General features: G+C 39.6%; 4 protein-coding genes across 6 annotated transcripts; 1 reads left to right on the top strand and 3 right to left on the bottom strand.

The window, feature by feature from the left end:
- Positions 1–16,707: 16,707 nt before the first annotated feature.
- On the top strand, positions 16,708–18,691 carry LOC147859450 (uncharacterized). The gene has a single exon (XM_087325321.1). It carries the CDS (start codon positions 16,761–16,763, stop codon positions 17,832–17,834), a length of 1,074 nt encoding a protein of 357 aa, XP_087181447.1. The 5' UTR covers positions 16,708–16,760; the 3' UTR covers positions 17,835–18,691.
- An 11,108-nt stretch (positions 18,692–29,799) lies between these two features.
- LOC147859451 (Carbohydrate-binding-like fold) lies at positions 29,800–33,790 on the bottom strand. Its single transcript, XM_087326519.1, has one exon. It carries the CDS (start codon positions 33,731–33,733, stop codon positions 30,047–30,049), a length of 3,687 nt encoding a protein of 1,228 aa, XP_087182645.1. The 5' UTR covers positions 33,734–33,790; the 3' UTR covers positions 29,800–30,046.
- A 1,848-nt stretch (positions 33,791–35,638) lies between these two features.
- Positions 35,639–55,164, bottom strand: LOC147859452 (phosphatidylserine decarboxylase proenzyme 2-like). Of its 3 annotated transcripts, XM_087326520.1 has the most exons (21): positions 54,918–55,164; positions 44,795–44,874; positions 44,661–44,685; positions 43,665–43,724; positions 43,517–43,585; positions 43,315–43,416; positions 43,048–43,098; positions 42,868–42,951; positions 42,686–42,777; positions 41,357–41,512; positions 40,363–40,447; positions 39,741–39,852; positions 38,749–38,849; positions 38,159–38,206; positions 37,909–38,055; positions 36,947–37,042; positions 36,767–36,841; positions 36,593–36,685; positions 36,359–36,445; positions 36,214–36,264; positions 35,639–36,048 (listed from the first exon to the last, which is right to left on the bottom strand). In XM_087326520.1, exons 1-21 carry the CDS (start codon positions 55,110–55,112, stop codon positions 35,779–35,781), a joined length of 2,079 nt encoding a protein of 692 aa, XP_087182646.1. In that variant the 5' UTR covers positions 55,113–55,164; the 3' UTR covers positions 35,639–35,778. The 3 variants fall into 3 exon arrangements, with proteins under 3 accessions (XP_087182646.1, XP_087182647.1, XP_087182648.1); XM_087326521.1 differs by lacking the exon at positions 54,918–55,164 and having other exon boundaries at positions 43,517–43,577; positions 44,795–44,880; XM_087326522.1 differs by lacking the exons at positions 44,661–44,685; positions 54,918–55,164 and having other exon boundaries at positions 43,517–43,577; positions 44,795–44,880.
- Positions 55,165–57,338: 2,174 nt separating this feature from the next.
- On the bottom strand, positions 57,339–58,942 carry LOC147859453 (U-box domain-containing protein 25-like). The gene is made up of 2 exons (XM_087325294.1): positions 57,955–58,942; positions 57,339–57,918 (listed from the first exon to the last, which is right to left on the bottom strand). Exons 1-2 carry the CDS (start codon positions 58,838–58,840, stop codon positions 57,461–57,463), a joined length of 1,344 nt encoding a protein of 447 aa, XP_087181420.1. The 5' UTR covers positions 58,841–58,942; the 3' UTR covers positions 57,339–57,460.
- Positions 58,943–72,089: the final 13,147 nt, after the last annotated feature.

A 72,089-nucleotide genomic window follows, 5' to 3' on the forward strand; every position in this document is an offset into this window, starting at 1 on the left:
GGAGAGCAGAGACATTACGACGATGCGGACTCCTCTCGGCCTGGTGCGGATGTGTACCCTGCCACAAGGAGGGACGAACTCAGTGGCTCACATGGTGAACGCGATGAACAAAGTGCTCAGGGATTGTATCCTGGACATCACCATGCCATTCTTAGACGACATCCCGATCAAGGGATGCCCGGTGGAGATAAGGGACGAGGCAATCGAGCCGGACGGATGTCGGAATTTCGTGGAGTCCCACATCGATGACTGCGAGAAGGTGCTGCAGAGACTAGAGCGCGCGAGGCTCACCTTCTCCGGGGAAAAGTCGGCCTTCGGATGGTCGGAGATCTTGGTGGTCGGACACCTGTGCGGGCCTTACGGTAGGAAACCGTCTCTGGCAAAGGTAGAGGCCATCTCCACGATGAGGAACGTTTGCGGGTCGGTCACGGAGGTCTGCAGATTCTTGGGGGCATGCACGTTCTACCACATCTGGATCCCGCACTACGCACATGTCACGGAACCCCTCTACGGACTATTAAAAAAAGGGTGTAGCTTTGAGTGGAGGACGGAGCACACGGAGTCGGTTCGGAGACTAAAGGAGGCGCTTACAGTAGCGCCGGCTCTCCGTAAAGCGGTTTACGGCAAGGATGTTCCCATCTGCGTAACGGTGGACACCAGCCCGACCAGGATCGGGTGGGTAATTAGTCAGGAGGACAAGGGAGGCGCACGATTCCCGATCCGGTTCGGGGCGAAGGTGTTGAGCGAGCGGCAGCGAGGGTACGCCCAAGTTAAGCGCAAACTTTGGGGTGTCGTTTCGGCAGTCAAGGCCGACAAGGATTATCTGATCGGGACGGAGGTGATTATCGAGACGAACTGCCTGCCGATACTCGGCATGGTTTCCGGATGCGCGACGCCGGACCTAGCAATGCTCCGGTGGATAGCGTACATTAAGTCCCTGAACCCGGAGATACGGCACATCTCCGGAAAGGACAACGCCATGGCCAACATGCTTTCGAGGGCAAGGTTCAACGACGAAGACGGCATGGTTTCGGAACACGAAGAAGTCGGCGAGGACTTCTTCGGGTTGGCTAACGTAACGACGAGGAAAGGGAACACTCCGGCGCTTAACAAATTTGACGAAAGCAGGTACTATGGGGAGTGGCTCCAAATCGGGAGGTTCCTACGGACGATGACGCCGGACACAGCATGGGCGAGAGAGGAGGCGAGCCGGATACGGAGGAAGGCGTACCGATTCTTCCTGCGAGACGGGTGCATATGGAGGTACCCAAAGAAGAGAAGCGGCATTCCACTCCGAGTAGTGGCAAAGAAAGAAGAATAGGGGAAACTACTGACGGCATTTCACAAGAGCCCCTAGGCCGGACACCACGGAACGTGGGCCACTTTCGAGAAGATGAAGGAGAAGTACTGGTGGCCGGGGCTGTACCAGGCCGTGCATCAGTTCGTAACGACTTGCAAGAGCTATCAGATGCACTCCGTAGTCCGACACCGGGACGAGCTACACCCGACCTACCCGCCTACGGTCCATTTCCAGTGGATGGTGGACTTGGTGACGATGCCGATGGGGGTAGGACAGATGCGATACCTGGTGCTTGCACGGGAAGACTTAACGAACCAGGTGGAAGGCCGTGCACTGCAAAGCAAGACAACCGCGGCGGTATGCCGGTTCTTGATCGAAGAAGTAGTGTGTCAGTACGGGTGCGTCGGGAGGATCGTGGCAGACCGGGGAGAGCTGGATGCGTGGGAGGCCGAGGAGCTGTTTGATCGGCTGGGCGTTGTTACCCGTTCCTTTGGGTGAACACCTTCGATAGATCTGCGGCTATCGGTATTCAAGGGCGTGGTACGTGAAGGCTCGTAACAGAGGCGTCGAGACAGAGATAGGGCTCAGAGAGAAAACACTAGCGAGGTCTTGATAGGCGTGGGCGGCGTTGAACTCATAGGTATGGATCAAAGCACAGACTCATGGAGCAAATTGGGCACACATCAGATATATTACTATGACAGAAAAGATTACAGAACACGGCCTATGGCCGGTGACCTTACAAGTTTATCTAGTTACGAGGGACTAAGCTAGTGCTTCCGCCTATATTTTTCTTCTCCCTCTCTCTGAGGTAGTGGTCCTCGTTTAAAAAACTTTTCCCCTAATACATAACCGAGCCGTCGGTTGCCCGTGATACTCGGACTCGGCGTTTGCTAATTCCCTCATTTTACATTTCTGTCCTCTAGACAACACCTGGCACGCCCGTGGGACAGGACCTTGTCCGTCGGACCCACGACTTACAAAATAGTAACAATATTACAAAAATTGCCTTTTAGGCTGATCCTCGTTTCATTCCTCTTTTAAGATGTCAAGGATGTTTTCGGGGTCCGGGGTGGTGGCAGGGTGGTCTGGTTGGACTGTCGGTGCGGGGGGTTGAGTTTGGTCCGGGGGTGTCATATCTTCTTGGACGTTCGCCTGAGGTGCGGCCGATTCTTCTGGTGGGGGTGTGGGTTCGTGGGCGTTGACCTCTACTTCGACAGGATCTAGTACCGTGTGGGCGTCCATGGGATGTCTGTTGGCCGGGGCAAGTTCCTCCTATGTCGTGTCCGTGATCTCCTTGCTGGAAGATTCTTCCTTCTGCTCTGTGGCCGTTGGAGGGCTGGTTGGGATGGCTGCGAGTCGTTCTCGTTCGAAGGCTTCTGCTTCCAGGCGAAACAGCATCTGACCGTCATTGAAGTCCTCCATTATTTGCTCGATTGCCGCAGTGTGAGATTTTGCCAAGGACTGGTAATCCTCGGTTAAAACTGCACGCAGGTTTTGTATGCTGGCTTCGTCCATTTTGTAGAAGCCGCGGCCCTCCTTCCGTCGGTTCTCGGCGTCGGTGCGTAAAATATGCAATTCGGCAGCTTGGGCTGCCCATTCGTCTCCTGCGCGACTTAATGTTTCCTCGACCTTTTTGGTAAGGTGTTGGCGTTGTTTCTCGATAAGTATTCTGATGCGTGTCTCATCCATGCCGAGCTGTGCTCGGATGGCTGCTAATTCCTGTTTTAAGCCGTCGACCTCGGCCTGAATCTTCTGTGCTCTTAGCTCATAGATGGCTTGAGTGTTCTTTGCATCCGCGGTTACGAGCTAGAGAGCCTGCTCGTAACGCTTGGTGAGTTCTTCGGTGGCTTGCTCCCGTACTTTTTGACACGTGGCCCGGATTTGTTCTCGTTCGACGATTCTCTCTTCTTGTAGGGCGAAGTAGGAACCCGATAATTCGTCTTTTGGCTCCGAAAGTAGCTTGCATTTGATAAAAAACTCGTCAGCCATTTCTTTAAGGGTCGTACGCTGACTCTGCAGCTCAGCATTCTCCGCGATCATTCTCTCCTCCCATTGGCGATGTCTTTCCTCATGTCGATGGTTCCAGTCTTTCGCATTGTTGAGCGCGGCCTGTAGGTCTAGGACCTCCTTCTCTTTCTTTGCCACTGTGGTTGCGTATTCCTCCAGCTTGCTGTTGAGTTCGGCTTCTTTGCCCGCGGCTTGCGCTTGTACCCGGCCCAGTGTTTCGTTCTGCTCGTGTATCCTTTGGTCGGCTTGGGCTCTCATCTCGGCCATCTGCTTGGAAGCTTCTTCTTTTAGGCGAGCCATTGCCTCTTGATGTCGTTGTTCGTGTCTCTCGGTTCGTCGTTGTTCTTCTTTAAGCTCCGCACGGTAATCCCGGAGCGGGGGTTCTGTCTGGGTTGCCACCTCCTTGGGTGCACGAGATGGTGATATCTCGATCTTCTCCATGGGCGTGGGCGCCTCGGTTGTTGTGCAAGCATCGACCATTTGTAACGAGTCTGTTTGTGTACTAGCCTGCATCGTTAGGATTGAGTCGGTGATGGTGCTTTCATCCATCATTGTTATACGTGGAGGCGATGTGAGGGCCTCGGTGGTCGTGACCGGAAGGCTCAAGAGTTGTCGTTCCGGCCGGTTTTGCTCCCAGGCTGCCAGCTTCTGGTTCGCGGCGTGCCATAATTCTATAGCCATCTTAGCCTGTTTTTGGGCTATTTTTATCTTTCGGGCCATATCTTTGGCTGCCCGCGTAGTGCGATCCAGGTCCCGATATGCCTCGATAAGGGCCGTGTTCAACTCGGGGACCTCCATGAGGAGAGCGGCCTGTTTTGCCTGCTTCTTTCTCCCGATTTTTTGTAAAGCCCTGTCCTCCTGGGGCTCAATTTCACCTATTAGCGCGCGTTGAATCATTGTTGTTTCGGCATGCTCCTCCGCCATTCGAGCGGCTGCCGCGACTTGGGCTCTGGCGAGGAAGTCGACCAGCTCGAATGTCGTACCGAGGCGTAGGAACACACTAAATTCGTAAGCCTCCACGGGGAGGTCCTTATACCCGAGGACTTCATCCTCCGAGATCTGCGTTGTCTGCCCATGCTCGATCTTTCCCTGGTTCAGCGATGCCTCCTCAGGGATGATGGTCAGGTTGCTCTGTCTAACAACTAAGGCTTGTTCCTGTTGTGGCTCTTTCTGTTCTTCCGAGGACTCACGGTTAAGCCGTATTCTCTTGCTCGGTTGTGTTTGGGGTTCCGGGGCCGGTAGTGTCGTTTCCTCCGCCTGCTTCCTTTTCTGGGGTCGTGGTGGTGCAGCCTGCTGTGTGTTGGGGCGTGGGCTAGGCCCTGGGGAAGTTACCGAGGGGCGCGACGTTGGTTGTCGAATGGTGACATCATCGGCCGTGTTATCTTCCGCGGCTACCTCCTCCTCCCATTCTTGGCAGGTCTCGGAAACTGCCCTTTTTTGTTGGGGTTGAGTGGGTGGTGGTGCAGATGCGGGGTTTTGGTCAACAGCAGGAGGTGGAGGCGATGTGGGCTCCTCCCATGCTTCGTGGCTGATGGCAACGAATTTCTCTTTCTGCCTTCGTGGTGGTGGTGGGGACGTGAGTGTGCGAGGGGAAGGAAGAGAAGAGGGTGGGTACAAAACCATCAAAAAGTGGGTAAGAACAGACAACATCTTCTTACCGGACTGAAATGAAGCTAAGGCGGCGCGGAGTCCCTCGCCTGTGATGATTCCCCAATTGATTCTGTTTCCTTCATACGCGTTGATGATGATGGCTGCCTTGTTCTACGGCATGCTCGTTGGGTTCGTATGCACGAACGCATACTCCATTAATATACGAGCAATCTCCCCGAAAGCTCTGTTGGGACCGCCATACGTGCGATATGCCTTCCCTGAGGCTGAGTACTCACCGAAGTACGCTTTCATCTTTGATGTCGGGGGTATGTTGACCTCATGGTCCCCTCCCCGTTGCAGGTCCAAAACAGCCCAAAGCACGTTGTTGGTGATGGCTTCGGAACTTATACGTTTAGCCACAGTTTGGGCATCTGGGTGCGCGGGGGCATCGATGATCTTCAGGTAACCGCCCATTCCTTGTTCCTGAAGCCAGGCGCGGGTTTCTGTTGAAGCGGTAAGAGGCATGGTGGAGATGGAGACGGGGTTCGACTGTGTGGAGGCGTGAAGAAGAGTGATGAGGCGAGGGCGAGTCATAGGAGGAACAACAGGAAGGGGAAGTCCAGCAGAGGGGTTATGAGAGCAAAAGAGGGCTTGAGAGCCAGAGCGTTTAGCGCGATGAGAGCGAGACGGGGTTTCTGAGCTTGAGAGCGATGGAGATGGGGAGTGATAATGAACTTCTGTGTCTGTGCTGCGTTTTGGAAACGGTTTTAGTAACTTACTCCTAGGGTTTTGTGCCTGAAGCAAATCCTGAAGATTCTGAGTCATGGGTGCCATAATAAGTGACTAGCACCACGTGTCCTGAAGGTGAGTGGGGTGCTTCTAGTGCTTTGCATGTGCTTTAAATAGGTACTAAATGAGTGGTGGCGAGGGGTGCTCCTAAAATTGTGGGTGCCTAGGTGGGTGGTGTAGGTGTAGCTAATCGGTGGCTAAACTATGGTTAATCCTACCTACTACTACTTTTATTAATTTCAAGGGGGTGGGTGAGTCCTTATTCAGGGGGATACGTGGCCTCCTCTGTGGTGGTCTCCCGAAACTCGTTTGTGCCGTGTGGCTCGGTAAACGGGTTGGGTGGTGTAGTCCCTCGATATGGTCGAAGTCGGAAACCATTGGCCCAGCTTTTGACAGTGTCGCCGGCGAGTGTGCCGAGCTGGAACGTCCCGTTGAACTCGTCGATAATCCAAAATGGACCGTTCCACCGAAATCTTAATTTTCCCGGCATAGACCCGAGTCGTGTTTGAAAAAGAAGAACCGGTTTGCCGATGGTGAGCTCCTTTTCCAGCCCGTGTCGATGTCGATCCACGAAAGCCTTGCGTTGTCGTTGGCGTTGTTCGAGCTGGGCCATACTCTCTATCCTATCTTCGCCGAGTTCGAGGAGTTGTTCCAGCCGGTATTGCTCGGATTGGGCCTCGGGGAGCCATGCTTTGACTTGAACTCGGAGGCTCGGGACTTGGAACTCGACGGGCATTACGGCTTCTAACCCGAACGCCATTCGAAAGGGGGTTGATTGGATGCTTGTTTTGAAAGTCGTACGATACGCCCACAGCGCGCTCTGGAGTTTGTCATCCCAATCGGTCCTGTTTTCATTGACGATCTTCTTCAGTATGGTTTGGAGGATTTTATTGGTCGATTCCGCCAAGTCGTTCGCCTGCGGGTAGTATGGTGTGCTTTTCTTGTGCACCACCGCGTAGTGGTGTGTAAGCTCACGTATTATGTGATTGATGAAGTGCCCACCTTGATCACTAACGAGCTCGATTGGGCATCCGTAACGGCACTAGAGGTGCTCATGCACGAATTTAGCCGTGGATGCCGCCGTGTTATCTCGGAGTGCCTTAGCCTCGACCCATTTGGTGCAGTAATCCGTGGCAACAATAATATACCTATTCCCTGTTCAGGCCGCGGGTGGTTTGAAAGGGCCTACAAAATCCAAACCCCATTTTTGAAATGGGTCCAACGGAAGAATCGGCTGGTGTGGTATCTGTGACTATTCCATTGGTTGCCCCAGTCGTTGGCACAAATCGCACTGCCGGCAAAACTCGTGAGCGTCTTTCTTCGTTGTCGGCCACCACAATCCACTTTGCCAAACTTTCCTTGCCGTGGAATCCCCGGCGTAGTGCCCCCCAGCTACTCCCTGGTGGGATTCCTGAAGAACGGCGTTCTTCTCGAATTGCTGAATCGCTCGGCGCCATATGCCGTCCGAGCCTTTGTGGTAGAGAATGTCCGAGACGAGGCAAAAATTCCGGCTACGCACTGCTAGGCGCCGGCTACGTTCGGTGACGAAAGAGGTTTTCTCCTGATCCTCCGGGTGCATTCTTATCTGGTTATAGCCGCTGAACCCGTCGAGGAAACTGTAGCATTCGTGGCCGGCTACCGTGTCGAGGACGCTATCTGTGAATGGGAGAGGGAAACCGTCGGTGACTGTTGCCACATTAAGCTTCCGATAGTCGACGCAGACTCGGATTTTTCCGTTCTTCTTTGGGACCACTACGATCGGGCTCAACCACGTGGCCCGTTTAACAGGGCGAATGAAGCCCACTCGGAGTAGTTTGTCGATTTCCTCTTTGATTTTAGCGGCATAGTTGGGGTTCATCCTGTAGCGCCTCTGTTGAACCGGCCGAGTGTCGGGTAAGATATGAATTTGATGTTGGTAGTATTGAGTAGCTCGGCAACTGTGGTTGGATCTGGTTCATCTTGGGGTGGTGACTCCTCCGTGACTTCCTCGTCTTTAGATGGCTCGATGGTTGGTAAGGCATCTATTTCGAAGAGAGGGATGATTGTGGGATGATCATCTAGGAAGTCATCGACCTCCTCATCGGCCAAACCGTCAAGCATATGGACCCCTTCCGCGTATAACGGCGAAGTGTTGAGGGCGACGGGGACTCGTTCTTCAGTGATGATGCAGACTTTTGTCTTGCCTCTTCGGAACGAGATCATGTTGCGTTTCCAATGTTGCTTGATATTCGTTGTACGCAACCATGGTCGACCTAGTAACAGTGGGTAGGCGCCTTGTGTCTCCAGTCTCAGCACGACGGCCGAGATCGTGAACATGTGGCCTCCGAGTGTGAAGTCGAGATGGCAGATTAAACCAATGGGGCGAACGGAGCGTGTGTCGGCCATCCGAAGCCAAAATGGGCATGGTTCCCATTGATTCAGGCCGAGGTTGAGACACGTTAACTCGCTAATAACGTTTACGCCGGATCCGTCGTCGATGATGCATCCGTGCAGGTCTTGTCCCTTAATGATGATTCGCACGGCTGGGTTCTGAGAATCCATGAGTGGTGGACCGGTTCCTGCTTCGGTGAGGTGTATCGGTGGCGTCACAGGCTTAGTATTGGCCTGGAGTGCCGCCAGGGTGTCCCGAAATCTCGGCATGAGTGGTAGCAGTTTATGTAGGGGCAGCGAGATGCGGGAGTTGGTAAGAACATCCCATAGTTAGTCGTCCTCCGACGACGTGGATGGTGCCGAGGTTTGTGGTACTTCACTGGGCCCGTCTCTCATGTCAATTTGCATGCGTACGGCATTATTTTTATTGGCCGTGTCGATCCATTCTTTTGCTGCCTGACGTACTTCATCCTGGACTTGCCACTGAGTAGTCTGCGCTTTACTCCGGGTAGTGACCGTTTGAACATCGGCCATGATATTGTTCACCGTGGGTGCCTTGCCACGGTTGGTTGTCGGACATTGCATGGCGTAGTGGCCTGGTTGATTACATTTAAAACATGTCACGTTGGCCGAGCTGCTGGTGTCCGCTCGGTCTGTGTGTGGAAGTTGTTGTTGTTGATTCTCGGTCTCGTTTGGTGGTGGGTTGTTTCGAGGTGCGTTGGAGTTGCGCTGGTCATTTTGAGGAGCATCCCGTCAGCGGTTGTCATTAGGTCTTCTATTGTTGTGTGTGTTGTGGTTGCCGTTTCGCCGATCGATGCGTGAGTTCCGTCGGTCATACCGGTCATCGCGATCATCATCATATCGGGCATAATCGTCGTGCCGGTCATCACAATAATGATCACGACGGTCATCACGTCGGTAGTTGTCGTCTCGGCGCCGCCGATCCAGGGATCGCGGTCGGTCGTTATCCTGGTCTCGGTAGATATATCGCTTGTCCTGCCGAGAGTATGTATTTCGTGGCTCGATCTGGCGGACCGGTGCCGCCGTTGTGCGGTTCAGCATATTATATCCGCACTGCTAGACCGTGTGAGCTCGAGACTGACAGATCGGACATTGTGGTCGATGGGGACATTCGAGGGCCAGGTGCCCTGATCCTGAACACGTCGTGCATTGGAGGGCTTGGCGAAAGCGATTGTCCTCTTGGGGAAGAGCGTTTTGCAAGGATGTCATCGAGAAGGCCGCGTCGTGCTGGTTCCGATCGAGGGCGAGAACACGCGCTATGACTTGTTCGATAGTATGGTTGGCAAAATTTATAAGTGCAAGAGTCGTTCGTAGAGGCTCTCGTAAACTGGATAGGAAAGTGTCTGGTATATGTTGTGCTGAGACATCATCGGCCACTTGTCTGTAGAGATCCTGGAACCGGATCGTGAACTGCGCGACCGTTTCATGCGGTTCCTGGCATATAGAGAAGAATTGCCGGAGTAGTTCCCGTTTAGGCACCTCGCGATGAAAAAAATCAAGGAACTTTGTGCGCACGATTTGGAAAGTGGTGGCCTCTCCTATTTCGAGGCGAGAGTACCATCGTGCGGCCGGTCCATCGAGGGAGAGTGTGAACTCGGCAATCTTTGAGGCATCGATTTCGGCCGGCGTGAGGCGGTGCGTGGAGTGGTTAGCCTGCCACGTGGATATGAAGGCACGGATGTGTGACTCCGCGTCTGGTCCGTCGGTGTATCGTGGGTATGGGTACGGCATGATGTCGTACTCTGGGTCTTCTGGTAGCACTGGAAAAGGGTTTAGTTCTGGTTGATTGACCTCCAGAGGGCTCGACGGGGGTTTTGGTGGTGAATCAACTCGCAATCGAGTGTCCGGTGGCGAGGATTGCAGTAGGGAAGCCTCCAATTGCTCGGGAAAGGATTGGTCAGTGACCGCCGAGTCGGAAGTTCCTTCGACTCGCTCAGGGCGTAGAGCGGGTGGCCGAGATCTCGTGGTGCGAGAGGGCGACGTAACGGCGGCTGGTGGTTACCTTCAACGAAGTTCGCTGTGCACTCACAACTGTAACCAGGCGTGCCAAATTGTGTTACCCGTTCCTTTGGGTGAACACCTTCGATAGATCTGCGGTTATCGGTATTCAAGGGCGTGGTACGTGAAGGCTCGTAACAGAGGCGTCGAGACAGAGATAGGGCTCAGAGAGAAAACACTAGCGAGGTCTTGATAGGCGTGGGCGGCGTTGAACTCATAGGTATGGATCAAAGCACAAACTCATGGAGCAAATTGGGCACACATCAGATATATTACTATGACAGAAAAGATTATAGAACACGGCCTATGGCCGGTGACCTTACAAGTTTATCTAGTTACGAGGGACTAAGCTAGTGCTTCCGCCTATATTTTTCTTCTCCCTCTCTCTGAGGTACTGGTCCTCATTTAAATAACTTTTCCCCTAATACACAGCCGAGCCGTCGGTGGCCCGTGATACTCGGACTCAGCGTTTGCTAATTCCCTCATTTTACATTTCTGTCCTCTGGACAACAGGCGTCAAACTCTCCCTCACAACGGCGTACAATCCGGAGGCGAACGGAAAGGTGGAACGTGGGCACGGACCAATTGTAAAGGCGTTGGTGCGTGCATGCGGTGGGCAGGTCGGGAATTGGCCGCGACTCCTTCCTTACGCGCTATGGGCGGACCGAACTACGCACAATTCGGTGACAGGGTTTATGCCGGCGGAGCTAATGTACGGACAAAAGCCGATCATGCCGGTGGAACGGACGGTTTCTTCGTGGTCGGCGGTAGATTGGAAGGACGAAATGAGCCGGGAGGAGTTGCTGGCGGCGCAGATTCGGCAACTCGAGCGGAGGCCGGAGGACATGATACAGGCGAAGGAAAAGCTGCGAGCGGCGAGGGAGCGTAACAAGACCCGGTTCAACCAGATGCACCGGTTGTGACCAAAGAAGATCGAGGAAGGCGACTGGGTCTTGGTATACGACAGCAGCCTCGACAATCAGCACAAGGCACTGCGAAAGTTTGCTAGGAGATGGTTCGGGCCCTACATGGTGACGAGCGCGAACGGCAACAGCACGTACCACCTCGCGGACGGGACACGGTTAGCAGTGCCGGTGGCCAGAAAGCAGATCAAAGCTTTCAAAAAGCGGTTCAAAGACGAGCCGGAGCCTGCGAGCGAGAGCGACAACGATGATCAGTTCGGGTCCGACGGAGAACTGGAGAGCAACGAGTGAGGCTGGGTTTCTTCGATATCTACCCATGTCTGGCGCATACCGGTGGATGCGCGGTTTGGTGGGGGTGGATGTCGTGAAGAAAACCGGCCATAGGCGGAATCGGAGAGAAAGCGCGTAAACTGGCCCCTACACGGATGGACGCATGACTGGATACTTTGTACGCGAACCGATGGATGTGACTACTAAGCCACACGCATTTATTAGAGGGGATTGTGCGTATCCCAAAGGGGGACAGGGAATAAAAAGGAAGAGGAGAAAGAAAGAGGGGATCGCGCGCGAGGGGGAAGGAAAAAGCGTTGCTGCAAAAGGGAAGTCAAACTCTCTCTCTACTCCTCGAGCCGTCGTTCTTTGTGGGTCCTTCGCCGCCTGTGGGAGTGTGTTGCCTCTGCTTCATGGACAGCCCGTGTGCTTCCAGCAGAGTCGCTCCCTTTTCCCTTTGTTTCTTGGAGTCGGGTGACTGTCGTCGGTGTGCGTGAGTAGGGTCCCTATGTCGGGTCCGTCGCCGCCTCGTCGGTTGTAACTGTCAGGGTTTGTAATCTCTTGTCATTATAATCAAGTGTTGCGATTCTATCTCTTTCCTTCTCGCTTTTCGTGTCGGTGAATCTCTCTCTCTCTCTCTCTCTCTCTCTCTCTCTCTCTCCTCGGTCCAAGACCCCCGTGGTCCCGCCCCTTTCCACACGTACGCACATAATAACGCGACAACGTTTAATCTCGCGGAGCTCGACGGGACCCGAATGACGACTCTAGTGGTCGGGAAGCGGATAAAGGCCTTCAAAAGGTGGAGCGAGGCAGAACCGAACCCAGGAGCCGAAAGCGCCAGCTCAGAAGGGGAGGACGAGTAGCAGATGGCCTAGAATCCCTCACTAAATCGTTGCTCGGCACATAACAGAGTATGTGCGGTTTAGTGGGGGTGGATGTCATGAAGATTTCGGGCCATCGGTAGAAACAATGTGAAACGCTCGGGATCACTGGTGTGCACGAGTGCACACCCCTAGTGAATTAGATAGTGTAAGAACTAGTCATAGAAAAAGGGAGGTGTACTAGGTAGTTAAAGCATTAATAGGGATTCAGACATCACGTAAGTAGGGAGAGTTACGAGGAGAGCGAATCAGGGGGGGGGGGGGAGGAAATTGTAGGAAGTTAAAGCGACAAGGCCATGAATGCTCTGTAACGGTCACTCCTTGTGCTATAAAAGGGGCAACCCTCGACTGTTTTAAAGGATGTCAATTTGCTAGAGGAAGAAAAAGAGAGAGAGACAGAGGAGAAAGGAAACAGAAACCAAAGAAGGCAAGGAGTCCTACGACGTGCCATCAGAGGGCGCTTCCCCTGCTCGCGTCAGACGCCCGAGTGCTCCCGACCAGGGGATCGACCTTCTGTGTGCCCACTCGTCTCCGTATCTGACTACTATAGAGCCTACACTCGAACACCGGCACTGATCCGGTTGTAATCACCCACAGCGCCACGCACATATATTGATTAATAGAAGCTTATCCACCTAATGACTCACGCAGATTTTTTGTTTTAACATTGAGAATTCTTTTTGGTACAAGTGGTTTAGAAGATAATTCTTCAAAAGTAACCAAAGTTTCAGTTGTAGCTATATTGTCGCAAGAACCTAAAAGTTCTTTTAGACGACTTACATGAAAAATTGGATGAATTTCAACGCCATCGGGCAGTGCGAGACGATAGGCTGATGAACCTAATCATATGTTTTAGACCTCAACAATGACCTCTTCATTTTTTTTTGAACGTAAAAATGTGGTTGTTTAACAAAAAAACATGATAACGATCATCAATAAACTGCTCTGATGTGAGAGGAAGCATTTCTTCAGAATCTTGATCTTGGTGATCTATAAGTGTGTGGTGGAGACATTCCTTGAAGGAGCTTGATCTATAAAAACTGGTGATTATTAGTGTATGTTCACGAAGGGAGAGAAAGAAGAATGTGATTTGGATTGGATCTCAATTGTTGAGCCTCCTTGAAGATGGCAACGAGAATATAGGCATTGGCCAATATCCACCCTTAACTGGCAAATTATTCTTAACAATCCCCTTGGAGTTGATGACATGGATGGCTAAAGGATTAAAACCTATTTGCATTACAAACCGATTAGTTTTATACGAAACATAACAATTGCAACATTCTTGAGTCGGTAAAAATTTGTCAATTATATGAAATCTATAAGAAGCACTTCATAAATCCAATGGACAACCCAATCTTGAATGCATATTTAATCATGTATAAAAGACACACATTCGACATTAAAACCGTAAACTATGTTTTCTAGCACCCATAAAAATAATAGACACATAATTCAGTATATACATAGTATCTGTTGTCCTCATGTGTATCGATCCTAATGTCATCACAAAGTTTGACAAATTTTCTTCATAGGTTGGCATCACATCTTGTGCACAAACTTGTATACATCTACTTACTAAAGATTGATCATTCATTAATTGTAGGTTTTCGACAAGTGCATTGCCTCAATTGGGTTGTGATCATGACCTCAAATATTCAGTAAACTCTCATGTAGCCCCTATAAAAAAAAACATTTGTTATCTCATTGGTTTGGAAACTTTAAATTAGCTTTTGAAAATTTCGAAGGTTTCAAGCATTCAAAGTAAGTTCATCCTAAAACTTCTACATTCAAAGATGATTTATGTTCTTAGTGGGAGGAAGTTTAGATTGTCAATGCTCTTTGCATTTGGAGTTGTAGCATGAAATAATATGGTGTTTTCTCTAAAAAAGACAATTCCAAACGTTCATTGATGGAATTGTCTTTCCAATTGGTTGAAACCAAATCATTTTGGGAATATCTCAAATGCTTCAAAATTGAATCAAGAAGTTGCCTAATGCACAACACTTTTTATGTAAAGCATTATTAGTGGAATTTAATCTATTCAATTAAAATTCTTGTACAAGATGGGTGTTGCATATAAACTGCTTAGAAAGCTCTTGTAAACGAAATACCTCATGAAATAGCAATTCATTTCATAACATTCATATTTTACCCTCTTTAAAAACAAATGTACACACAATTATTCATTGAGATGGAGTGTATTAAGTAGGTTATATGAAACAAAAAAAGATTTAATGAAATCCTTGAAAACAAATGAAGATTATACATGGATTCAAAAGTATGGATAGTTTTGCCTAGTGTCTAACAATGATCTCATCACTCTTAGAAAAAAGAGGAGGACCCATGTAGATTAACAACACGTGTTAGTGTGGGCTATTGAGAAGTTTATATCTATAGTGTGGGTGCCTATAAAGTGGAGTGTCCAAATCTCGGTTTCAATGGGTGTTTGGTTCAGTAGTTTTAGGTAGACTTTTGAGTATCTAAGGTCTTGGGGATTATAACATAATTGTCACATGGGACTACATAGCCCCCACACTTATGGATTTATTTAGATTGAGATGAGGGGTGTCATGGAAACCCTCATTGATTTTGTGGTGGGCTGATAGGATATCGTAGTCCATCTTCTACTATATTTCAACTTTGTAATTAATACATTACTCTTTATGAAAAAAAGATAGTGTGTGTATTTGTATGTACATTTTGAGAATTTCATAAAGTGACAGTAGTTTGGAAGGCCCAATAATAATAATAACTTACGGCGGTAACACTTGTGGTTTGTACTTGCATTCGAGATATTCGTTATAAAGTTCTCCACACTTGTACTTTGGGCTCACGAAGAGTAAATATTTCAAGTCATGGATTTTATGTTGGGATTATGTACGCTAATGGCTTGCTCCTAAAACCACAACTTCATGAATCCTATTTCCAAAGGTTCCTCGATCTCTTTGGGGATTCTTATCGTCTTAAGCTTTTTCTTCACAAGTTTTGCATTATCGTTGTCTTTCTATCAATCACCAAGCGTCTTGCCTTTCAAATTTTGGCCATGCCTAAAAGGGTGTGTCATCGTATTCCGTTCAATTGATTGTAGGATGGGTTTTACAGTAAGATGTGGAAGAATGCAACGTCAACAAGGTGAAGGCTTGCTTGTGAATATGTGCTTCTCCATTAGTTGGTTGCATGGCAAACTCTAAACCAATAAACATGACACATGATGATTGAAGTCTTATTAAGTTCCTATCGCTTTAATAAGGCAATGATTGGTTTGTTTGATTGGATGACGCTTCAATATTGTTCTTGATGGCAATGATATGAGACACTCATATACATGTGGATGGGAGGTCTTCCACTAAAATGCTAGGGAACTGCCCACATGTGAACACAAAGAATAACTCTAGGGCATTAGGGGGAAAAGAAGAGTCAATGTTATGTATGTTGATCAAGCATGAGAAAACATTACGAGTTAACCTCTTATTCAAGTGGCAGGGATGGCGGTTGTCGGAATGTGACCCATGAGACAAGGACCCTCACCTATGCCCTACACACACAATATGTACGAACATGTGACACATACAAGTCTTCGTATCATTCATTACATTAAACCTAATTTAGAGACTCTCTCTTTTTGTTATTAGCTTACCCTATTGGTAAGTTGTTACACTACGAGCCACTATGTCTTGGGTTTGAAACCCAAATTTACTCACCTCTCCATTATATACTTCATAGATATCTCTTTATATAGGGATTGAACCCATGACCTCCTTGTCTCCATTGGAGAACCTTACCAACTGAGCTACACCCATCATGCAACCTAATTTAGAGACTCTCCCTCTCTCTCTTTCTTTTCCATGCCTACATATACATGTACAATATACATACATATATATATATATATATATATATATATATATATTGTGTTAACTTTTCCTTTATTCTACAAGAAAGATCATGCAAACTCAAGTAACATGACCAAGCATATATAGGGATGTGGTACATTGGCGTAGATTATGTCACGAATGTCAATTATATCAACAAAGAAGGTTAATGCATGAATCGCAAGAAGGATTGTTAGCTATAAGATATTCTCTCTCTCTCTCTCTCTCTCTCTCTATATATATATATATATATATATTCCCTTATTTCTCCCTCATTCCACAAGGAAGATCGTGCAAACTAAGTAACATGGCCAAGCATGTATAGGGATGTGAAGATCATGCAAACTAAGTAACATGGCCAAGCATGTATAGGGATGTGAAGATCATGCAAACTAAGTAACATGGCCAAGCATGTATAGGGATGTGGTACATTGTTACAGATCATGTCACGAATGTCAATTATATCAACAAAGAAGGTTAACAAAGAAGGTTAATGCCTGAATCTCAAGAAAGATTGCTAGCTATAAGATATTTTCTAAGTGGGATTTAGATATTATTGGACCATTACTAGTTGTAGTGGTTGCAAAGTATACATTTAGATCGTCATATATATAGAGAGAGAGAGAGAGAGATATCATTGTCTTTACCCCTTGCTTCTCCTTCATTCCAGAGAGAGAGAGAGAGAGAGAGAGAGAGAGAGAGAGAGAGAGAGAGATCTTCTACTCCTTGTTTCATGAGAGGGAAGGGAAAGGAAGGTGCCATGAGCTCCAATGGTGCACATCCATGGCTTCTCTATGGCCTCATCATCATGCTCTCCTCATATGTTGTGGTCGACCTCATCTCCAACACCTTCCACCCCTCCAGCACCACCACGGGGAGCGGTCTCCCCGCCGTCAACATTTTCCGAGACACCGCATGCACAAGCCTTGCAAAGGTGCCGATCCCGGTGGTGCAGGAGCCCCCACAATGCCGAACCCTCGAAGGCCACATGGAGGAGGTGCCCATCGCGACATTGGCATGGGAGACGAGGAAGGAGGAGGATCCGTGGCGCCAGATGAAGTGGACGGGGAGATCGGCCACGTGCCGTGTGAAAGGGCACCTCATCGAGAAACTCGAGCCCGAGAACAACTTCCGGAGGGGGTTCGCGCTCCGTTTTGTGGAGGACGTGGAGGACAAGACCCACCTCCTCCCATGGCTCCTCGCGTCCCAAGAAGACCTCAATTCTGCGGCCCGCCGGGTCTACCTAGACCTCGGGGCCAACGCATTCTCCACGAGCATCACGTGGTTCATGCACATGTACCCGTGCGACTTCACCGAGGTCCACGCCTTCGAGATCGACCCCAACCTCCTACGGATCCCGGCCAACGATAGCTTCGTCGAAGACTCCAACTATGCCAACTCTAACGAGTTCGCACGCCGCGTCAAGTCAAAGCCCGGCGTGCCCTCGTGGATGCTCCCGCGGATCCACGTGTACAATGCGTTCGTGAGTGATGATGCCCAAGGCATCGACAACAAGAAGTCGGTCGACATCACGCGGTTCATCAAGGAGGAGCTCCGCTTGTCTCCCCAAGACACCGTGGTCGTGAAGATGGACATCGAGGGGAGCGAGTGGCCCATCCTCCGGCACTGGATGGACGACCCCGACATGGCCGCCATTATCGATGAGCTCTTCGTAGAGGTGCACTACGATCACCCGAGCATGCGCGCGTTTCATTGGGCGATGTTCGCACCCACTACTCGTGATGATGCATTCCGACTCCTCGCCGAGTTGAGGTGGCGCGGCTTTTTCGTGCATCCATGGCCGTAAGAGAATCCGTCTGTCCAAACACACACATTTCGTGCATCCATGGCCGTAAGAGAATCCGTCTGTCCGAACACACACACAACACACCCGAAGGGGGGACCATTTCTTTTCCTCATGGTATCTCAAGCATCATCACTTCATACTATTTCCCAAAGAATCATGTTTTAAACCATTTGCTCTTAAGGGTATTTATAGACTAGTTATAAAATAAAATTATCTTGGAGTTCCCATTTTGTTTAGTTACCGGACCCGCATTTGTGCACCCACGATCGAAAGTGCCCCGTTTCCAAATTCATACCTACATACAATATAGTTTGTGAGACTTCAAAGACATCTTGCCCTAGGGATCACCTCCATTTGTGTCTTTGTGTTTGCTAAAAGATAGATATATATCTTTTTAAGATCCATAGGAGAATCGAGAGTGCGATCTATGAGACAGGGCCTAGCCCATGGCAAGGATTAAACCCTAGATTATCTCCATTTTATGGCCTTAATGCTATGGCGTAAACCACCAAGCCAACAACCAAAGGCGGGGAGGGTTCACATGCATTTGCCTTGCTATATCGTGGCCTCAACCACTGCCTCCTCTTACCATCATCTTGTTCTTGCTAGGGTTTTGGTGGCTTGAAATAATTTAGGTGTTCCTTCATATTGGTGGCTCAATTGTGTGCCCATTTGTTTGTTTTTCCCATATTGGATGTTTGGTTTTTTCTAATTCTAGTTTTATATCAATGTAGTGGTCATGTAATTTGCCCTAGGCACCTTGCGAATAACATGACAAACAAATTGTGTCCAGTGTCCACTAGTGGGTGAGAGTATATTGCTCGAAGATTGTGTCCACTAGTGGGTGACAATGATTGTCATGTCTTGAAGACTTCTAATGCATAGACACAAACATCACATGTTTGTCATTGTTCTTGAAACTCTCATAATATCCAACTTTGTCCCTTTGAGAGAGAGAGAGAGAGAGAGAGAGAGAGATGTAAGTTGGGAATCGATATGGCCAAGGAGTAATGTCTTAGAAGAGGTCATCCTCAAAGTTGCAAGTATGCAATGTTGATTATGAAAGAAAACGTAAAAGTAGAGTTGTGTAAGGTGTCATTTAGTGGGTAAATCTTGTAAACCCAATGACTCGTAAAAAAGTAATAGTTTGTCGATTGATGTGAAAGCAACAAGACCTTACACTCGGGTTTTGCACTTTCACAAATGATGACTTCTAAGCTATTTTATATATGTCATCGATTTGATGTGTTATAACTTATACCGGACACAAAATTGGATAACATTGAGCATGGTCACTCTTTTCTTTTATGAGGGAAACATTATCCATTGCTTTTCTTATAGCTTGTATTTTGTATCAAATTGTGGTGCCACATTGAGGGCTTCATCCATGGGGTTTCTTTTATGGAAGTAAGGTATACTTAAAATGTTTGCTTTGTACAAGGTTTTTTATTTCTTTTAAGATTCACCTTGGTATTAATTGAAAGATGCCCAAACGCTATAAAGAACTCATACATGAAAACACAACCACGATAACCACATCAACCAACATGTCGAATAGCAAAAGCCCTAACGCAACTACCTTAGAAATTGCATTTACACATCTAAAATCAAGATCCTTCCATAATAAGGGGTGGAAAGAGCCACCTTGGCGGAGCATATCTCCACTTCATTCTCTCCCCAAAAGAGGTGAAGATCTTTGCCTTTGTCCACATTTCTCTAAAATATTGTTGCTTACGAAACACATCATCGGGCTCACCAATTATTGCCTCATATTGACCTCTTAGAGTATTCAAAAGCATCAACCATATCTCCTTGACTAATTCAACCACATTATGTTATAGCTTTAGGAATTAGGTAGACTATTACATCTAAACATGGCGCAGTGATATCCGAAGGTTCAATATGTAAATATTTGATAGATGGGAAGTTCAAGAATCCCCAAGATAAGAGTATGTAGGAAACTCTTTTTCGAAAGCAATATACACATATTTAAGGCAATGTAGTAGTTTTCTACACATAATGTTGAATATGGTTCAATAAAATTTACATGTGATGATTGTGTTGATATTGTTTTATAGGATGTTTATACGATTGATTCATGTAACCTCTAGATATATTCCCACCTAAAAGAGTAATTTATGAGAAGCGATCCATTTTGTATACGTATGGAAGGCATGAACTAAAGAAACGTGCAACAATATAAAAATAAAAAAAGATTGAATGGTCAACAACAAAATGAAGTCTTTTGGATACCAATTTTCAAAGCAATTTGTTGACACTTTCTTAAGCATACTACTTATTCATTATTATGAGTTGGAGACTTGATCAAGGTTTTAAAATTGACTTTGAATGACATTAGTTGGTTTCAAACTGGTGAGGGCATGGGGCATTGCCTTCTTAGAGAGTAAGAGAAAAAGAGATTTTATGGCTGCCCTTAAAGGTCAAAGATATCCAAAGGACAAAAATTGGAAAATATATTTTGTATGGGTCGGTATATGTCTCAAAATGTTACAATTTTTTTATAATAAGCATTGCAATCAAGAGTGCCATGCGGTGATTGAGAAAGAAAGGTGGTGATGGGAATATGTAAATGCTGAGAATACATGAGAAAAACTATGTTGAATGTGATCGAAGGTAGAGCATGGTAGAACTTTCTTGGGGTAAAACACACGGTCAATGAATTTCATGCGATTCGGAGAAGAAGATAGTTTTGTGCAACATGTATAATATAATGTGTGAAGCCTAAGCCATAACATTCTCTTCCAAATTGTGATGAATTCATCGTACAAGAATACCTTAGTGCATTGAAAATCTATTTGATGCATCATGAAGCACGTGTAATGCGAACCATCACCCAAACCATTTCTTCCTTTTTTAATAATCATAATGAAAATCTTGGACACAATATTGGGGCCTTTCAAGCTTCGGAATGTGCAAAAATGGTTCTCCCTCAACCAACAGGAAATAGATCCGTTAGGGAAGTTTTGGAGTTGTCACTCATAGAAAATGCCATATCTCTCACATCACAAGGATGGCCCACAACAATTCCACGCACATCAAGAAATGGTTCAGAATATTTAAATGGGAGTGCTTTCATCTTGCTTTTGTTATTCTTCCATGATACAATGTTGTTAGGAAAAATTATCTTGGAAAACGCATATTATTGTCTTGGAAAACTCTAGTACCCATTGTCGTTTGAGTGTCAATAACTACAAACCAAAATATTCTACGATAATTCTTGCAATCCGTACAAAATAGTGAGTCCCTTCAAACGTTGGCCTCAAGGTTCTCTCAAATCATAGATGGAATTATATGTTGGTTGGCACTTTCCATAATGGCTTAGAAATGCATTTGAGAGAATGTATAATGGAGGGGAAATGAAATTCATGCATATTGATTCTTCTTAGACACCCTAACTGTTTAGACTAAGACATTCGTGTCAGTTTTCTATCATTTCCACTTTTAAAACACAATATATTTATTTATGTTTTTCGTCCAAGTAAAGCTATATAAATCATGTTCAATCTCTTCTCCGTACCACATAGCAACCTATTTACACAAGAAGGAATCCAAATTTTGGAGTACTTCATAGATTGTTTGTTGTTTTGCTTAAGGGATAGATCCATTCTAATGAGAAAGGAGCTTTGAGGTTTGGTTTTTGTTGATGAATATATGATCAATTTTTTTCTAAGCTAAGGTCGAAAGCAAACTAGCATTTTTCCAATGCATTTGCTGAACAATACACCAAGCAACACATTTCTAGGAGCACCAAATTCTATGTTTTAGGTCACTTATGCTACTTACGTAAAGAAAGGTTAGGAGTATGAATGATAGTTATTCCATTCTTGCCTACACACATGTTTCTCGATATGGTTCACACATGCAAAAGCTACCAAAAATCCGTTGACATGACCTAACATTTTCTTGCAAATATATAATATATCATAAGTATTTGCACATTCTTTTGAATTGTTGCATAACTCTATGGATTATATAAATCAGACGTATAAGTGACATACTTTGAACCAAACAATGTTACAAACAATCTAATTAATATCGCCTCACCCAATTGCATGGGATCACAAGAAGCAACCCGATTCAAATGGAAGAATGTGAATAATGTGACATAGATCATCTCCACCCAATTGCATGGAATCAAAACCAGTCCTTGGTACAATATCAAATTCCACATCCCTTGGATTTTTTTATTCATAGAGACTACATTCCACGATGAAAAGTTTTTATGATGTCAACACAACATGAAATCATTGTATAGCATTGAAAGCACAAACTTTACCGGTTCAACGTCATTTTTGTGTAGTGGATGTTTGCAATTTTGCTTCATAAATGTTTACGATAATTTTCCACGACATATCTAATGACTTTTGCATGATTCATAAAGTCAACACTTTCATATTGTTGTTTAATTTAATGCTAGATATTCAATAAATGCTCTATATAAATAAATTGTAAACTATTGTACCTCAATATGAAAACACCAACAATTCATAAATACATAATAAATCCTCTTTACGAATAATCCTTCATTATATAGACTCGGGAAGTACCACCTTTGATATCTATATATTACTCCTTGAATTGGTAGAGGAAGTTGCTCAATGTATTATTTCCAAGATTACAAACTACCTACTTGTTTTCGTATGAACAAGGCTTACAAATACCATTGTCCAACTATGGTGAGAATTTCAATTCAATCATTGTCTAAAGGGCGAGGGATTATCCTCGTCTAGTTCACGAAGTTGACCACCAATATCTTTTCTTGTGTATACGGCTATCCCAAATAATGTATGAATTGTTTTTGTTTTCAAGATAGGTACTATGTTCGTATTAAGGCTATACATGAAATATGAACATTTAGGTTATGACCCTGTGCTATGTTCTAATTGTTTGCTTAAATAAGTACTTCGATGTGGAATAGAGCCACTCCACCTTAGCAGAAAACAGTCTATTAAATATTCTTTTGTCCTAGATGGCATGAAACTCTAAATATATTATCCAAAGAACCTTTCAAATTATGCACAATCTCTATCCAAATCCCATAATTTATCTGGTCATGTCTTTTTGTAATACCTTCAAACATCTGCCCTTCCAAATATACCAAATTGTGAAATTACTTACCAATTCTATATTTTAGGTTTATCAGTCTCTTTTTGTGGATTCAGAGGTATAATTGTTTTTCATAGTATACCGCACTCATAGCAAGAACATTTGTAACATCCTCTTCTTCGTATACAATTGGTTTATCTAGTTTGTTGGATGTTCGAGTGGCAATTCATGAAGGTGTTGATATTCTCCATTCAAGCTGCAACACCTAAGGTTTCCATTCTCATCTATAAAAGCAACATGTTTTAATAGTTCATGGGTATCATTTACATGCATGTTATCCCTCCACATTCCACAATAATGAAGATCAATTCATTCTCCTAGTTCTATGTGGGTTTTATGTTCTCCATTGTACGTATGTTAACTAACTCTCACAACATATGTTAACTCATTCTCAACAATCTTGTCCTAATGAGAAATCAATTAATTGTCTATACATGAAAGGTTATCATAACGCTTACACAAATGACGCATACATGTAGCAAATGGTCCCATTCCTTTACAAAAACTACAAATAGAAAAAAATGATGCCACTACTTTCATAAGAACCCACATGCTATTCTCATCAAAGAATCATTTTCACGGTTGATAACATTTTGGTCATTTTCACAATGGTTCCTAAGTTTTGATTGTCAACACAAAACACACATGTACATGTGTCTCACCAAGTGAAATATCTCTTTATGAAACCGACATACACGATAAAGATTGTTGCATACGTTTGCTCACATGGTTGAATCATATCAGAGGTTTGGATTATATTGACGTAAGGTTTTCGATTTGAAACTATTAGAAAATGTTGATTTAAGAGGAACATTTGACTGTTGTGTCTATGTGCGAGAATGTAATTAGGATTAATTGGACTTTGAGGTGAAGGCAAGACAAATGTGTTAATGCTAGGTATCTTTTGAAGGTATTCATTTCCTTGGTAACATTTATGTCATGAAAGCAATGTTTAATTCTCTCCACTAAAAACAAATGAAATTCCAATACTTACACGCATCTTATTGTGAGATGTTGGGAACCATTAGACATGGGCTACCTAGTGTGTGAGCTACTCAATGATCATCAAAATGTGAACCTACTATGCTAGTACATTTCCATCAATTTATAAGTTATGTTTCAACTCTTCGCTCTAATGTTCTTGATTATGTTGTTGCAATGTCGTTGGATGTATCCTTTATTCATGCAACTCTCATTTACTACGATTATCTCTAGGATGTATGGAGATATCTTATAAATCTAATTATATCCTACTCTCTCATATCTACGTATATGTCCCTAGCTAGCCGTTGTTGTTGAAGGGATATACAAGGATTATTAGTACATTATTTTAGGCTTGAATGCATTCCCACCTAATTTTTTAGTTTGATGCCATTAAATTATAGATGTGAAAATTTTTGCAAGTTATCTCACAATGTCATGGTTGAAATCAAAGAAAATAGATTTTGGTTTTGGTTCATGGTTGATAAACCTTAGTTGAGAAGGGCGATTGATTTGTTGAAGGATTTATTACTCGGGAATATTGAGGAGGTACACATTGTATAATGATTTTCATATATATTATATGAGGATATAAGAAACTCTTTCTTGTTACAAGAAAACTACTATAGTTTTGTGATCATTCATATGACTCGGTGAAATTGTAAGGACTTTAGTATAGGCACAACATGGATCTTCAAAAGACTATAGTTTCTTATGATTGCTCAATAAGAATCTATGCCAAGTTAAAATACACAACATGTGACATTATTGTGATCATGCAACATGTGACCATGAAACGTGTTGTAGTGCACCAATGGAAATCTTGTACATAGACACATAGTAAAATGGAAGGGATCCCATTAGTCCCATGACTCGATGAATACTCTACCCATGAATCATAGGCTTGGTTATGAACGAAGGTTAACCTTGGGAGACCTTCAATAAAGTTTGCCAATCTGAGTTTGAAGAATGACATATGCATATTGTAAATGAACTATTATATGAGGTACTAATTTACATTTTTGGACCATGAAAACATATTTTGCAAAGAGCTCATTACAAATCCATTCTTAAATCATATGCTTCATAATATAAGAGCCCCTAACCTAAGCCTTAGAAATGTGAACTTACAAGACACTTTACCTAAAAATGAACAAATCCAATTTAAGTGGAAACTCTCCAATGTTGATTGTTTAAAATCCCACATAAGTTTTTGTGAATTTCCACCTTAAGTATATATGTCTAGCTAGGTACACACATGCATAACTTAATTCCGTGGTTCCAACCCTGAATCTTTGCACAAAGTTTCATCCATGGATTCTTTCATAGCTTCAACTTATAAGTTATGATAATGTCAATATATAGATGAGTAATTGGTTAGACGATTGCATTGTTGGTAGTAGATGAGAACAATCATGTTCTCATATGGATCTAGCATTTAGTATTTGTCATAGGATACATTTGAAAGGGTGTTGGGAAGTATATTATTAGGCTCATTTTAGTGGCTCTTATGTTTGATATTAGCTTAGGAATTATTAAAGTGGGACTAATTGTTTGTGACACAAAGTATTGGGTTTCATTATGGTATAGTTACAAGTATTTATGAGCCAAGTGTTAGGAATTATATGATGTTCTCTTACAAAAGAAAATTTAAACCAATGGTTATAATCAACCATTTATCATTAATCATTGATCCTTTATCATGGATCATTAATCATTGAGTATCGATCTTTAATTGTCGACCATTATCCATCTTTAATTGTGGATCATGGATCACGGATTCATCTATCTTCAATCATCAACCATTTAATTATCAATCAACGACCCTTTAATCATCAATCATTTAATCCTCAACCATCAATCACTTAATCATCCATAATCAATCATTTAATCATGAGGAGACGAAATAGTGTCTTTGCCGGGAGGAGAGGTTGTGCCACGAAGCAACCCTCTCATTGTCCACAAGCTCTCCATCTTAGTAATGGCATCGAAATGATCATAATGGTCTCCTCTAATCCCATGATTAGCATCACTAATTATGCGATTAGCATCAATCTCCATTGGATGATGCTTAATGGGAGGTTTGGTATTGATGGTTACCTTAATACGCTTATTAGAATCGCTAATTAGGTCAGGGGAAGGATTAGCGCTAATGACTTGCAGAGTGGGTTCGCTAGTGTTAATGAGCAGCTTAACGAGATGATTAGTATTGCATAAGAAGATGATGCAGATGAAGATGCAGGCAAGGTTAAGATGCAGAAGAAGGATGATGAAGGGGAGGGTACCAGAGGGCTTCTCCACATTGTTGGTATGGTTAGCACAATGATTAGTCCTTAATGTTTGATTAAGCATAGTAATTAGGAGTCCTAATCAAGCAATGGGTTCTCCAAAAAAGAACTTAGCTTTTTGGGCACTTTTTTGTGTCCTACATAAAAAAAGAAGCTAAGGAGGGGTATGTGTGTATGTATGTATGTATATATGTATGTTAATGTATATATAGATTATACACGTGACAGTGTCGATCAATTCGAGCTGCTAAGACAAGTCCTGTGGACATACATATTGATACATACGTAGTAACCAAGACACGTTAAGTTCTTCACAATTTGTCGTGGACCTTCCATTCCTTTTCACATGAATCCCAATCCCCCTTGTGGCCCTGCCTACCTCTGTTTTGGGCCAACACCTTGTTTCGTCTCCCCCCCCCCCCAATATGCAAGACACACGTGCCCCAGAGTTTCCATCAGCACACACATTTCTTCTCTTTTATCAGACAAGTCAACCTCAAATGTCGGGTCCACACTTAGTGCTTTCATTCGTCTACTTCGTCCACACACACATAGTGACCCTTCTCGTGTCAATGTTGAGGTTTGAAGATTACAACACGATTATAACATAGATGTGACCGATGTGTTTTCCCTTCACACAGTGAGCCTACTTGCATCAATGCTGAGGTATGAAGATTACAACATGATTATGTATTCGACGAATGTGTTTCCCCTCCTTTGTGGCACGTCCTCATGATAAAACAAGAAACTCTACCTTTGACTGTTCCTTGTACCATACATACGATGAGTCAATTATCTCAGTACCCTTTATTCATCCGACGATTCCATGCTCAAATGCTCTCCATAAATCATCTAAAGTTGACTAGAGTTAACTTTTTTGCATGGCATTGGACTTATGCTAAATGTTATTGTGGACATGTCGGTCGTGATAAACATCCCCTTTATTGACTAAATCATACACCACGAGTAATATTAAGGAAGTCATCTATACATTCATGCCTACTTTCAATAGAAATCCAGAAAAACATCCCTACTGTATATCCGATAACAAATGTTGGGCATAAAAAACATCCCTACTCTATATTCAATAACAAAAGTTTAATATTCTCAATGTGCATTCTGGACATATTCTTGAATGCCACGGAAACTAACACTCTTAATATAATATATTGGTAAATGTAAAGTGCACTTGGACACATTGTTCACATTATTGCAACTCAAAGAACATGCACTCATTCTTTCCATGGCCATGATCAAAACTAATTTGGACAACTATTTAATAATACTTCGTTCTTCACATTTACTACCGATGTTAGAGTTTGGGTGATTGTGAATAACATGTTTCTAGTCGAATTCTCGAATCGCAACAAAGAAAACACTAATTCGGGCCGTTTTTGTTTATTATTAGGATTCCTATATCATAGAAGTTATCAACATATCCATTCTTATTCATGCCATTTGCAAGAAGGGGAAGTTGTCATCATCCTTAGATGACTTTGACATTTATGTTTTTAAGTCCTGTTACAACTCAAATGTACTTTGTTTTTCCAAGTAGAGCATTGGTTTATTTATACAAAGACATGGGCAATGAGGTAATGAAGTAATGTCCGAAAGACCGAAAAATGATTAAATTAAAGGACAATATTGAGAGACTAAGATATTTAAGCTTTAGAACCAAGTCCCCCATTATAATCCACTTCTATGAAAACAATTCAAAATCCACATACAAACATGTTAAAACACGCAATTCTGCTTGCAAAAAACTCAAGTATGCACCATTTTCATTGAAAAGTCATAGAGTTTTGAAATTGCTTTAGTTGAAATGTCAAAGCTTAAGTCAACCGAATATTGACAATTGAACAATCCCCTCAAAGCAAAATCTTTTAAATTGTCAATTTTTTAGTATTAACTAACATATGTAGTAAGGGAGAACTTTTGGTGGTGATTTACACACTTATAGATATAATCTTAACCCAAGAATTCATGAAAAATTACACACAATTAATCATATTAATCTAACATGACATTTGTAACATACATCAATAATCTAATAAGCTTTTTTCACATCAACAAATGGCCACAAGTTACAATATACTGATATAGAGACTCACACATAACTACTACTAAATGTTTTGGAAATGGTGCCATCATGATTCGTTCACCCATAACATGCACAAATTTTGAAATTGTTCGAATATAACTCTATTAAAGGAGAATATCATTGAGATACAATTAAATAGTATCCAGTGATGATCCCAAATTAACATTATCCATATAGGATGAGCCAAAGTGAAATTTGCAACTTGTTCAAATACCAACCAAACTGAGACTTTTAGCGTTACAAATTTCCAAATGAACTATAAGATCATTCACATTTCTATTTGGCACGATCATGAACAACATATTATCATAATGAAAGAGGAAACTTCGAGTACCCTATCAAGGGGTAAACAAAGTAGCTCTAGACTTAAGAAGTCTCCCACCAACAAGGATGACAATTAGTGTTTGATATAGGCAAGGCAACTACTTGAACATTTCTCTCTGAACATCTCATAAACGAGCTTGTTCTTATAGACATTGACCTCGCCCAACTTTGTGGCAAGATGAGGACTTCTCATAGACATTGACCTCACCCAACTTCGTGTCAAGTTGTTTGGCCTCTAACAATCAGCTACCACTTTGCCACAATTCAACTTGTCATTGATCATAGAATATTCCGTCTATATTGGCCCAAATATTTGCATCACCGCCAATAATACTCACCAATGTTTGTCAAAGACACTATGTTCAATTGACATTAACATCTCAAAAAGCATGAAATATTCCATCTCACTTGGCTTCAATATTTGCATCATCACTATTTGCTTGATAAAAACCCATTTTAAACTGAAAGCAATGTAACCCTAATTTGATTGTCATGTCCACTCCTGTCAAGGTAATGGCCCACATCAAATAGAGGCTCTTTAGTTTCACTGCCCATCACCACACCACATTAAGAAAGAACAAACTTGGTTTCATCCCACCACCTATTTTTGAACATTGACAATTTGAAAGTTAAATGTGCAAGATGTGTTTATTACATGAGTTCTTTTTGTAAGGCAGGTCAATCTTTCTTTCAACAAGGATGTATTATTTTCTGCAATGAATAACAGAGTCTATGTGTTAACAATGTGATATAAGCTTCTGTAACTACATATATCACATACCATCCATCTTAAATTTGGCTCCTAATGGAATATTCCATTTTACAAGAAACAAAACAAGCTTTACATCTATTTGATTGACACAAAACACGCAACTGTTCTTTTCCAGAAAGAATTAGAGACTACCGATTTATTTATTTTCTAATCACCCTCTCAAAATTCGATGGCCAAGCACAAAGATAAGTTGCATACTTAATGGACATTAAATACACATCACCTCATATAGGGGATAATTATAAAATCATCAAGATTGAACTAAATCTTTTGAGCTCTAAATATGTGGAAATCCTTTAACATGCATTATCATATTCTACAGGCATACCAGAACATTTAAGAAGAGCACCATCACTAAAATCTTGAAGGGTCAGACAAACAAGTAGAACATTTACTACCTTCCGTGTATCTTATGTTCCTCCATCTCAGCAAAACAAAAGAAAACATTTAACCATCTGAATTCAACTGAGCCCTCTCAAAAAAAGATCTCTGTAGAATAAACTAGCATTTATGTGACTACCAAAATAGCATAATGTTTTGTTGGAACCGACTTGGTTTTTTAAATCATAATGAATGAGAAGAGGAAAATAGAAATCCCTACATCAAACCTTGGCCAAGTTCAATACGTTCTTTTCCGGAGGAGAGACCTCTCTTTTCTGGGCTGAGAAGGAGAGGCTGTGACCGTTGAACCGGTATGAACCCAGAACTGCCCTTCTGCAATCACCTTTTGTATAATAAAAAACAACATGATAACAAGCAATGCAACCACAACAGGCGTCACTGGGGCTGATGCAAGTTCTTGTTTACCATGTTCTTCCTGAACGATGAACCGAAGAGCCCCAACATGAACTTGTGGATTCTTCCCAAGATCTATATCCACTGAATCGGATTCAAACCCATGTGTTTTGCCCGAGAGACCCAATACTAGTTGCACTGAGTACTTACCCCTCGGAAGGTCTTGTACTTCAAAGAAATGTGATAGTGGAAGAGGAATCACTTTCTCAACCCTCGAGCTCGAAGAAGAACCGGAAGAAGCTACCACTCGGATTGCTAAGTGTTGTTGCCATTTCTCTGCCCCTTCCACTGTGCCCGTGATTATGGTTGTAAGAGGACGATCAAACACTACAAAGTCAACCCCAGTGCTATCATTCATGTTGACTTGGAGTTTGTAAGATGAGGGTGATGCTCGTTCAATCCTTGATGAGAACTCTGTGTTATCATCATCTTTTAAAGACACTTTAATGGAGTAGATTGTATCAGGTTTTAGACCCCTTAGCCGATACTTACCTTCAGCATCGGAGATGGCCTCTTCATAGTAGCTTTTAGACTCGGCACGAGCCTCAACGGAGATACCCTCCTCAGGCTTACCTGTAAGTGATGTTACTGTTCCGAGAACACTAAATGAAATTCGAGATGCAGTAAAGCTCACATCTACCACACTTCCTGACTCAAGATCAATCGCCAAGGAGGCTGGGGAGAAGCTGTATTCCTTTAGCAGTGGACGCAAGAAGAAACTTCCAGGAAAAAGGCTATCAAACACATAAGCTTCTTCACCATAGCTTGTCAGTGCATTCTTACGGAATCCGCTATCTCCGCTTAAGGAAAGCAGAACTGACGGTAGCTGATCTTCTGCCCCTTGTCCAGGAAGTATATGAACAAGAATCTGGCCAAGCTTTTGGCATATAAAATTTTCACTATCTAATGCTTTGCAATAATATCCAGCCTTAGCTGCCTCAACCACATAACTTATATCATCATAGAGCGGCCCAACAGCATAGGATCCATCACTTTCAGTTACAACAGTCATTAAAGCATCTCCATTCTTCTCCCCCTCTTTACGAATGATGATGTTGACCCCTGCCAATGATGGGCTCACATTGCCTTTTATATACATTCCTGGCCTAGCAACAAACGAAGGAATACTTGGTTGGCAACCATCAACCTCAACATATGCATGTTGTTCCCTTGGGTAAAAGAGGTACTCCTGGGCACTTTCTGACTCTCCATATCCAGTTATACCACGTACATCCCTTGGGACAAAAGTGAGTTTATCACCCATATCAGCCCAATGAATATATTCCAAGAAAGCACTTCCATCTTCACCAGTTACAGGTTGCAGGCGATTATTAGAGTCTGCGAAAGATCCATCACCTCTCCACACAAGGACAACAATATTATTTGCCAATTCTTCCACATTCATATTTGCACTGTTCTCGATGAGAATTTGACCAGAAAGCATATACTTCTGGGCAACCAGCTTGATGGGAATGGGGTTGGAAGTGTCAAATGTGAATGGAAACAACCCAAATAAGGTACACGTCTTCAAGATTTGTAATGTGTAAACCCCAGGTTGTTCCACACATATATGTTGCCATCCTTTCACAATATGCCTTGTACTAGTCTTACCATCAGGGTGTAAGATCGAGGCTTCCGCATCATGAGTAGAGTGCACAGCCATCCAAAAACCCTTTTGTATAAACTGAATGTTTTCAAGGTTTGATGTTCCAACGTCAGCTTCAAGAGTGTTTTTTTCCCAACACCATGCATCATCCAAACGAGGAATATCATTCAAAAGCTCATGCCGAACAGTTAATTGGTACTTTCCTGGTAAAACTTTCTCAAATAAGAAACTACTGCTGTCATCTCTCAAGCTTGTGGCCTGCTTCCTCTTTGGATCTAGTGTTTGAGTGCCTGGAACTATGGGTGAGAGGAACACTGAGACATTGGCATCACATTCCACAATACATTTCACTGAGCCCGATACACTCACTTGTGCTTGAGTTAACACAACATCAAGGATCGGCATGGTGACAACAACATCAATGTAAGAGGAAGCAAAGACAAGGCCACTTAATTGCTCGGCCTTACTAGTTAAAGGTGTTAATCTATACTCTCCCGGTGGCACCTCGAAACAAAAAGATCCTGTCACGTCCACCCATTTAGTTTGTGCATTCACATTGGCTGGCCCATGTGTTAATGCCACTTGGCGCCTTAAACTATGTGTGTTGCTATCGATGACAATAGACCCACATAAATCATATTTAGTGGCAACAATGTCTGGCAATGAAGCCATGTTGGGTAGCACCATAAAGTTTTCTAAGCTTGAGAACTTATAATGAGGCTTTTGAGCTTTGATCGTGTACTTGGTTGAAGTGACTTGATCAAGCTTGTAGTAACCACCAACATCAGTGACTGCTTTCAACAGATCATCGATAAGTATCTGAACTCCTTCAATACCTTCTCCTTGACTACTGATGACACGGCCTCCAATAGAGAATCCAGTTACTTTAAATGGTTCAGATATGAAAATGTTTTGGTGACCAACATTCACTTCGACCTCTGAAGGAGAAACATCAAAAACCGTGTTTTCTCCTCTATAGAATGGCACTAGTTTATACTTCCCACATGGAAGAGAATTAAACACAAACTTCCCGTTGGCATCCGAAACCGAATGGCACAAACCTTTGCCATGTGAAGCAAGATTGCTTATGGATTTGGTTCCACACTTAACAGCCGTGATATCGTCCGAATAAAGATATACATGGACACCCAACACAGGAATTCCTTGTGAAACAACTGAACCTTCTACACTATAACCATTGACGAAGAAAATCTCGCCAACATCAACATTCCCAAACCCTAATTTTACATGTGGGTCACCTTTAATCTCCAAATCAAAGTTTGGGTGATGAGCTTCAAGCACATATTCACCAGGGGTTAGGTCAACAAACTTAAACTCGCCATCGAAAGTGGTCAAAACGGAAGGTAAAAGAGCATCATTAATTGCAACATTCTCAGTATCATCATGATAACCATTTTTAGACATCAGTCTAATACTAACACCAGCAGGACCTTTCCCTTTTGATGAACAACTAGGTCCTCCAACAACACCGACCACTTTTCCGGAAAGGGAAAAGCCGGTGTATCGGAAGTTAATGTCGTTATTTCCATTACAGCCTTTATTATCAACGATCACAGTGACTCTGGTGGGGTTCCATGACCATCCAGGGGGTCCTTTCACAGAGAGGAAAAACGTACCTTTGTCATAAGAAGGGATGAAATAGTAACCATTCGGAGCACAATGAACTGTTTCTTTGATGAGACCGTCGGTGGTTTGAAGATCTACAGTGATGTGGGAGTAGTCTGGCTTCGGATCTGAATTCGATTTGACGCGAGTTAGCTTCGGATCTGGTTCTACGAATCCTCCACAGCCATGGATTACATCTGAAGAAGAAGAAACGGGGGAGAAGGAGGAAGAAACGAGAGAGAAACAGAGCAGGGAAGGAAGGAGCAGAAACAGAGCCATGCCCCTGTCTCTGTCTCTGTCTCTGTCTTCAGATCTTGTAGAGCAAAAAGAGAGAGAACAAAAAAATCAAGCCTATATGTATATATCATATGTATTTTGTTCTTCTTCCAATTCTTTTGGGTGGGGTAAGAGACACTTTATTCATATATTTGGTAGCTGCCCTTGCCCCTCCCTTTCAACTTCTGCTAATTACAAAACTGCCCTTCTGGTTTTCTTCCCTTTCCCATCCATCCATCTTTCCTTTTGTCTTGTCTAATTTAAGATCATAAGAGAGCTTCCATCGATTGATCTGTTCCTCGAGTTGCATGCTTCGCAGTTCGTCGGAGCTTCCCGCTAGAAGTGCCAATGTCAGTAACCATGCTAATCTCTCACATCCCCCAAGAGCCCTCCAACTTCCACCCAAGGGCCGACACTTTTCACGCTAGAAGTGCCAATGTCAGTAACCATGCTAATCTCTCACATCCCCCAAGAGCCCTCCAACTTCCACCCAAGGGCCGACACTTTTCACGCTAGAAGTGCCAATGTCAGTAACCATGCCCATCTCTCACATCCCCCCAAAGAGCCCTCCAACTTCCACCAAGGCCCGGCACTTTTCATCACAAAAGTCTAGCTACAAACCCGTTTAATTCCACATGGAACTTTGTCGCAATTCCGATTACTCCATCAAGTAAGTTCTAACCACACATTGACACAAGTGTTTTATACGCTTTGTGCATTGGATGAAACATTGCCAAGCTTTATGAAGGGTCTTATACCTATATTCTAATTAGTCATCTATATGAAGGGTCTTATACTTGAGGTATACATATATATCCCTCAGACTTCCACCAAAGGGCAACACATTTTGCCACAAAGGCCTAGCTAGCAATTTAGTTAATTCCACTACTCCATCGAGGTTAAGCTCTAACCATACATTGGGACAACTATTTTATATGCTTTGTACATTTGATTAAACATTGCCAAGCCCTATGAAGGACCTTATATCTAGTCATGTGGTCAACACTATCTATATTTTTCCCTATCATAATTACTTTATCGATGTAGTAAGTTATTACATTGCTAACCCTAAGTCCTAGGTTCGAGACCCAATTATCTCAGCTCTCTATTACTCCATCCATATCCACTTAATAAACTAGATGCCAATGTGGACTGTAGGTATTGGCCCTATGACCTGTATTCTCCATTGGGAAACCTTACCAATTGAGCTACATCCATCATACTCACCATTTCACACACAATGCCAAACATCACATTCAAGTTATACAGTTTTTGTTGAAAATATCCACCAAAATATTGCATTAGCAAATATCAAAACCTCCATGAATTATATTATGGGAAAGAAGAAAAATATAAATCTCAGCATTGAGAAAAGATACCTAGAGCCAAGCCTCAAATAAGTTCCAGCTATATAAAAATACATCAAATGATGCACAATACATCGAAGAAATTTCTATAAAAGAAGCATATCAAGTGAATTTTTATTATGCATTTACACTACAGCCATTCATAATTTACTAGGCCTTCCAGTATTTTTGACCCATCAATTAATTAGCTACCATGAATGTCGTATTTCCCAAATGAGAGCATTTTCAAGCTTTCATTTAGAATTTCACCAAATTCTTGTCGTGTTTCAAACAATCATGGAATTTTGATCATATCCTTAGTTTGTCAAATTCATTCATGCCTCGAATGGTTACATATCATCATCACATGCTCTTCTGGACAACAAAACCCATCCTTTTGTATTGTGTCCCCCATGGAAAATCGAATAATTAACAATAATCGACCATATGTGCTTTTATCTTTCCAAGCTTTCTATTTCATCCTTTCTATATTAGTCTTCATCAATTAAAATGACTTTCAAGTTTGGTTTTTTTAAATGAGAAAAGAGACGAATAGGGATATAGGGAGGTTTAATCAAATGGATTAAATGCTCACAAATAGAGAGTTTTAATGCATCAATGTGGTTTTCCCCACACTTTCCTATGGATAGAAATGTTATTTTAGAAAACAAACTCAAAATGAATGTCCAAAGGATTGCTCTATCATTCAAACTCCAAACTATCATCTCCAGTTTCATCAAGCTCACCAAGGTGAGCACATCTTGCATTAAAACTAGTGGAAGCCATGATTCCTTTTTTGGCTATCTCATTGTCTAGTCCCAACACACTATTCTTGACACTAGGTCGTGGTGTCGTCGCAACATCTTCATCGGGCATTCGTGTAGAAAAACCGAGACTCATTCCCATATATACCAACGTCTCTAATGATTTCTCACTGTTTGCAACTAGATCCTCATCAAAATCGATAGCACCCTTCAATTGATAAAAGAAAGATCAATCTATGGTAACCAAGAGATAAAACTAACTACACTCAGCTATAATTCCAAAATATTCAAGCATTTGCATTGTATTATGTAAAACTCCAGCATTGGTATAGATATCAATATACCAATCACGGATGAGACAGAAAATGCTAACCTTTTCAAACACGCAAATAACCGTACTTCCACCGAATGAGAAGAAACCAAACTGCATGAACACAGTCGACCATTAGAACAAATCTAACTTAAGAGTGGTAACAGAATGTTTCCTCAACAGATGGACTTCTTGTAAAAAGGCTTACCTCATCACCTTTCTTTACATGGTCACCATCTCTTTTGGTAAACGTTATGCTCCCAACCATTGTTGCACCAATAGCTACAAATGCCATCTGAGATACAAGAGTGTTCACTTTAGGTCAATGAAGAGTGTTTGTACTACTCTTCTAAATTCACAATGATTCCATTGTACTAAATCTTAAAGTCACATTGAAACTTTTTACATAGTGCAATTAATGCTTGTTGGGATCTGGATATACCTTGCCAAACTCCTTGCTTTCAATTACATTCACTTCCCGTTTATTATCTGTGAACACATTACAGTACTTGCTATTCACAGCGATAGGATTGACCTGCGAAAACTCATGAGTCAAGTTTCCAATATGTCAAGAAATCATTCGTTCTCTTCAAGTCGATAATTAATTCCATCATACCGTGTATAAGTTACCAGGAATTGGTACGTTTTTTCCAATCACACCAGTAATGGGCACATGAAATCTATGATAATCCTGTAAATTCATAAAATCGAAAAAAATAACAATTATCATGGCATGAGACGGTTATCAATATGATAACAGCATAAGAACGAAAGTTTGTTTAAAAAGAATGAGTACTTGTGGAGCAAGTCGAAAAATAGCAATAGATCCACCTTCAAAATCATTTGCGACAACCTCCTCACCAAGAAGACCCTTTATAGAGAATTTACGGCCCTGTAAAATCCAAATATTAGCATTATTTTCCAGTAAAATATTATGTGGTAAATCTTTGAACATCACTTTTTTTGCACCTCTGCTTCTATCTAGGATCGGAATATTTGAAATGGCATCTCTAAAACCCTCTATATCACATACATTCAAGGTCTATTTAAAAGCCTCTATATCATGATTCAAATGCACGACATACATATACTCTTTAAATACCAACCCCGCCTGCATCACATATATAAATCTTGCACACAGTGTTGGAACAAGTCTCATGGAAATGTGGAAAATAATAGCTAAATAAATAAATAAAGAGATATAGTAATATAAATAAATAAGAATTATATTTCTTATAAAGTTGGTTTCCTTCATTAGAAGGAAACTCCCTTGGTGGTGGTAAGCTATAAAGCCACCACCACCCACTATACAAGTAGGGTGTTTTCCATTAAGATAATAGTAGGAATCAACAACGGTTCGGGTTAGGCTTAACCGATTTGGCCTATCCAATCCAAACTGGTTAAGCCTAAACTGGTTTAGGGGTTATATGTAAATAAGTATTAATCATAAGAAAGAACTTTAAAACCCCGTATGTTGAACTCAAATGCTACTGTTAAATAAACCACCCAAATACAATTTGATGCAGTAATTTCTCAACTACCCATATTTAAAATTTCCATAAAAAGCTTCTACCATCAAGTCAACTGTGTGGAATACATCAGTTAAAAGTTTGGGCTGTATTTCATGCATAATACAAATATGAGCATGTCATAGCTTCCACATGTATATTATCTACTACATGTTGTCAAACTGTCTAAAATATATAACACTAAGTTTACTCTGGAATTAAAATAGGAGCATCAAAGCCCATTACAAACCTTAATCCAAAATCGCTTAGCATCATCTACAGATTTGTATACCATAAGACGGCAATCTGCTGCACAAACAGCGACATAATCATTTTCCTCATTGTCAATAGGACGAACTCCAGGCTTAAGCTCACGGGTAAAGAAGTCATTGAAAGTCTGGATGCAATATAGACGGTGTTACACATTTTGAAGCTGGAATATTATTTCAGCATCCAATAATATGTAAATCATCTATTAGATGAGAGTACAATGACCAAACCTTATAACTCTCAATGGAACACTTAAATTCATCAATGTTGATACGGTCCTGTGCCAAAAACAAGAAAGCATGAAAAGGAAAAAAGAAACATTCATATTGAAAAAAAGAGCTAACTTCCCTTTTTCCCCTGAAGGACAGGACACAGCAATGAGGGGGGATAAGGGACATTCACACAATAGAAACATAGGCAGCCACACATCACACTAGTTACCATTGCTGACACAATGTGTACACAAATTCAAATACTGAGCACACTAACTCCACACAAATTAAAGCACATGTGCACATGCAAACCACTTAAAGTATAGTAAACAGATCAATATATATAATGGATTTATACATACATTATGCACATATGTGTATTTATAGACATGGTTTGAAGAGTAAAACATAAATATGCAAAAACAAAATTGATTGTATCAATAAACACCGGATTTCTAAAGTTCTTGCATTTGAAACCCAGAGAATAGGTGAAAATACAAAATAACGGGTGGGCTATGCTTGCATATATTCTTGGTTCTTTTCCGATTATCATCCCCATTTCCAGATTCAATTTTACAGAAAAAGTAGACAAGAAAAAACAGAATCACCTGGAAAAATTCAATGAACTTGGGTATGTCTTTAGCTGATTCAGGTGAGCTCATTTCAATTCCTTGTTTTTTTGATAAGTTTGAAAGCAACTCCTTGGTACCTACAGATCAGGACTTTACACCTACTGGTAATCATAAATATATGGTTTCATACACATCTCGCTATTAAACATTTTTTGAGGAACAAGGAGGAGCATCCCATGAAATCACTGTATAGAAATTGCAAATTTTGGGGTTTTAAAGAACAACAAAATAATAAGTTTCAAACCATCTAATGAAGATGAGGAACTGTGTTTACATGTAAACCCTTCAAAACCTTTAACAATGAGCTAACTATATACTTTATTTTTACATGTTCCCATTATAACAATTTACCTTCACAAATTGTTTTAGTAATTATTACTAGACTTCAGCTCTTTCTTACAATTTAATTTTATAAATATCAAACAAACCCGAAGTTTTCTGTTGCCCAGCCTTCATAAACAATGATATTTTTGAATATATTTCGAATTCAAAAGTTTGATGCTTCTAAATTAAATATGCATGAGCGAGAGAGATAAATCAAAAAGAGTTTTATACAAGTATCCAGGTCAATTGCTCTCAGTTATAAGACCAGAGATGCATATCATCTCTAGAAAAATCCTTCAGAATTGTGGTGTAGCCGTTCAGAGGCAAGCGGAAATCAAAACCAATGCAATGATATCCAAATCTAAATTAAACATGATGCAAAAACGCCCACAAATTTTGAGGTAAGTCTGCATTATTCCCTTGTCCTACTCACATGTTAAAGTACGAACTAGGAAATACCAAATTGTAAACAGAAAACTCCTTCAGCTCTGACTTAACAGCTCTGTTGTTTACTAATGTGTGGAAATGAGCATTAAACATAAATGAATCCATAACAAGAACGATGAACTTAACAGTTAAGCGAGCACTCTGTTTTTCTTCCTTTGCACATAAAGTTATTTAGCAAGAAGGAGATGGAAAGCTACCTTTATCAATCAATGTAAGACCCAGTTTAGACTGATATATGGCTCGCATTGCTAAAACAATTTTACTGTCAATCAACTCCTCATCAAGCCGTTGAGTTCTTCGGTCAAAAACCTGATTATTATATTCAAACATTTAATAATATACAATGTCTACCTTTGCATCACACTTTCCAGAAAACTAGAGATAGATATGTGCCATGCAGCATGCAGAAGTAACAAACCTTAAAAGTTTCTGGAGCTCACGCATCAAATTTATTTTCATAAGAGGTAAACGAAACAAACCAAATAGTTTCATGTAAAAGTATTCGCCTCTTAGCAAAATATTGATGCAAAGATAGCAAAATGATTTTGAATCCAGCAAAAGCTTTTTGATAAGAACAGTCATTTATCAGTTTAATACCTGACACCTGTTCTATGATTTCGGACAGGAAGAAACATGAGAGCGGTGGAAGGAAGATATCTTGATATATGACAAAATATCCTATTAGACATTCAACACATTCCACAACAGACATACAAACACCTGCCTTCAGACAGGAGCCAATCATGCCATCTTTGACAGCCTATGCATATACACAGCAAAGTGTATCAATAATTAGTTCAGCATTCTGTTAAGACTCACCAAGATATGTGATGACTTAGATCCTTCCTTCAGTCCAATATCATAGGATGATAGATGAGCCCACTCACTTAACTTAAACATCCATCTACATACAAAAAAGAGAATTTTGAATATTACAAGAGTGAGAACTACATTCTTGTGTAGTCCCCTGAAAACAAATTGAAATGAAACGATGTGTGACATTATCGCATGCAGAAAGATAAAATGACATATGAGACCATCAACCTGCCTGATCGGGCACATGAGTATAGAGCCACTCAGGAGGGAGAAATCCTAATCTGAAAAATCAATGATCTGTAGAAATCTAAAGTTTTCCAAGGACCTTGTTTTGCTTGAAATTGCAATTTCATCTGAAATCCTGATCTCACCCGAAACTCTAATTTCTAATGCAGAGACCCTAATCTTGGTGTAGATCTGATCTTTCTTCTTCTACTTCTCATGTTTGAATCTGTGTGTGTGTGTGCAATGGCAAAGGAAGGAAGACGCAATGCACTCTATAAAATGCTATAATGCTCTGTGAAACCTATATAGAATATTCATTTGCCAATCAACTTCCTAAGCAATGAAGTAAAAGAAACCAGCACTAATCAAGACAGTTGCTTGATCAACGGAACTAAATTTGTTGCTCCGCATTCCAGTTTCCAAATGCTTATAGCTCTCTAACAGTCACACCACTTTAAGTCCATGCTTTGATATCCATCCATCACAACTGATTGCAAATGAAATAGTTGCTAGGATTGTGCAAGTAATGGTGTCAACCAAGATGATGGTGCGGGCGAAAAAAAAATCAAACTTTTTTGAAATGATAAATACTTGTTAAATACGTAGAATACGTCAAATTCTAAAAAACGACAGTTCTAAAACATAGAATATGTGTAGAATACGCGTTTTTTAACAATACGGTAAAATCTTATCATTATATTGGCACATGCCATTATTAACCATAAATATTGCTTTAGATCATATCAACCATTTTTATATAATGTATACTCACCCATACGAAGCTTGTTTCTCAGTTAAGAACCCCCCAGTCATGGTTTGATATCCAGTGCCTTCATCAAAACATAGACTTATGTGTATTACATCATCAATAGCTTGAGACTTTCCAAGCTTCTCTCCACATACAGGACATCTATTCATCAAACCTGACCTGCTACGAATAAACATCTTAGATGATAACCTCTAAACGAAAAGCAAAATTTTTAAACCATTTTTGACAGTCATAATAATGCAAATGACTATCTGTTGAATGGGATAAACACAACATATATATAACTGATGGAGAAGGTTGCCCCATCCCACTTTGAGCAAGACCTGCTCGAGCAGGAGTCGGCCCTTACAGTACTCTCCACCTCAATTCCACAAGGGATACAAAGGCAATCACAGCTCACAAAATTTCTTCTGATGCAATCAAATATACTTCTTCCTTTCCTCTCCCAACCACCCTACATCCCATACTCACAGTTACTAGTGAAGCCCTTCATGCTATAAATTTACCCCAAGAATCATAATCAACTGCAAAACCATGTCATGCAACAGCATTGCTATCATATATCTCTAGAAAACCCAAACTATAATTCTCCTTTTCTAGTATAAGCCTAACAATCGGCAACAGTTCAGTTTGAACCAAACCAAACCGCAAAACCGCAGCTTAACGGTTTGGTTCGGTTCAAGTTTAAGTTTTTTTAAACGGTTCGGTTCAGTTTCAACAGTCACAACCCGCAGTTAAAACGGTTTAACTGTTTTTATTTTTTTTATTTTTTTTAAATTTTTTTTTTTAATTAATAAAATGTTTTTAAACAATCTTTTCATTTTTAGACCTTATTCTCATATTTTAGGAACATCCTTAAAATTTTTAAAATTTTTAAAAATGAAATATTTTAAATTTTAAATTTTAAATTTTAAATTTTAAATTTTGACCTAAGTTGAAAACCGAAATCGAACCACGAAAGCGCAGTTTTTACGGTTTAATAGTTTAACGGTTTGAAAATTGTTTAGCGGTTCGGTTTAACAGTTTCGTGGTGGTCCCTTGATCACGACCACCCAAAGAGAGGGTTCCATTATAGAGCATTTCCACGGGGTAAGTTCTTTCGGTTCAGTTCAGGTTTCAAAATATTTAAACGGTTCGGTTGGACCCTCTCAAACCGACCCGAACCGTTGCCGATTGTTATATAAGCCACTCATATTTTTCTTCACGATCTCTCTTTGGACTCTAGTAAATGTTAATATATTTCTTTCTCCTCTCCCAATGAAAGCAAACATAAAATCAAATATATGTACAATGAAAAAAGGACAGAATGTGAAAGAGGGCCTGTAGGATTACTTTTCTTGATACTCTGCCAGAAGCCCAGCAAGCTCATCAGAATTAACGTTTCCATCGTTATTCAAATCAGCTTGTAAAAAAAGTTCTTCAATCTACTTTTAAAAAAATAATAATCAATTTTATCATTTGCATATCCACCCTGAACTGTATAGGAATCCACTTGGCATCACTGCAAACTTTACCTCACGAGTTGATGCTTTTGCCCCAAATGCTTTAATGAGGTCACGAAACTCTTGCATTGACAATTCCCCACTTTCATCATAATCCTGAAATATCCAGCCAGTAAGAATTTCTATGAGAACGATAAACTAGACATATTGCATACTTCTTGTGTTCCCTTGTGATGGTAGGAGGTTAAATACCATTACTTGGAGAAGACGCTTAGCAAAACTTCGTTCTGTTTCTAATCGATCCTGCCATAATCCCAGCATGGATAAATAGTGGATCATGATTGGGAGCTTATAATATGATAGTGCACAATTACACAAGTAGAAAAAAAAATAAGATATGAAACTCGCAGAGGCCTCTTCATGCTGTGCTTGTTATATAGAAAGTATCCAGAAACTACCACAATTTGATTCAGTACTCTCAATTATGCAAGCAGCAAAGAGAATATAGGAAATGGAGACCTCTGCACTATATCCAAAAGTGATTGAACCAACAGTTTTTGTCTTTGTGCTTGGATCATATAAATCAAGTGTTCTTGTTCTTTCACAGTTATTATCATTCCCCTGCAACAACATTTCTGCAATGAGAAAATCATTAAAACTTCACAAGGTTAACAAAACAAAATCACCACCCGGCATATTTTAAAGGCACAGAGGTGTTTACATCAGCCAGGGCACTTGAAAGGTCCACTTCGCAGTACCCAACAAGATTATTCTTGGATAACCTGTTTGTCTGTTACATTTTTAGCAAAGAGAACTATTATGTATGCATATCACATCTAAAGATCGATGATAAGATAATGTGTCTGTACCTCAAAGACTGAAATTCGAGCAATGCGTGGTCCATTTTCTTCTAAAGCAATTTTCTTTTCCTACAGTTTTACAAGCATGGGGATGAAGCATTGACCATGAATCCTCAAACAATAACAGTAATCTATCAACCCAAAATAACAAGACATGCATACCGTACAGAAAAAAAGAACAAGAATTACCCTTTATAAGGGTCCCATAAGAGCTATGGAAGCAATGGGCTGTACAAACCTAGAAAACGAGTATTTTAAGAAAGAATGATGTTTTCGTAAGGATAATACAGGCTGAAGCTTCAAACAGTGTCAAAATGTATGTAACAATCATAAATGACTCATTTCTATTTTAAAGGGTTGTGTAACCTAAATCAAAACAGAATCCAAATTTTTTGACTAATATTTCTTATCGATAAATGTAAGACCTTTACAGCATAAAACTCTAATTTAATATTTATATTTTTAATTATGTTATGTAAATACTAAACTGATCACTATAGATTAATCACATATCCACAACAAGAGTAATTAAGGAGAAATTACTTAAAACGATGTTCAAGCTTTGATGCCAATGCTAATTTGATCCAACCTTAAATCATTTTGAAAAGACAAACGGACACAAGTCCCAATGCAAATTCGTAAACTTTTACATTTGACCATTTTGAGAAGTCAAAAGGCACTTTGAGCACAATATCAATTGATTTTCCTATTTATCACAACCTTGAATAATTGAAGGGCTAGCTCTGAATTTCAAATATAAGTACCTTATGCAAAGAAAATAGTTTGCGCTTACAAATTCATCAAATAGTTTTGGTACGTCCCTATCGACATTTTCTTTAAAAGATATCAAAAGAACAAAACATTTTAAGAATTATTAGACTTCTATATACAATGTACACAATCCACATACAACTGTGTGTATTTTATGGCAGTTTAAGTATGTATTTTACAGCAGTTTAAGTTTTTAGAACAAAGGGTAGACCAAGCCAAAGAAATTCATCTTACTGATTTCCAGATAGGTTTGTCAGTACTGCGTTGATCCAGGTAGGTATATATTCCAATAGAAAAGACAAAGAATTGTAAGTCTAATGTGCATTAGAAAGAAAACATGGAGAAAATAAAGGGAAGGAAAAATATACTGATATGATCTTGCAGTACGGAATGTTTGTTGCCCAAGAGAAATGCAGGCAAACCAACGGTCCTTGAACTCCATATCTGCCTGCTCTCGACAAATAAATGGGGCACTCATTTTTGCAAATTGAAAATAAGGTAAGACACCCACATTGCATGTACATATAGTTTCATAAGTCATCTTCACAACTATCCATCTAATTATTCTAAATACTACAAACTAGCATCAGTCTTCCACATAAGCAGATACTCCATGTCATCTATTATATGGACCTACTTCAGACATAACACAGGAAGATTCATCCAAAAAAACAGAATATTGATATATGGAGAAGGAATTTTAAGCCCATATAGAAAAGAAGGCAACCAAATTTGCAGTTATAAGTGCAATTTTCACTGAAGTGCCCAGCAATGATACATAGTCTTGGAGAGAATTTACTTTGCATTAGTGTGAGAGTAAAGACTGGCCCACATAGAAAAGAAGGCAACCAAATTTGCAAGTTATAAGTGCAATTTTCACTGAAGTGCCCAGCAAAGAGAATTTCCTTTGCATTAGTGTGAGAGAGTAAAAACTGGCCCATCAAAAAGTTGACGAATAAACAGACTGCTCTCTAGACGTATGAAATAAGAATGAAACTAGAAAATCGGAAGAGGCAAAATAAGTTAAGACTCTGGTCCATGGCTGGAGAGAAGTACAACTAAACCACTACTTTCTAAAAGTGTCCACATATTGGAAGGGTTCGCAGATGATGAGGAAATCAAAATCCAGACATGAAGAGAAGTACAAGAATTAAATAATCTACTGTGTTGCTAAAAATGCCCAATGTTGGAAGATGCAACAGGAGGTGAGGTAGTGAAGATTGTCATAATAGACATCCTTGTTTCAAATAGATATATTTTGGGTATCAGTAGATTACATGCTGCCTATCCTTAATCTTGGAAGGGACAAATGAAGGCACTAATCTGACAGCAGCTTGATTCCAAGCATACTATAATCCCACACAAAAAACAGCACATGCACAAAACACAAATTATCAAAGGGATAGCTATCTTGACCCTCTCCACATTGTTTAACAACTACCACTTCATATGCATCAAATAACATTCCATCAAAAGGCATATTTTTTTATCTTTCTTGTTTCTCGATAGATAAAATATTCCAACAATCATTATTATGATCTATCACACAATTCGTAATGCCTTCAAGACATATTTTTTATCTTTCTTGTTTTTTGATACATAACGCATTCCAAGCATCATTACCATGATCCACCACACATTTCTTAGTGCCTTCAATCAGTTATAAGGCATCCACATATATGTAGACTTCACTAACCTTATGATACTCCACAACCACCACATTTTTAGAAAGACAATTACATAGTCCAAACATCAGTTAATCTTTTAACCCTTCCTTTTTAAATGAAAAAACAATACTATAATAGATGAAAACATACAGAAGACCAAAGGCTGCAATAAGTGTGCATGATGATATGGCAAAGTATACAATACTCTAATTGGTATGTATTAGAACCTATGTGAGGGGCTATAATGTCATACTATAACATTCCCCTACTGTGTAAAGAACATCAAATCAAATCCTTTGATACTTCAACTACTACTGCCCTCAGCATCTAATATAGCAAGCATGTCTTCAAGTACATCATCCAACAAGCCATTCAGTTTATCTGACACGTGATACAAGAACAGTTGAGATGCTAGAGAAGATGCAACATAATTATCAGGTTGTTTAATCAAGGCCTCAAACATGTCACAAATTCAGGCCTCCTAACAAGGAGTATCAAAAGTCGTTATCTTACTCTTCTAATGCTTCTTGAATCTTTCCAAACATCATCCCATCATGCAAATGTCCTCTCAAGGGCACAATCTGTCTCTCAAAAGTCATCCCCTCTTCTGCTTTGAATTTAGCACAACTGCTTGAGTTCTCAACCAATACAACATCAGGGTCATCATCTGAGTCGTTTATACTAGCCAAAGCTGCTAACCCATTAACACAATCAATACCATCGAGGCAAGGATAGATTTCCATAGCATTGTGATCTTTACCATGACGGCCAATTACATGTCTGCACCATTTCAATCATCACTTTTGACTTCAAACCCCTGCATCACCTCAGCACAAAGGATCCAATTCACATTCATTAACATCACAATTATCATACTCGTGCAACACATATTCTTAGCCCGTTAACACAACCAATGCCATTAAGGCTAGTACTGTTTTCCATAACATTGTCGCATTTAATATAAAGGCCAAACACATGTGTCTGCACTATTCCAATCATCCAGTTTGTCTCCAAATCTCGGCATTGCCTCAGCACAAATCATCCAATTCACATTCATTAAAATCACAATCATCATACTCGTGCAAAACATTCTTCACCATGGTTGTCAAGTGAAGGCAAACCCTGTTAGGTGTAAAGGCCCGTAGTTCACAAATTAGGTAATTATTCGTATATGTGAACACATTGTTCACCTGGACAGGACACCTTTTTTTGTAATGTGAACACACCACTTTCTTTGTAAGGTTAACTAATATAATAACCTTTTCTTTCTTGTGTACCAATCAAGGCGGTTGGGTATACCAAAGATCTGCGTGTCTCTACTCTCATCTCTACTACAGTCCTGTTTGCTGAACGTCATCTCTCAATAGCTGATCCGTCAAACATCCCTCTTTACCTTTAACTGGTATCAGAGCCAAATCTCTTTCCTCTACTTTGCTGTTTTTCTTTAGATTCAGAATCAGCAGAAAACACAGATTTAAAAAATAAAAATAAAAAAAATAAAAAATCTGTCAGACCCTTTCCTATTGGTATTTTGCTCAATTTCTGAAGGCATCTGTCATAAATCTTGGGAGCAATGGCCTCCACTTCAGCTGAAGTGAAAAACCTCTTTGAAATCAAGAGATTTGATGGAAAAGGTTTCGAATTGTGGAAAGAGCGTATGCTGGGCATCCTCTTTCTAAGAGATTGTGAAGATGCTCTTGTAGAAAAGAAACCAGAGAGCATGGAAAATGATGCTTGGAACACTCTGAATAAGAAAGCCATTACATATATTAAAATGGCTGTTTCTGATGAAATTCTTGTAGATGTAAAGGGCTTGACTACTGCCCATCAAGTTTGGGAGAAACTTAAGAAAACTTACGAGAATACTATTCCTGTGAATCAGGTGCATTTGATGAGAAAACTTGTCAGTATGAGGCTTGATGAGTCGAAAGGTGCAACAGAGCATCTATCGTTATTCACAGGTACTCTCTCCCAACTACAAGATTCAGGATTACCAGCTTTTGATGACAAGCTCAAAGCTATCTTCCTACTTATGACTTTACCGGATTCGTGGGAAACATTAGTTGTTTCACTATCTAATAGCCCCACCTTGACCTTTGATGGTGTGCGGGGCTCTATTCTCAGTGAAGAGATTAGAAGACAATCTAGTGGAGAAGGTAGTGGTTCAGCATACAATATTAGGGGGAGATATGATAAGAGGAACCCAAATGTAGGACAAAGAAATAGAAGTAAGAGTAGAGGGAAAGGAAAACAACAAGATATCACATGCTATCATTGTGGCCGTAAAGGTCATAAGAAACCTGATTGTAGATATTGGAAGATGGAACTAGAAAGGAAGAAGAATGTAGGAGAGAAGAAAAACAAAGAGGATAAGTTTAATACAACAGAGAAAGCTAATATGGCTTCAAATGTTATCATTGAAGACCTATCTGGTGAAGATGGTGATGTACTTTGTATTACAGGTGATGCCTTTATAGCTCATGTTCAAGACATGCAAATCACCAAAACAGATGTTATTGATGCTTTATTGTCAATCGATGATGGATTGACACAGACATGGATAGTAGACTCTGGGGCTTCTTTTCATGTTACTCCATGTTTGGAGTGCTTTACCACATTTGATGCAGGCAGTTATGGAAAAGTTTATCTTGGTAACAATAGTGCTTGCAATATTGATGGTATTGGAACCATACAATTGTCTTTGGATAATGGTCAAGAGCTTGTGCTCAAAGATGTTAGGTATGTACCTGGCATAAAGAAAAGTTTGCTATCTATAGGACAGATGGATTTGCATGGTTACACCACATTATTCGGTGGTGGATTATGGAAACTAAAGAAAGGATCTATGGTTATTGTGAAAGGTTGCAAAAAGGGCACTCTGTACTGTTTGCAATGCAAAGCTTTACCTGGAAAGTTTCTTGCTATTGCTGAATTCGACTCTCGTTTAGAGCTTTGGCATAAGAGATTAGGACATATGCGCCAAAAAGGACTTGAAGTCCTTTCTGCTTTAAAAAGATTTGATGTTAAAGGATCAAAGCTGGTTTTTTGTAATGATTGTCTATTTGGCAAACAAGTGAGAAATTCTTATTATTCTGGTATCTCTCGTAAACCAAATGTGCTAGATTTGGTGCATTCTGATGTATGTAGCATGCCTATAAAATCCTTGGGCGGTGCTGCATATTTTATTTCCTTTATCGATGATTATTCTAGGAAGATTTGGGTGTACTTGATGAAAAGAAAAGGTGATGCATTTGATGCATTTAAATCTTTTCATGCATTTGTGACTACTCAAAAAGGGACAAAACTGAAATGTCTCAGAACAAATAATGGGGGTGAGTTTACATCTGCAGAATTTAAGTCTTATTGTGACTTACATGGTATTAAAAGAGAGCTTACAGCTCCATATAACCCTTCATCAAATGGGGTGGCAGAAAGGTATAATAGGACCTTGTGTGAGCGAGTACGATGCATGCTGTCCACAGCTAATCTCCCTCATGAATTTTGGGGAGAAGCATTAAAAACCGCGGTTCATATATGTAATCGTTCTCCCAACAAGTCCTTAAAAAATGGAATCCCTGAGGAGGTTTGGTCTGGCAAACCAGCCTCATATGACCATTTACGAATTTTCGGTTGTGATGCGTTTGTACACATTAGAAGTGAGCTGAGAAATAAGCTCGATGCTAAGTCCACCATGGGCATTTTTATGGGCTATGGTGATGAAGGTGAAATGGGCTATAGGATTTGGTTACCTCAGTCCAGAAAAATTGTACGCAGCCGGAATGTTGTTTTTAATGAAGAAAAATTGCTGAAAAATGCTTGTTCCTCTGTTGGGAATTCTAAGAGCGTTACATTTCAGCAATTACAGCCATCCACAAAATCTGAAAATAAACCTCATGATGCTATACCAAAGGTTGAATATGATGGTCAACCGGTTATCTTTGAGCCAGAAGAAGTTGGACAGCAAAGAGATGCTCATGAAGGTATTGGTCAACGAGATGAAGGTACTGAAGAACAAAATATAGATGTCGAACAACATGCTGGACATGGTTCGCAACAGCCAGAAAGTGCTGAAAATGATTTTCCTCCAGATTTAGAACCAATCCCAGAAAATACTGATCATTGGGTACGTAGGTCTAATCGTTCAAGGAGGCAGGTATATAGATATGACCCCTCTTTGCATTATGTCATGCTGTCAGATGAGGGTGAACCTCTTACTTATAAGGAGGCAATGTCATGTGAACTTGGCAGTAAGTGGGAGCTTGCAATGCAAGAAGAAATAAAATCTTTATATGCAAATGATACATGGGATCTTGTGTCCTTACCTCAAGGAAGGAAAGCTCTTCCAAATAAGTGGGTTTATAAGGTAAAGGAAATTGGAGGGAAACCAAAATACAAGGCAAGATTAGTTGCCAAGGGTTATGCACAGAAGGAAGGTATTGACTTCCAAGAGGTCTTCTCTCCTGTTGTGAAGATGACCACACTTCGTGTGCTATTTGCTCACTGCAATGCTTAATTTGGAGTTGTACCAAATGGATGTAAAGACCGCTTTTTTGCATGGTGATATTGATGAAGAGATCTACATGAAACAACCTGAGGGTTTTGTAGTCTCTAACAAGGAGCATTTGGTATGCAAACTAAAACGTAGCTTGTATGGCCTAAAACAAGCACCACGATAGTGGTATAAGAAGTTTGATACTTTTATGCTTTCTCAAGGCTTTGATCGTAGCTATGCAGATCATTGTTTATACACGAAAAAGGATATCGATGACAGTCCTATCATACTTGTTCTATATGTGGATGATATGTTGCTAGCTGGGAAAAGAAAGACTAGTCTTGATGCTCTAAAAGATCAACTGAAATTGGTCTTCTCTATGAAAGATTTGGGAAATGCAGAGCATATTTTGGGCATGAGAATCAGTAGAAACAGAAAAGACAAATTGTTGTTTTTGTCACAAGAAAAGTACATTGAAAAAGTGCTTAACAGATTTAATATGGCAGAAGCAAAGTCCCTTGGAGTTCCTTTGCCGTCATATCTTAAACTCAGCAAGGCTGATTGTCCAAAGGATGAGATGGAAATCAATGCTATGAAGGGAATTCCTTATGCATCAGCATGTGGTTCTCTAATGTATGCTATGGTAGTTACTCGTCCAGATATTGCTTATGCAATGGCAGTTGTTAGTCGCTATATGTCTAATCCCGGGAAAGCACATTGGGAGGCTGTCAAGTGTGTTTTCAGGTATCTTAAAGGTACACAGAGAAAATGTTTATGCTATGGGAAGGGTGCATTAAATTTGCAGGGATATTGTGATGCAGACATGGCAGGTGACTTGGATACACGTAAGTCTACTAGCAGGTATATATTTACAGTTGCTGGTGGAGCAGTGTCTTGGTGCTCCAAATTGCAAAAGATTGTAGCACTGAGTACTACTGAAGCTGAATATATTTCAGCTACAGAAGCTTCAAAGGAAGCTATATGGCTCAGCAGACTTGGTGAAGATCTTGGCATGTCTGTTAGTACTCCTGTGTTAGGATGTGATAGCCAGAGTGTTGTGTATCTGGCTAAGAATGCCATGTTTCATTCGCGCACCAAACACATTGATGTGCGACATCACTTTATCAAAGAAGTTTTGGAGGATGGTCTAGTCACATTGACCAAGATCAAAACACAGGATAATCCTGCAGATATTCTCACTAAAAGTCTTGGCAAAGCTCAACATGAGCATTGCATACAGTTAGTGGGAGTTACTTGAATGTTCACATCGGACCTTTAAGTGGGAGGTTGTTAGGTGTAAAGGCCCGTAGTTCACAAATTAGGTAATTATTCGTATATGTGAACACATTGTTCACCTGGACAGGACACCTTTTTTTGTAATGTGAACACACCACTTTCTTTGTAAGGTTAACTAATATAATAACCTTTTTTTCTTGTGTACCAATCAAGGCGGTTGGGTATACCAAAGATCTGCGTGTCTCTACTCTCATCTCTACTACAGTCCTGTTTGCTGAACGTCATCTCTCAATAGCTGATCCGTCAAACATCCCTCTTTACCTTTAAACCCCTTGAACATATCCTCCTAATAACCACAAAATGTTTTCCACTCTGGGTCCTCATGCTCAACTTTGTGAATCATATTCAACAGGGCATGCTATTTGAATTCCGACCACCCTCCTCTTCCCCAGGTTCAAGTGGTGCCCAACTCTGGCATTAAAACACCCAGCATACTGCCACCCACCAGCTTCAAAGGCTGACCTTCACTTGGATGTACTTCTATTGCGTTTCTCATAGCCCTTTCATTTTTCTTGCAGTTCTTTAACACCCATCAAGTAACAGCGCATGAAGCGTTTAGCTCATCCAAGAAGAAGCTCAAAAGAAGATCACGACTCTCTCTTCCATTATGGCATGAAGACTACCTAGAAATGGCTGAAGATTCAGCCATCCATTGTCGGCCAAAAACATTACCACCGAAGCACACATAAAGCAACATTTTCTTTTGAAAAATGCCCATTTGTCTCTCCTCATGGCATTTGCTACTCCTCAAGACATATTAGGACCCTCTCCAAACTATTAGATACCCTAGATATAAAGAAACTAGGTAGATATGTCTTAGAGTTAAAACAGCATAGAGAGAATAAGCTACAAAATGCTAACCTAATATTCACCAACATGTAACCAATGAAATTTTTCAAAGACAGGATGGGACAATGAGCGTGGACACAGCTGCACCACTCACCCTCTCTCTCGTTGAAGCAGAAAACCAAAGAACAACCAAACACCCTCGAATGCCGGGCCTCAAAGCCACTCATGGTGTAGAAGCAATCAAGAAGATAAGGGATCATCAGTTACACTACCTAGAAGCTATGGTTGGGATACCTTTTACATCGGGACCACAGGCCACACCCACATTGAAACCCTTTGACTTCCCGCTCCTTTTCGAGGGACTTGAATGGAAATGAAACTAGGCCTAGCACATAGCCATTTCCTTTATAGAATATGTTACACATAACACCTTTTGTACAATACTAGAACTCTTTTGTACACCTTTTCAAGAGACTTGGATGGAAATGAAACTAGACCTATCACATAGCCATTTCCTTTATAGAATATGTTACACCATAACACCTTTTGTACAATACTAGAACCTTTTTTCAATGATTGGGTACACATCCCATTTTGTTGCAACCAATTGTCTCATGGGCCAATTTGGTCTTAGAAGACGTTAATATTTCTTTCTTTCTTACTCACTTCTCCGCTTTCCTTCCTCCCCTCCTCATATTTCCGACTCTCTCTTAATCATTACCAATTGTGATGCCACCTCATGCATTGTGATCATTAATTAAACTTGAGAAAAGCTAAATCTTTTTTTCAGTAATGATAACATGTAGCTACATGTACTTGTAATCATGAGTTGCCTCAAAGGCCAGTTTAGCCTCTAGTAGAAGTTAATATACTTTTTTTCCAAAGTTAATATATGTTTCTTTTGTCTCTCTTCCTTTTTCTCTCATTCTATGCATCTTTCACACTCCTTTCCTCACAGTTAAGGATGCAAGTGATATTCATAGAAATCTGAGTGAGATACATTTTAATGACTGCAATAATATTTGGTGCATTGATGAATGGAGATGGCCAAGGAGGAATCTCCACTAAGCCATATACTAGAGATGTCCAAGTTTCCCTTCTTTCTGGGATATCGAATTTCTCAACAAGAAAGAAGAAAAATATCTGGAGCATGATAAAACCTCACCAAAGATATTCCATCACAAATTACTGGATGCATGGTTGCTGGTATTGTAATATCACTTCTATAGGACATCATAAGAACATGATCATGCGTATAGAAATAGACTGTACACTCTACATTTCCTTGAATTGTCGGAATTGTCTTTCTGACATGTCAAGGATTTCAAGCAGAAACAAGAGAAATGGAAGGATCTTCCATCACGTATCAACAACAGCATATTTTCCAGCGTCGCAATCTCCTTTCGAAAGTACTACACATACAAGTTCGTGCTTATGGTGCGGTGGGATTGTATTGAAACTTTTGAAAGAGAATAAATTTTCAGAAGTTTCTCCATGACCAGATAAAAAAGATGTCCCTTACCCAGAGACTACTAGGTTTGTGACAAAAAGTCTTTTCACATTATTTCAGACATACATAAGACTTCATAACAGTTTTGAGTATTTTCCATATCCGAGCTTGATAACGGTCTGGTTTGTTCTCCTCAATCAGGTCACGAAGAATATTTCTTAGAGAATAGCAATTGTTTCTATTGCAAAACACCCTATTCACATGATCTTGAACATACTGAAGTTGTCTACAGTTTTAAGCATTCATCGCAATTACACGACAAAGAATGTCAATGACAAATATCCATTAGTTCCACTATCATTTCACATTAACTTCAGCCAAAAAGCGTGTGTGGTTTATTCAATTTTGGGTGCAGAAAAGAATGACAGAGAAGTATTTTAGTATTATTGCAAACATATAAATGTGGTCTATACAGTTTTGAGCATGGAAATGGTGCCATTTCACGTGACCCCAGAACATACAAGAGTGTTCTACACAGTTTGGAATGTTCTCGGCATCATAAAAGTCCAGGATTTTCTCCATCATGAGATCAAAAGGCATCTCGCTTAGCCAGAGTAGTCTTTTCAAAATTATCTCGAGCATATCAAAGTGGTCTATACAGTCTTCAGTACAGAAAAGAATGGCAGAAAAGTTTGTTTGTTTTTTGTGTGTGTGTGATCTCAGAAGTGAACCGTGCATTTTGTTTAGAATGATATGATGTATATGAATGCACAATACATACATGAATCAATGTATACCTTCTCGAGCTTTATTTTGACAATTCCACTGTAAGATCTGGGCTGCAAATGGTGTGACGGAGGAGGATTGGAGGAGGAAGCTTGGAGGATCTTTCTCCCACTTCTCGAAACAGAATCGGAGGCATCGTCGTAGTCATCTCCATCTCCGTCGCCATAGCGGGGCCGTCCTCCTCGACGAGAAATCTTCTGTCCCATGGCTGCACAAACGGACACAGACAGAGAGAGAGAGAGAGAGAGAGAGAAGAAGAAGAAGAAGAAGAAGAAGAAGAAGAAATTGGATATGTGTGTGTATATTCCGCCTCAAAGTTGGCTTTAGAATTAGGAGCCCCTAAATTGGAGGAAAATCCAAATCTAAAGTTTAAACTTTATGAAACTCAATGGAAATTATGAAACCGAAACTTTGAGCTTTTATCATATGTATATCAAAATCCTTCATATTCAACTCGAGTACCAACAAAGAATTTGCCACTCATTGATATAAATTATCTTGTCGCGATGCTATGTTTGAACATGTCAATTTGCAATTTGGTCATTTCTTGCATTATATTTATTCAGTACGACAATCATTTGAAACTTTTAATAGAATTGGTTTCCTTTCGAAACAAATTGGTTTCATAGTGTTTCAGTAAGTTGGTAACATCACGATTAGAATAGGGGTGAATGATCCATCGAAAAAGGGTTGATAATAGAAGAAACATTTTAACAATTGCCCCCTTGCATGGGGACAATGTCCTATCCAAACTATAAATTTGATTCTTTGATAAACCAATCAAAATGATCGAACCAGAGCTTACTAAAAGGCGGTCATTGCATGCAAGCCCTTTTATATCACAAGCACTTGAATCATGTGAGAAAACGACATGTACCCTCCTATTAAATTTTGTGGATGCACTGGAAATGTACCAATATGTATGTTATAATGTGCAAAAATGAGCATCGAAAACCCATTGTGTCAAACTCACACATCCGTCATCATATTTTTGTGCAAGGCCTTCCAAGTAAACAATGCATCTAGAACTCATTGTACAATCACATTGATATATCGTGCGCAAAAAACCAAGTCGGTATGATAACAATTTGAATTGTAGATTCAATCTATTTACACATTTGAGTTGCACATGGTTTTAATTGGCCATTTCTTATTAACAATGTGGATTTAGTTCAATTGTACTTCCAAATTTGTTAACGTGCACATCCTAGAATATATAAATGACACATTCCTCAAACAATGCCCAAACTATTAGATTTGAGCACGTTGGTCTCCTAAACATATTCATCACATGACATGTTCTTGAGTTATGTCAGTTAATAAAAGATAGATTGATCACATTGAAAAGATTCTATGAGATAAACAATTGTAATTAGCCAATAGTTATGCTGATGTGTAAAGAAGGTTACAAGTGTGCGCCTTTTTTAAGGCTTTTCAAAACAATTCTCGAGAATGCTATGTATGCATCTATAACTTGATGTCAATCCAAAGATAGTGCCCTTCATTTGAGCGTGTTAGTGCGGAAAAAAAAGTGGCAACTATCAATAGTCTAGTAGTTTAATAATTAACTCCTTGGACCATAGTGTGAAATGCTTGTTCATCACACAACACCCACTTACTTAAGAACCAATAATAAAATGATAATTAATCTGATGCTATCATGGAGGACGTGAGCGGTAACACAAAACTCAAATCTAACAATAAAAAATTAGTTATCTCCTCAAAACAATGTTACGAGTTCAAATAAAGGATAAAGGCAACACAAAAGACAAATGTATTTTTTAATTTAAAGTTTGCCTTGTTATATGTCCCATTACGCAATTGTGATACGAAATCTACAACAATATTCCTCGTGACCACATTACATGATATCTATCCATGATCAAGAAGAATATGAACACATTGTGGGGACTTGAGAGTCCATGAACGTTAAATTGGTGGAAGCATCAAACTATGTGTTCTCTAACTAGTTTCTTGGATGAGTCATCATTAGTATTTGGTAGTTCACATGATTTAGATAAAACTATACTTGGTATATTCCTTGCTAATTTGAGGCTTGTAAGTTTGATGACATTTGTAGTTCGATGTATAATCTAGATTGTAATCCCATTCTTATTACTTCATCGAGCTAATTCTAATGTATACTTTTTATATGTGTATATAACCCTACCTATGACATTTTGGACATGAATTGGGAACAAAATCCTTCCAATATTCACCCTCTGGCATAAGTTCATGACATATGATCATCGTATAATCATGGAGTCTTCATCCATGAAATGATTGATTATGGGGCCTAGTCCCACCAAGTTATATTATTGCTTTTCACATTACCTAATCAACACGAGAAAACTCTCTGAAATTAAACTCTCTGAAATTAAACTCTCTTATGTCACATATTGATAATTTTATTACAAAATCACATCATGAAATGACACAATAGTAACAATTTATTGATTCCAAATTATTCAAGTTGTGTTTTGCTTGGTAAAGTTTCATTACAAATCATGATTTGGAAATATACAAATGATCCTTAGAGAGTATTGGTGGTGAATTAATGAGGGAGGCTATAAGTGTAGTTATAGTTGGCATTGGTGATACAAGGGTGATGGGGCCAATTGGTTTGGAGGAGCTTAAGAAGGTTAATGGCTTTCTTCTTACCTCTATCATTAGCATTATTATTAGTGTTACATTGGCTTTGCTGTAAGAGCAACAAGAGGTGAGGAACCATGGATTCTTCCAAGCTCTCCTCTTGAATCTTCACTGAATGCCTAGCTATACTTAGAAGAACACCACATGCACACTCACTTGCTCGCGACAATTGTTGGTGATTAGAATTGGTATTGGAAACCTTAATCTTCTTCCTCATCATCATCATCTTCTTCATTAAAGGCACCACTATTGCATGGCTTGATACCATCTCCCTCCCCTCGCTACGCCTGCACAAGAGCTCAATAGTGGCGATTGCCATCTCGATCATAGTACTACTAGCACTAGGCCCTCGATGGCCATGTCCCCCATGCTTTCTATCATGACCAAAATCGTTAGCCATGGGGGGAGCCGGCATCTCGATGACTAAGATTAGGAGCAATTCGATAAGGACTGACGGAGCCTTTGCTTCGATCGCAAGGACCCAATTGTCGGAGCTTGAAAGGCACGAAGTGAAGAGAGATTTAACACCGCGCTTCATCATATCGACATAATAATTGGGCTTCATATTAGTACTAGAGTTGAGGGGGGTGTTGCCATGGGCGTTATTGTTATAAGTGTGGTGTTGTTGTCGATGAAGAATATGAACTAGATGATCGAGGGAGCTCACGAGACCCCCAATTGTGAGGCTAGAGGGGGGGTAATCTCCGTAGGGGCCGATGGGGAGATCATCATATAAGTCCAAGGAAGGTGAAGAAGAAGAAGACAATGTAGTGGATGGATGGCTAGTAAAGAGCATGGGGTCATTAGTGTCGGGAGGTTGGGCGGTGTTGTCGGTGGGCTGGGGCCACGTGTGGATGAGGCGGCGGAGCGTGAGATTTGGGAGGACAAGGAAGCCTAGAAGAGAAGAAGAGTTCAAGGAAGAGGAAGAGCAAGAGGATTTATCATTGGTCACGCCGCCGACATTATTGTTGTTGTTGTTGTTGTTGTTGTTGTAGAGGAGTAAGTCTAGGGGTGCCCGCGTAACGGGGCATGTCAAGTTTCCCGTGGCCAGCCAACGTTGGATCGCGGCGCGCTCGTAAGTCTGGCCCGTGGAAAGAGTCACGGGGTCTCGCATAATCTCTAGGGAGATGGGGCATCGGAAGTAGTGGTGATCTTGGTCTTGATCTTGATCGCGACCACGCAATGGCAGTGGGCCCGATGGGCTTGGAACAATTTGGCGGATGAATTTGTCGGTCGGAGGATCATCGTCATAGGCCAGCATTGTATTCCTTCTTGTCGGCATTATATATAAGTCCTTATATGGAATTAGCTGCTACTACTACCTCAATTCCTTAAGAGTCTTTCTACTACTAACTACTAACTACTAACTACTAACTACTAACTACTGCTACTTAGTACTACTACTATCTATTAGCTACTACTACTACTACTTTCTTCTTCTTCTTCCTTCTGTTATATACTAGACTAACATCTACTTGCTTTTTTTGCTTTTACTCTTATTGAGTTTCTCTTTATACACAGTGCACACCCCCTATTTATTTGGTCTTTTAATTGATTTTTCTATTTAATCTTTCTTTTTTCTTTTGCTAATTTTTCTTTTATTGTTTTTTCAGTTTTTTGCTTCTCTAAAAAAAGGAGGAGTTGCATGATTACAATTTTCTACCCTTGTTTTTTTACTTTTTCTTGAGAAGAAAAAACAATTTATAAAAATAGCTAAATAAAACAATAATATATCTATATGTAATTGCATCAATACATGTGTCCATTTATAAATACAATAAAAATAAATAAATAAATATATATATATATATAAGTTCATGAATAACTGTGTATTGTATGTAATTTACTTATATATTAAATTGCTTAGAAATGTCAATTTCATGTCTACTCTTTTTTAGAGTTATTGGGATTATCTATTTAATAACTGAATGTGTTATATTTTTATGGCCTTTTTTTCCAAATACACGTTATTTCGGAAAATATAATTATATTACATGAATTATTACAAACATAATGAAAATAGAATCAAAGATGTTTACATATAAGCTCTAAGAAGGTATATAAGAGTGTTAAAAGTCTCATTTGGTGGCCACAATATAGATACATAGATATCTTTTTAACATCCACGAGAGATCGATGGAGGTCCTCACATCCGATATGGGGCTATAGTTGTCGATGCTTTGTCAATCATGAGACCCTTATCCCCCTTTGTTGCAAAAATGGGTGAAAAAAACGTGTACTCATGGCGGTTCTCAGCCAATCCTAACCCCCCCCTTCTCCCCCTAGGTGCACCCCATTGGAAGGAGGGCATTGTTGTTCTACTACTAGCTACCTAATCTAGCACTAACTTGTATCCATCATTTTTCTAGCATAATTTTGTTGGTTGTTTGTTTTGCTTATCATATGCATTATCGTTGTGGAATAAGACTAAGCAACTCATATTTCAATAACTTGTCCATATTTGTGGACCAAATATGATTAGTTTGGACCTACCAAGACATTGGAAGCATGTGAATATGCTATAGCCTATAGCCTATAATACTCATAGTATTTGTAAAGCCCTATTTTGAGGACAAATTTGTTATTCGCCATCACACATGCTCTCAAACTGAAAACATGGAGAATATTGTTAGTGAGCATGATCTCAATCTAATATATTTATAATGAATGGTATCATTAACTACATTCTTTCAAGATTTGAGTACAACCTAGTATATCCTAAGCCTAAAAAGCACTAGTTATCCATTCATCATCTTGTTTCTTGTATCTTAGTTATATAGTTTAATATATGTGACTCCATATCAATTTGACTACTAATTATATAAGGTAGGCAAACAACATTCAGGTTCTTAACTATTGATAAGTTGTCTGCTTTCCCACTTATTCTATCCTTAAATACATGAATCAAATTTAGCCTTTAACATTGGTGCCCATATCATGTACTATGTACATCCATGGAGGTAACTACAATATTTGAAATAACACTAACACTATCTTGGCAACTATGAGAGGGAAACCCAAACATGGCTTGTAAATTTGTAATGTCATCTTGGGTTCCCCTCATTTGTGAGATGAATGTCACTTACCCCTTTATACATCATAAGATCTTTGCCTAAAATCATATTCTCCTTTAACAACATCAATAACCATCCTCAATGTTTGTGACTATCCCCATATGGGATGTATACATGTTAGCCATTATTCAAGTTTCTAGTTTGGCCTATAAAGGGAATGTTTCACATACTGCTTCAACTTTGTACTATCTTGTTAGAAGATGAAAGCGTGTTAAGTGAGAGAAAGTTGTGATATAAATTAGCATGTAATTGGACACAACATTAAATACATTTAAGAGAAAATCTCATTTAGTAATATTGTGCATGGCCAATAACTTATTTTACCCATTTAGGTACCACAAAGGGGTTTCTCACGTGAAATGTTGCATGAGAATGTTGAGAGCAACTTAGTGTTATAGCTTGAGTTGATATCCTACAATTACTAAGAAGCAAGTCAATGCTACGAGATAGATGCGTGGCTCTTAATTCTTGTGTACATATTTATGTGAAAAAACTGTAGTACTTCCATGATTACATGGACACCTCTCAAGATGTCATAAACAAGTTGGATAAATTGTTTCTTCACATGTTTCCCATGATTCAAAAGAAATCCATTTTTGTATTGAAACCTAGTTAGTGGATGCACATTAGTAGAGTCTTTTTTGAAACATCTTTCATATTGTTACAATCATAATCATATGAGTCACACACAAATTTAAAGCTTGTATACTTCAACATTGTCTAGAGATCGTTTTTTTTTCACATGAAATTAATGAAAGTTCCATAGTACGTAAAATTCATGTTCGTCTAGCATAACATTCGCTTTCCTACGTTGGAAAACGAATGCGAAACATTCTTGTGTTCCCCCCCCCCCCCCCCCCCCCCTTTTTTTTAAGGTTTATTTACCTCATAATAAATAGTTAGTCCAAAATTATGGCATTTACCATTCTTCTAGGGTGTTTACCATACTCGAATGATTGAATCGTATGGTGGGTATGGTTCATACTATGAAATTTGAATGAAACTTTAGTCATGAAGCTTGTATTACATTAGGGCAAGGTAAGATTTGGGTTGGCCTTGGTATAGCCTTAGTTCATAACACCAACTCATGACGAAAGTTGTTGGTATAGGCTACAATGGAAACCAACGTCGATTTGTCAATTTTGATTCAATATCACCACACATATAGGACAAAATCCAAAGTATACATAGAGTATCATGTATATACTATGTCATTATTGTGGATATATTGATCCAACATGAATATGTATTAAAGAACACAAAAGACAATTGGTGTATGATCACAAGTTACAACCTTGGGACGATAATACAACTAAAATTATTAGTGTCTAGCCTACCAACAACATAAATATCCCTTTGATGAGAAAAAGACAAAACAAACATTTTGGTAAGCATGAAACATGCAAAATATTCTCTTAGACGTTACTAGTAGAACTCAAGAGACCTTTTTTTACCAAATAAAAACATTACTTCACATTAGTTAGCAAACAAAGTACATCAAAGTTCAGCCATATTCATCAAACTCACACTTCTCCCCACAAAACTAATCATAATCCCCACCCCCTCATTTACAACAAAAGTATTCCACTGACTTTTTTTACATGGTAAATTACTTGTACCACAGCTATACATATTTACATCTCCTGCCCACTAATGGAAGCCATTGGCGGAAACAACCATCTAGGTGCTTGGTAGTTCCATTTAGGCCTTGGCGATGATTTGACCATCATAGGAGAACCACCCCATTTCAACAGAAACTTTGACCGAGCCCTTTTTGCTTCATCCGAACTCAAGAGACCTTATTTGTTTAATTGCTAGAACCAAAATAATGACAAGCCATATAAATTACATTAAATGTTGTAATTATACTTTGTTTTGTTTTTTTTTGCATTGTAGCTGTATCACTCATTCAAGCATTGGAAAAGGGAATTTTGAGGCTCTTTAAATCTAGCTTTTCTTGATGGTATAGTAACAATCGTAAGAAAGCATTAGCCCATGTATTATGGGTGATGTCAATATTATGGACCTTTGTCCATAGATTTGGAAATACCAATATCTACATGAAACAAATGCACACACATTAGTCCATAACATTAATCTTTGCTTGAAATTTAATCAAGTGGATTACCATTATGATTTCATATTGCACTGAGGCATCGATCAATGACAAGTGTCAAAGAATACAACAAATTGTGACGTGGCCATCCTAGTCATAGTCTCCTTGCCAAATTTTTTACTATGACTATCATATGACCATGCAAGCACATATTTTAGTTAATTGGGGAGCATGATCACTAATAATTTGGCTATCTTTCAATAACAACTACTATTCTCCATGTGATTTCATATGACACTAAGGCATTGATCAACACTAGGCGCCAAAGGCATAACAAATTGTGATGTCTCCATCCTAGTCAGACTCTCCTTTGGCGAACATTTTACTATGATCAAAATATGAGCATTTAGGGACATCTTTCGACTACATGGTAGCTAATTGCCACTGCTTTGTCTATCTTTCCATAACAACTAATATTCTCCATGTTCCTACATTCACCTTTTCTTGTTTTACTTCCTTTCACTCTTCTAATCACGTCCACATGGACTAGATCCTTTATATTGAGTTCTATTGACTAAAGTCTCCATGATGCCTCATTTGAGACTTCTTCTAGTAGAGTTGTGGTTACCTAGTTTCCATCACGACCTCTACCAACTTTATGACATTGCTTCAAAAAGTGGTGCTACCGTCAATTTGATGATGCCCCTTTTGAATCTTTTTCTACTAGACTAGTAGTAACCTAGTTTCCATGATTAACTCTACCAATTTTATGACATCCACTTCAAAAACTAATGTTACCTTTGAAATCTTTAAAAAACACTCTTCAACTTAGTTATCCTTCAATCTTTGGACAACATATTTTATCCTTCCATGTAAAACAATTTGTCATTTTCTTTAATGTCCTTTGTATTCATGGCTTGTCGTGTTACTTTTGATATAGTTGCAAATTTGGTACAATCCATGTTGTTGATATGGGTCTCCCATGATCATTTTATTCTAGATTCATTGTAAAATACATTATTCTCTCTATTCTCACATCATTATTGCAAACAAGTACACGATCTCCCTTGTTTTCTTTTGTGTGGTCTTCTCTTTGTGCAATTTTCTCCATATTGATAGATATTGACCTTGTTGTCCTATATTAATAATATGCTAAAATGAGTGGTGATTTGACTATTATATGTTTAGGCTTAAATTCAAAATAAATAGGATATTATGAGCCATTCACATGTCCGTCCTCTCACATTAAGAGCATGTAATCCAAAATAGTTGGCATTCACCAACATTTTAACCATCATCATATATTTGGATATCGCATGGACTACCATAAGGTGTCAAGTTTGTTACCCCACTAAATCCTAAGCAAGCATCATTATGGCTTGTTGTAGAAGATAACATGAATGCCTTTTTTATGTAATGTTTACATATAGAAGGTACCATAGTAAAGGGGTATCAAAATTGAATAGAAAAAGACATGTTTAATTTATGTAAAAATTACAAACAAGGGAGGTTTTTTATTAGGATTGGACGGCATGTGATATAAAGGGTTTGCATATAGTGAAATTCCTTGTGAGCATGGTATGGCCTAAATTCATATTCTAACTTTTCATCTCTAGTACTATAATGTTGATCGTGGTATAAGACTATTGCACAATCAAGATCCTTAATGCTTTTATTGTGACATCCTTTTTTATCGGCATTTTATAAAGCAATCCAATTCATTTCAATGATTGTGTTACGATATAAGCTCAACAAATCTTTCAACCTTTGGATATAGTATTAGGCATTGATTCCTTTCAACCACTAGTAATAGAAAAGTAATGTTGTTGTTGCCTTATCAAAGGTAATGTTATCACTTTTAACCATTGGGTTGGGGTAAGTGAGCCCATAAAACAAGTTCTTAGAAGCAACTAGTGTCGATTTTGCGAGTTGAATCCAGAATCCAAGGGTTGTGGAAAGTGCTTTTGTAAACTTGAACTTGAATCCCTTTACCATTACATCAATATTATGTTATGTATTAACCTTAATATGCATTTAGGATGAACATGGTAATGTTACATGTGTAAAATTATAGCCAATAAATGTTAAACCAAATACTTGTGGTCCATGGATATCAAATGTGTCTTGTTTGAAAACTATATTTACATTGTGCTCTAGGTCCTATTTTAATATTTACTTTAAATTTGTACTTGTAATTTGAGAAATGATGAGAAACCAAATGCATTACATATATATACACGTATGGCATGACAATATACATCGAACAAACGTACATGGAAACATATAAATGTATAATCGGATCGAGCACAATGGGGGGTGAGGAGGGCGGCCCTATACATCTAGTACTACATGCAAGCATGTGCTATGTATTGGAGGGTTAATCATGTCATATCCGCTCGTGCACACATGACTTTTGAAGGCCAATATGTAAGAATTTATGAAGGTAATTTACCCAAATACGTCTACACATGACACAACAATACACAATGGAATGCACCTACTCCATCACTACAAATTTACATGGAAGTATATAAATGTATTGTTTGATTGAGCACTTTACATGGTATAGGTGGCCCCCATATAGTGGATGGTGCATGTACGCACATGCTATATAGTAGAGTGTTATCCATGTCATATACACTTGTGAAGATAGATACCTCGGGGGAATTGTGGCCTTAGTATTGAAGGCGTGATTATATATGGGACTAGAGAGAGAGAGAGGTAAATTATTTAAAAGGAAACATGCCCTAAGGATAAGCAAAAAAGAGAAAGGAGAGACTAAAAGTCCTTACATAGAAAAAGATAGAGAAGGAACAAATCTAGAAATAGTGAAATGAGGGAGTTGCCATCAGGATTGCTATTTAGTGGGAGAAATTGATAATGATTGAGATCATTTGTTGAAAGAAATGAGAGAATATGCTACTAACAAATTTCTTGATGATAAAAGACATGGAAATCCTTTCCCATCTCCATCTTGGAATGTTGAAAGCGCAAAGCATATACCTTCAATTGTTAATCATTCTATTGATTAATCTATCAATTAATGGAGAGTAATACATAATCTTCTATTTTCATTTTCATTCTAGGCCAATATGAATGCACTCGTCATAGAGACATGGCTCCCAATCAAACTAGGGGAAGGCAAGTTAAGGATGTACCATATTTAGGCTCAAATCGGTTGAATGTAGTTGCCACAATATGGGCTACGATATCATTGTTGATTTTGTGGCAAATATGGATAGCTCGATGCAAAAATGTGTTCCAACAAATAAAGCAAAATCCTGTTCATTGTGTGAAGGAAAGTTTGTCAATGCTTATTTCAATTTTAAAAGGTTAATATGACTCTTTCACTAGTAATGAAGATACCAATTTTCTTAAACAAAGGTCCTTTAAAGGCAAGTGGAAGGATTTGTTTGTCTTTGTGGAGAGAAATGACAAAATGGTTTGACAATATCTACCCCCTCGATGGTTGTTTCCTCCAAAGGTGGAGTTGGTTTTACCTTATGACATAGTGGGGGCTCTACTTTTTTCTCTAGTATCTTACTTATCTTACCGCCTACTAGATTGTATCATTATATGCTTTCTGTACACTTATTGGATTGGTAATGGAAACTACAGTGTAGTTTTGTAAAAAGAAAAGACATGGCTCTCTATCCTAGGGTATCTAAAATTATGGCCATAGCATTCTTTGAGAGCAAGGAACTTAAACTTAGTGTCCTTGGGCATACTAGTTTTACCTTTCGTAAGACAAGTAACCCTCAAAGATGGAATAAAGTTTCCACCTTTTCTTCAACTGTGCTAAAATCTTCAAGCTTGTGTTATAATTTGAATAAATATCATGAACATTTTGCAATACTTTGGCAATACTAGTGTTAGATTGACATTGGTCTCTTATCTCTCCATGAAGGTTTCGATGTACTTGTAAAATTGTGCTAATTGAGATTGGACATTTGACTTAAGGCATCAACAACATTATGCTTGCCTTTGCAAAGCCTCAAATGGGACATATATTGTAAATTGAATTTCACCCATGAGGCCTTTCTACCTGAAGCTTGTTGTGTTGTAATGACCTTTTAATGTTCTCACGATCAGATACAACCTCAAATTGTGCATCATGTAAATAGTATATTGAATTCCTTCCCAAGAGCATAAATAATCGCAAAAGCTATTGTTCATAGTTTGAATACTTCAATCGATGTTGGTCAAACTTCTCACATTGAAATGCAATAGAAAAACTTTCTGACATAAATTAGATCACGTCAACATCATAGTTAATGGTGTAGATTTTAAGACCACTTTCGTAAACATGGGACTTTCTAGTGTCCTAAGGCGGAATCTTATGTAGTTGGATGGGTGGACTTGTTTAGAATATGGCAAAGCCTAACCCATGTTAGACCTTAGAATCCAACTCTTCATTAGTCCTCCTCAAAATCCATCGTTTGTATGAACATGCACGACAACCATCGCCCTGTCCATTGCTAACACCAATGTGGTCTAATTTGAAACAATTCTTTTATCCCCTTTCTCATACATGTGAATATTTTTATAGATATGTAAGAGAAATGAGTGGAAGAGAGAGCAATTAAAAGGATATTACGCACTAAAATATATTGGGAATGGATTACCGAATGGATTGCCATTACATATCAATAAGAGGCCTTGAAGTTTGAACGTTTCCACCAATTTGATGAAACAAGTCTTGCCCATAGATTCATGATGGCATCATATTAAATTTATTTCAACCATTGTCATTGTAACTTGTGTGTGCAAGCATTGTGCTCCTGAAAGGACGACCTTACAAGCTTACTTCCATAATCAAGTATGAAAACGATATTGTTGTTTTTTTTGTTTCTTGGGTTGAAAACGATAGCATTCCTTATAAAAGCAAGTACTAATAAGTGGAAGCAGTCATTATATGAGGGGTGAGAGATCGAGAGAAAACACATGTAAATGGATGGTAGATATGCTTACATAGGAGACAACAAGATAGATGGAATGAATCAATAAATTATGGAAACCGTTTGTTACATGAACTTTTTGAAAAAAATTGTGATTTTCACTAAGAAAAAGAAAACTTTGTTGATTAGTGACTCTACTTTCAGTCAAGCATGATAACTACCTTACATGGTCGTATTTTAATATTTATTTATATAGGTTCTAGAATCTCTATCAGATTGAAGCTACAATTTACAATGACCACGACTACAGGTTGCAATCTCGCAAGTTTTCGATGTTTATAAACTATCATGAAGGTTTTGTTTGAACATATCGATCGACATAATGTTGGATACTTGTATGTGTGTGTGTGTGTGTGTGTGTGTGTGTGTGTCTCTCTCTCTCTCTCTCTCTCTCTCTTATATATATGGCTAAAGATAAATGACATCATTGGCATTGGGTTGAGACTTTAACAAATTCGTGAAAAAAAATTCATATGAAATGATTTGATTATCTAATAATTTGTTTTGCCTTTAACAATGAGATTGACATTTTGCTTTTTTGCTTTTCAAAATGATGATATTTGAATAAATTTTTTTCGTCTTCAAATGGTCAAAATTCAAAGATAAAAGGTTCCACACTTGAATGTCTTGGTTTATTGGAATTTGAAAATTGATAAAAAAAACTAAATCAAACAAACAACCATATAAAAACGTTGTGGGTGGTTGCGCACGGTAATGGCAACTAAATCTTTAACCTGATGTGTTATACATACTACATAGTACATTTCAATCCTTTTGCATTGCAGTTTGAAATCTTCATAAAACGCAATTTTTGTGACTTGTAACTTATGTTGATCCTTCGCATATTTCCGATGTTTGTATGCGTTACTACCCAAAAACCTATTTCCATGCTTGGTCAACAACCAAGCTTTTAAGTGTTGTTCGGTCATCATTTTTTAATATGCACAAATCGCAACACACCCTAATGTTCAGTAGGTGGCCCTAGTTATAAGCAAATGGATACTTAGAATGTATGGAAATGAACAATTATGACAAACAAACTTTCACTTGGAGAGGTACAATTATCATTCTCATAAGAGTGGTGCATCATGAGCATGAATTGTAAGTTCCTATGCTTTGATCACCATATAAAGTTCCCAATACTACTTTGTTTAATGATGCTATTGTTTGCGAGTAGTTTGATATGATGCTTCTTACAAAAAATGCTTAAGTTTGAAAGATGCTTTAACGAGAAAACTCACCATAGGCATCAATGGGACAACCAATATTTAAGACAACAAACCTACACATAGATCAAGTGTAAGTGAGATGTTACAAGATTGATGGAAAGCAACTATTTTTGGAAGAGAGAGAGTGAGAGAAAATGTTATTTCTAGTTTCAAAATCAATATGTTGAATCTTGTCTACTCTACTTCTTATATCAAGTCCACAATAGTGGGTCTATGGACATTTATTTAAGAAGGAAGTGAACAATGGGTAGAAGTACAATTTAGAAATTGCACAACTAATTGGAAACAAACATCTTTTTAGTACAAGCCAAGATTTATGGATTGATGGTGAACTCTAATCTAGATGCAAAAACATTGATTTGTTTGCACAAGCCGTGATTCTACTTTTAATCTCTTGCGATTCATGATTTCATAATAAACTCTTGCTCCCTCAAAGATTCTAAAATTCTCTTTTGATCCAGCCTTACTCCATAACTTAATATTCATTTTATTAATCCTTTATGCCGATCATAATAAAAGTCTCGAACCAATGATGAACTCTAAGGCGAGCATAAGTTGGTTATTGTGGTCGACAAAAACATGAAGGGAATGGTCTTTAAATGTATTTAATAAGGCCACTAATAGTATCTTTCATAAGTATTTGTGTCACACATCTTGTACGACTCTATATGCCCTCACCTTCCCAATCCATCACAAATACAAGACCATTAAAGCAACACCTATAAATAAGATTGATAAACTAAGAGTTTGTACATAACTTAATGGACATACATATATGTTCAAAACAAGATAAAACTTTACATGCAACCCACATGCTCTTGCACACTCAATCTAGGGCATGATAAAGTCCACAATGACTTAACAAATTAAAACCTTCATCTCTTGAGAATATGAGGATTCAAGAACATCAAGGTTTATCTGAAACATTTGGGATACTTGTACTGGGAGCTATGTAACATGCGCCTAAGATATCTTTGGTTATGCTAAAACTAAGTCCCAAGGTCCACACCCAATGTTTAGAATCTAACATGTTGTTGTGGATTGGAACCACTATAGGGCTAGGAAAGAAAACTTTCCTCCCAACACAAGGTAAACCTCTATAGGTTAGCAAAGGGACAAACGAGCCACCCCTTAGTAAAAAAAACTCACTCTTCATATGAGTCTAAGTCCGACTCCCTCATTCACTTTATCCCAATGAATTGTTCATCATAAGAGAGAGTTTTCACAATCTTGATATGGTTTCTTACTGTAAAGGATTTCATCATCTTTCAAGAATGCATAATAGAGTTTTTGAAAAACAACTCTCCATCAAGAATAGGTTCACATGATGTTCTCCACATTTATGCCAAAATAGTTCGTGTGAGAAGGCGAAACTAATAGATCAAACAAAAAAAATTTCAGAATGTGTTACCTATTAGTATTGTTAAATATCCGACCAGCAATTTGAATATATTTGCACACACATGCACACATAATAATCATTTGCTCAAAGCAACATCTTATAAAACTTCCCACACCTCAACTTGCCACGCATGCACATTACTACCATGCATGCACGTGTATTAAAAAATTCAATGAAAAATTTCTAACACAAAAGATCTCCAAAAAGAGAAATGTTATCATTAATCAGAAAATAAAGTTACATGCGTCTTTTGGAAATCATATTTTATGCTTAGGTAAAATTTGCTAGAAAATGTTAATTGGTCAAAACGAAAGTTGGTATGAGTCTCTAATGTGAGTAACTAAATGGCTAGGGCCATGAATGTTTACTCACTTTGTTTGAAGAAAGATAGAATCTACAAGGGAATAACCATAGTACGTAAAATTCGTGTTCGTCTAGAATAACATTTGTTTTCCTATGTTGGAAAACGAATGCAAATGTTATTCAAACATTCTTGTGTTTTTTTCCCATTTTTTAAATGTTTTTTTTTTCATTTTTAGGCTTATTTACCTCATAATAAATAGTTAATCCAAATGTATGGTATTTATCATTCTTTGAGGGTGTTTTTCTTATGCGAATGGTTCAATCATTCCCGAATGCGAATGCACGTATGGCACGTATGGTTCATACTATGGGAATAACCTCTCATGGCCCATGGGCCTACCAAGGAGACTTTTATATGAGTTAGTCTAATTGCCATATCAATTTATAATCGATGTATAACATGGATTCTTAAATGTGCATCCATTCCCATCATGGCTCTTTAATGTTGTGAATTCCTAACCCTCCATGTGGCACTTGCCCATGGGTGTACCTCGCTTCTTATGGTACCTCTACTTATTCGGGTATGGACAACAAACCCAAGCATGAATACCTGTACAAGAATATATGAAGTGGATGAAAACATGTAAAGGTATGTGGCATCTTTTTGTTGCTCTTAAATAGATCCATTTTCATGTAGGGAAGTGCCTCTCTACATTCAACCAAATCATTATGTAAGCATGGCCATTTTGATGGTTGTTTGAATGAATCTTTTTTCTATTATTGATTACTTATGTTAGTTGACTTATTTGCCCATCCAAATGTTGGGCAAATTCCATTGTTGGACAAGGGCAACGAAATAGACACCCCCATGACCACCATGTTGATTCTACAAAACAAATATTACTAATAGAACATAATATTGGGTGGTTAACATGGTTAAGTAAATTGATTCAAGTGTTGATATACATATTTGTAGCTGGAAACATGATGGTATTTCACATTCATTATACAAATAGTCTACAAGAGAAACCAAACAAGATAAAATAGAGGGACATTGTTTATGAGGAAATATACACTAATCACAATTGAAATAAATTGGACCTATGATAGCTCTATACCCTACGCAATGAATCAATAAGTGGATTCATGCAGCTCTCAACCAATACAACAATCACATCTAAGAGGTTCCCCGATGTTACAGATGGTGGATGGCAATGTAAAGTGGATATATCAACCTCCCCGATGGTTGTTCCCTCCTACGGTACCAAACATAGAGGTAGGTGCTGAATTGTGAAGTGATTGGCGGGTGTCTTTGCTAAATTTGGGTGTGTGAGGCTCATGTTGATGGGCGTCTGTCGAGTAATTATGTGATGAGGCTTTGTTGTTTCATTTATACATGATGTTTTGTAGTAGCCATTGGAAAGTGGCTTGTAACATATGAGTTGTATATTATTCCATGTACTTTTTCTTAACAAATGGAAGTAGAATTTTTTTTTGGAAAATAAAAAA

This window comes from Azolla caroliniana, unplaced genomic scaffold (assembly GCF_043228905.1).
Source record: "Azolla caroliniana isolate FFs.n. ecotype wild unplaced genomic scaffold, voAzoCaro1.0.p SCAF_10, whole genome shotgun sequence".
NCBI lineage: Eukaryota > Viridiplantae > Streptophyta > Polypodiopsida > Salviniales > Salviniaceae > Azolla > Azolla caroliniana.

Bases quoted from the DNA above. Each gene is read 5' to 3' on its own strand.
- LOC147859452 (XM_087326520.1), bottom strand. From the start codon at position 55,112: ATGGGACAGAAGATTTCTCGTCGAGGAGGACGGCCCCGCTATGGCGAC. The intron at 43,725-44,660 runs GTAAGATGAATT...GTAAAACTGTAG, and splicing joins ACAAACCTATCTGGAAATCA to GAAAAGAAAATTGCTTTAGA. The intron at 36,686-36,766 runs GTATGATGGAAT...GAGTTTTCGCAG, and splicing joins TTCCTGGTAACTTATACACG to GTCAATCCTATCGCTGTGAA.
- LOC147859450 (XM_087325321.1), top strand. From the start codon at position 16,761: ATGAGAGGGAAGGGAAAGGAAGGTGCCATGAGCTCCAATGGTGCACAT.
- LOC147859453 (XM_087325294.1), bottom strand. From the start codon at position 58,840: ATGCCGACAAGAAGGAATACAATGCTGGCCTATGACGATGATCCTCCG. The intron at 57,919-57,954 runs CTAACGATTTTG...AGCATGGGGGAC, and splicing joins GATGCCGGCTCCCCCCATGG to ATGGCCATCGAGGGCCTAGT.
- LOC147859451 (XM_087326519.1), bottom strand. From the start codon at position 33,733: ATGGCTCTGTTTCTGCTCCTTCCTTCCCTGCTCTGTTTCTCTCTCGTT.